At 36.1% G+C, this 72,089-nt stretch overlaps 1 long non-coding RNA gene across 1 annotated transcript; it reads right to left on the bottom strand.

Annotated features, from left to right (window-relative positions):
* Positions 1 to 5,117: 5,117 nt before the first annotated feature.
* On the bottom strand, positions 5,118 to 34,765 carry LOC149770849 (uncharacterized). Its single transcript, XR_016418456.1, has 3 exons — positions 32,882 to 34,765; positions 6,605 to 6,631; positions 5,118 to 6,137 (listed from the first exon to the last, which is right to left on the bottom strand). It is a non-coding gene; the product is annotated as an uncharacterized LOC149770849 (long non-coding RNA).
* Between the last annotated feature and the right edge of the window lie 37,324 nt (positions 34,766 to 72,089).

The raw sequence follows: 72,089 nt of genomic DNA on the forward strand, positions 1-72,089 counted from the left end.
GACAAATCTCCATGGGTGTTGGGATACGCCGTGACAATCCACTCGTCTCAGGGATTAACTATTTCTGATACACGAGTCTGGATTGTAGACGATCGCATCGAGTGGTCAAATTTAGTTTATTTGGCGGTATCGAGGGTCAGAAATATATCTCAATTACGTAGAATCATAATTCCTGAAATCGTTGATAAATTTAACATCATCGATGATGATATAATAAGAAAAAAATTAATCGGATACAAACAATCTGATAAAAAAAATAAACGTGACTTTGATCTTGATGTTGAATTTATTATTGAGTTAAAACAGCAGCAGAATAATCATTGCGCAAGTTGTAATTGTATAATGTTATGGCGATATTCGAGTAATGATTCAAGACAATTTACCGTAGATAGAAAAGATAATAGTCGCGGTCATACACGAGAAAATACCATGTTAACCTGTCTTGAGTGTAATCGACGTAGAGGCGCTGACACCCTTGGCGCTAGTGCTAGTTAAGTGATCGAAATCACCGGAGTGATTTTGGTGGTAGTTGTGTATCCGCGGGAATTATTTGTAGTTGTTCACGTGTAAATCCACGTTGAGGAGCGGCCGAATCTAATCTGTAGATTGCAGGTCTGGAAACGCCTACGTTTCTCCCAGTGGATCTTGTCACGGTAGATATTTTGTGTGTGGTAACACTCCAAATAGGATCAGTCGCTCTCGCTTTACCACCTTCAAGTTCACCAGGCTCATATAAATATCTGACTGTGACATCACCTAATATTTTTTGTTTTCCAACATCTTTTCTTTGTGTTGGTATATTTTTTTTTGTGACCGCGCTAATGGGTTTCATGTTGGTTGTTCGTGTGATCTCATTATTTAATGCAGCTATCACGCCTGGTAATCTTGCAACCCATTCGCGAGATCTTTTATCCTGAATAAATTCCCTCGCGTATTGATATCCAAATAACCGTTCAGCAAGTGTTCGATTAAATCGCTCAACAATTGCTTGATCACGGTGAATTGCAGTATGACCTCGTCGTATTTTGGTATTATGTTGTTTCATCAGCGATGATACTGGACCAAGAAATTCCTTACCAGGATCAACCTGTAGTAGCTGTGGCCATCGCAGACCACCTTGTGGTCCGAGTCCTCGTTGATAAATTCGTTCAAACGCATCGGCTACTTCAGATGATGTTTTCGCTGATAGCGGCTCTGCTTCTTTATATCTACTTGCAACATCAACTACGGTTAACGCGTATTTGTACGTTTTTCCACGCACAGTATCATGCGGTAAAAACAGAATATCAGCTTGATGAACTTCATTAGGAACACTGACATCGAAATACGCGTACTGAATTTGTTTAGGACGTGGTAGATAAATTTGCCATATTGCTTGTTTGGATAACCACGCTTTAGCAGTAGAATGTTTAACCGCTGCTGCATCAGCGAGTTTACCAATTGCTGCTTTGCCTCTCCAGTATCCAACTGGTGAATAATAAATTGATTCCATTATTAATTACCAGCCCCAATCGCTAATTTACCTTTCATCGAGGATCTTACTAACCAATTAGCTAATGATTCTCTAATATTTTTATTTTTTATAGAATTTAATGAATGAATTAATTTTACATCTGCAATATGCCTATCTTGTAGATTTTGACTTTTATAAGCTACATCATGAATATGACAAGCTCGATCAATAGCGTTTACTGGTTCCTCGCCTGGTTTTGGTTGATCTTGATTATCGAGCCTGATATCGAGTCGAGTACCAGGACCGCAATAATTATATCCTGGTAGATGTTTTTCTCCTGGATATTTAGCCCATGGAGTACCTGGAAACTTTGACATCAAATTGGCAATATCACCACCGCGCTTATTAGGTAAAAACGAAAATTTCTTTCTACCGCATATAGAACATTTTCCACCGTACGCTATTTTTTTATTTTTTGTTATACCCGTAGCTAAATCAGTAGTTGGAGTTTTAACTCTACAGCGTAAACAATATAAATTCATGTTATAATATATATGGATATAATTGATTTCTCAGCAACTCGGCAGCGAGAACCTGTTAAGCATCATCCTGCGCTACCGAATTCCATCAGAATGATTATCATAGGACCATCTGGATCGGGTAAGACGCAGTTATTACTTAATCTGATAATGAGATGGTTGAAATGGGATAAGTTGTATTTAGTAGCACCATCCGTTGATGATCAACGATGTTATGATGTACCTAAAGATTTCAATGAAAACGCGCGATTACTGGATGAAGATAATGATGTTATAGAGTTTATAACCGATATTGATGAAGCACCATCCGTAGATTCCATAGACGGATTTATTAATAATTTAGTTGTATACGACGATGTGATGCTAGATAAACAATCAAATCCAGCCAGAATATTTTCCCGAGGTAGACACAAAAATACAGACGTGATCTATGTTACTCAACGATATACACAAATTCCGAAGGTGATCAGAGACAACTGCAACATTTTAGTTGTGTTTAATGGCGTAGACACACACACGTTGCGAAATATTCATCAAACTTGGTGTGGTGGTGACATGGATATAATTAAATTCAAAAATTTCTTCTCACGAGCGCAAGCTACCCCACATGGATTTATAACAATAAATTTACATGATCCAAGAACAAGATATCGTGTGGGTCTTGATAAAATATCTGGGTAACAGGGGTGATGATAAAATTAAATTTAATTAAAAAAAATAATGAACAACTGTGCGTGGCTGCGTCAAGGAACAACAGATAAATGCAACAAAAGGTGCCGTGGAGAATATTGCAAGAAACATAATTATCTTATAAAGAAAAACCTTCATGCTGGTCCACGAAGTTGTGTTGGATGTAACAACGGCGTTAGAGGATTATATCAGATTTGTAAAAATTGCGGTGGAGATCGATATCGAAGTTTGATGAACTATTACAGAAAAAGAAAGAACATAAATCCAAAAATAGAAAAACCACCATCAGAACTTGAATATTACTTGAAACATAGAACAAATTCCGAAGATTCAGATGAAGATGAAACAGATGAGGAAAAACGACAGCGAGAACGCGTTGAAAAATATTCATCAAACTTGGTATGGTGGTAAATTAATAGCAGCAGAGAGGGTACCTACCAACGTTGGTCGTCAAAAAAATAAACAAGAAATAAATAAACACGTAGAGTACTTTATTTTTTCAGATACTATTTCGAACTGAGGTTTCATTAGTATAATCAGTCATTACAGAAATAAAACATCTCAAGGAAAAGTTCATTTGTAAAATCTTGACCTTTCTACGAGATGATTTTATTTGTTTGTTTTATTTGTTTTGTCGGAATTCTATGGTCTGTTCACCCTCTCTGCTGCTTGGGATAATCAGTGGTTGTTATACATTTGGCTTCTTCAGGTTCATGTATATATAGTTAGCTGATGGATTTACAAATATGTCCATGTACATTTTATCCCTCCATTTTCAAACAAATTTACCTTCGCCTAATCGACGTTATTACCTTACTTGCGAAAATAATTTAGCAAACTCATTTCATCCACGGACTAACTATCAGCTTGCTTGACAACTACTTCTAAAGTGATCATAACATCAATTTTCTTTTTTAAATACGAACTGAAACAGTTCATTAATTAGCGTAATTGTTTCGCTTCAAACACAATATCGCACGTGGAAGTTAATCATCTGTATAATCAATTATAAATTAAAGAATCATTACTGTCATTTAATCAGTTCATAAAGGAAACCAACACTGGTGTCGGTAAAGTACCTTTCATTAATTTAATGACACTGACTCGCTGGATTAAAATCATAGTGAGCCGCTCATTATGATATAGACTGAGTAAACTCATTGCAACAAAACCGCTTACAACACTGCTAATTGATCATACTGGCTTTCTTTTGTTTGACGTGTTTTGATTTGCCGATAATTTGGTCGCTTAGCCCAATATGCAGTCAATGGGTAACAGGATGTAAATGTATACCCTAAGAGGGAGGGGTAGAATCAAGTATTCAGTACGCCTGGAGGGCATGATTGGCCAAATAAAGGTAGGTATAGTGATTAAAGGACGAAAATAAGGACTAGCCTGACTTTTTTTAAAAAGCACTCGTCTTGGACTAGCGACTTGGAAAAATTTTCTTGCCTACTTCAAAAATGATTAGTCCAGGACGCCGGGCTATGGGATTTGCTGGCATATATTTTTTTTTTAAAACTGCCTTCCCTGGGTACCATGTATGTTTAAAAGGAGCAGCCCTAAATGTTTTGGTCAAAACATACGGGATGGAGTGTCTGCATAGTCATCAAGTCACTTTCATTCGGGGTAAAATTATGGATAAAACTGCTCTAAGTTATATACAACCTAAATGCTCACATCTATATATCAATGAGAGGCAGCAGGGCAGAATGACACTAAGCCCAGACCATTGTCTTTAAGATGAACTAATTACCACCACTTTATTCATTTTTCTTACCTGATGGTCAAGGTCACAACTTTTAATGCCATTATCCAGGTGACTACTCCTTCTGAAAGCATCAAGTTTGTGGCTATTCTGACTTATCAAGCAAATCATTCTGACTGGTATCATTATGGTAAACATCCTGCCTACTGCCATAAACCTGATCAACATCATAAAGCCGGTCACTGACAGGCATCATGATGGTCAACATTCCGATTGCTGTCCTTAAGCTGGCTATTCTGACTGGCATCACAAAGGTCAACGTTCTGAATGATGTCCTCAAGCTGGCCATTTTCATTGGCTCCATGAAGTTCAAAAATCCAAATCAATTTTACATTAATACAGCACCAACACGGGTGCAAATGAATCAGGGTTCTCAACAGATTTCAAAACTGAAGAGTCAGTTGACCCTTGACTCCAAAAACCTCAAAAAGTCAAATTAAAATCTCAAACAGTCAAAATGATATCTTAAGAGTCGATTCATTTTATGAGCCCATAACTGATTTCTCATTATTGGTGGAAAGAAATGTACAATATTTCTTGTCACATGCTGAATAATGAGAAATACTTGTACAATATTTCGTAAAAAACATACAATCTGAATTTTGTGAACATATTTCTCTTTCTAACTATGTGCTGATGTGTATATTTTGTATATGAAACAGAGAGGATTATTTTAGACTTTATTATATTTTGAACTCCTCAACATATTCAATTATGATCTGATCAAATCATTTTATATGCAAACATATATCCATACCACTATGAAGGTTATATATTATTCAGATATCAAGGATGTACATCACAGAATTGTCAGCTCACTTTTACACTCATTCTTGAATTTTGTAACAACCAGAGACTGACTATCCCTCCTTCTCAGAGCTGGCACTACCTCTCCGTTTCTTTGGAGTCTGATGGTCAGAAAATTCCTCACCAGCTGGTCATTTCCAAGACGAAGACAGAAAAGAAAATCTACTTCTTTACACCATTGTGATTTTAAAGTTCAAATGTATGCGCTGAGTGTTGTGTCCGTTCAGTTTTTTCTGAAAGAGCCATTATTTAAAATGCTCAAGGTCTAAACGTTTTGCTGACTAAAGCAAATTATTCACCAATATAACATAATCCCGCACTCAAAACTGGCTTCCTAAGAAGCCATATATTCATGTTTTGTCCTAATGATCATAATTTAAAGTACAATCAAAAAATGCCGATATTTTATCCAAAATAAATCAAATAAAGTCATAAATGATTGCGAAGTTTTAAACATTCTACCAAATGAAGCAAATTAATTGCCACTAAAGTTATTAAAGTTGGTCCACACCTTCTTGAGCTGCCATATGCTCCAGTTCCGGCCAGTTGATTATAATTTGATGTCCAGACATACCACTTCTGATATGTGATCAAAAGGCGGTCCACTTGTGTCGTAATTGTTTCTCTTCCTCCATAATAAACTTAAAACGTAATCTCAAAACGGTTCAATTGAATTCAGTCGCATCAAAGCGTTAACCCCGCCCAGTTCATATATATCTTCCATTGGTACAATATTATTGGTTGTCAAGGTGTAGACTGTTCTTGAGTAGATGTCAATGAGTGCCTCCTACAGCAGATTTATTATGGACAGCACATTCGTAGTAAGAAACTAAGCCAGAGGTGAACCAAGGATAATTAAGACTGATGCTCCAGTCCATATCTATGTGCATCAAAGAAAAAGCACAAGTCAGAATTTTGGGTAGCACACTAAAAATGGGTCATATTTAAATTCCACATGTCAAAACACATCTATTAAAATACCTGTAAATATTAAAACAAATTAGGAAAGAAAAAAATGTTGTTAAGTGTGAGTGAAGTATTTATAAATTCACACTTAAGCAATGACTAAATGAATAGGCACTGTATCATATAAGTCAGTGACAAGTTTTAAATTAATATAGTTTTGCTGATCTTTCATGCAGAAATGTCCTGGAATTCCAACTCAAATCCACTACCCATCTAAAGGTTCTGTAAGTCTGGATCATATTTTTTTCAAACTGATGGGCCAGTTAGCATGCTGGCACACATTGAATTAAAATAAGGACTGCATTAAGATCAGATCATGCTAAATTACCTATCCTAGATAGATGTATAAACAAAAAAAATTAGATCCTGTTGTATACATACCTTTTTGGGCAGAATACTAGATTTCAACTGAAAAAAAAAGAAACAGACATCAATTGAACGCTAGAAGAAGCCATTAAATTAATATACATTAATACACATACCATGTCAGCCAATTCTGCATGTCGAGTAATTCTGCACAATGATACAATATTCCTGTAAACATCGGATCACTTGTCGTTTATATATAGAAAATCCAATTTGTATCAAGAAACAATGATTGTCCTTTAATTAAGAAAAGTAATATTCATAAAGTGCACAAGATAATCCCACATTTCCACCCTAAATGCATATGAAGTGTGATTTCTAAATATCAACATGCAGGCCCACTCCATGACCTTTTTGTTGTTGTTGTTGTGGTTGTAGGGTTTAACGCCATTTTTCAGCACACGATAGGCTATACATGGCGGTCAGTATTAATGGTGGAGGAAGAACCCGTGAAAACCCTGGAAAGAACCACCGACCCACGAGAAGCTACTGGCAAGCTTTCTCACATACCCATATTGCCTGAATCAGAGACTCGAACCCACGCAGGCAGAGGTGAGATGGCAATGATCCGTAACGGAGAACGCTTTAGACCACTCGGCCACTCGGGGCCCCATGACCTTTTTGAACTTGTAATCCAGAAAATCCTATTTACTATGTATCTTTTAGAATCATGCAAACAAATACATCAAATGAAAGATGGAAATGTATACCTTAAAACGATACTGCATTTTAATCCAAGTTTCCAACTTTGCAAGAAGTTGTCACACACGTATAAAAACTTATCCTATCCAAAATATGCTGCAAGAACAGGATTCTAAAGAAATTCCCGGGCGCATAATCCGTTTTTAAATTATTGGCAAATTTTTTTCCATAAACGAGACCTTGTAAACACATTACATCCTATTCACTGTTGTTTCTCTGCAGCAAAATAGCTTATTTGTATTGTTACATTGAATTTTGTAAAACCAACTATAAACCTGACCTATTTGGCCGAAATGTTGACAGAAACAGTCCAAAGTAATGCATTTTATTTCCATAGCCCAATGGATAAACATTACATCTTTTCAAAGCTATGTGCAGAATAGGCCGACAACGGCAACATATATCGAGTCATGAAAACAAAGGGGTGGTATCGTGTGTGACCAAAATAAATATTATTTTGAACAGAATATTCTGGTCACAACTGACTCTTTTCAAATGGCAAGCATTGCAGTATTTTATTTTCATCAATCGGTCAAATTCAGTATCTGTTTTGCTTCAATATTGGTGACAGAAGCCTTACGTGCACAGAAATGCGAAACAGCAGTATATATGCAATTTGAACGAACTAATGTACTATGTCAGATTTCAGCCTATGAAGAATAGGAGACATGGAGAATGAATACTGTCTACATTCTGATTCTGTGATCAAAGGGTTACGATATTTGTTTTTTTTATAGTTTAAAGCCATTTTCAGCACAACTGCTATACATGACTGTTACGTGTTTAGGCTCGAATAAACAGTAAAACAGTGAAAACAACAAGCTTTTTAAAATTTAAGAAATAATTTATTTCCCTGGAAAAATTCTGTAAAAATGAAAAAATAAGATCTTGCGGTTTCAAGAATCAAGTCCAAAAATAATCCAAGAATAATCCACGAATTAAATTGCAGAAGTCCTAATAATAAAATGTTCAAATGAATTCAAGTTTGAGTCTCGACAAAGAATCTAAGATGGAAGACGATGACATAAGCCGTATCCTATACAATGTTGTCGTTTACAGTTCCTTGCAAATAACACTCCTGTTGGAAATCAGAATAAAATTTTGGAAGTAATGTCTTTCCAGAAATTCTAAATGAGCAGTCTTCAAATATTTCCAGAGAATAAAGAATTAATCCTTCAGAAATCCAAGTGATCTGAAGAAAATTATAACTTAAAAATCTGGCAACAACAAAGAAAACAAATAGATACCAAGTGTAAAAGCCCAAAAACTAGGATCTCTCTCTCTAAAACAAAGGTTATATTGTATTATAAGACGCAGTTTTGAAATTCACCCATATTGCATAATCAGAAGGTGGGGGTCACGTGATCGTGTTTATATCACGTACACAGAATATGACCTTGATTTAACCAATGATTTTTTCCCAGAATTAAAAAAAAGTGTTTACCTCTTAAGCCACGTAGTCCCATTACGACCTTGATAACAACCAATCATTTTAATACAAAAATAGAACTTTTTTAAGTAATTTTGAATCAAGGTCAGCATCCAGGCCAACACCTGGTGTTTATGAAAAGAATGATTCAGGTCAACCAATTTTCTGGAAAAATATCATCTCCAATGCATAAATGCACAATACGATAGCATGTAAAAAAAACATTTAAAAAAATTAAAACTGACAAACAAATTAAATTGAAATAAATATGAATTAAATCATATATATGTTAACACCTTCCCCCACAAAAAAAGAAAGATTTATATGATAAAGCTTTTTTTTTACCATAGCTTAATTAATACATGAGTTTTAAGAAAAACATTAAAAGCAATCCTATGAATTATAAATAGTGTACATGAAATAATACATTTCTATACACGGGAAATTCAGAGATAGCCTCGACCTTAGCATCTATAGGTTTAACTTGTCCATGTCCCACGATGTGAACCAGGAAAGTTACACTAACATGGAAGAACTCACTTTTAGACAAATTAATTGTCAAACATGCATCAGTGAGCCTGTCAGAGAATTTCCATATTGTTGCTAAATGTTCTTTCCAGGTGTCGTTGTAGACGATGACATCATCGATGTAAGCATCACAATCGTCTAGACCAGAGTTATTCATATTCATGAGACGCTGAAATGTACTTGGTGACCTTTTCATCACAAACAACATCACTTTATATTGGTAAAGTCCACCTGGAGTCACGAATGCCAAAATTTCCTTTACGCTTTCCGTTAAGGTCACCAGCCACCTATATTGTACAAACAAGTGATATTATAGTTATAAACAAAACGCATTGGTTATGTATGCACACCATAAAAATGTTTAATTAGACTTAAAACCCTGCTTTATAAAATGAAAAAATTATTCGGCAATCTCCGTAAACAATCGGTAGTTTCCGCGTGCCAAAACTGGATATGATGTACATTTATTCCTTCTATTCAACCTAGCCATATAAGTGCTTAATTTCCCCACATAAATGTCTATGTGATATAGCATACGATCGTGCTTTTGTGCAGCAAATATGATGCACTGTGTTGCATTCGGATGTAACCAAAAGAGTGATGATGGATTCTTTCTTTTTCCGAAAACTATGTTTACCAGAAAAAAGTATATTTAATCTGTGGGATCAAATAGGGGAGGGATGGGAAAGTTGTATCATTTTTGCCAGATTATAGTGAATTTGGCCCAAAGACAATTCGACCCAACTCGAAGTACAATTCGGCCAAACTTAACAATAGTTTGCACGTTCTTTTTCTTCAGCAAAAAAGTAGATGCTATGTAAGATAGGTTTTAGAGAGAAAAAAAAAACTAAATTTAAACGAACTACTTTGATATTCTTTGAAAGAAAATAATCATACTTCGTAACGTACATATTTATGAGAGAAAACACAAACTGACATATCTTTCTTGTTCTAATTAAAATATTTACATACATTTTTTATGCTAAAAAATATATGCATCTGCACAACGACATTCTCACTTTAAGTCTTCCGGTCAAATTATCAATAATCATTTATAAAACAAAAATACGTAACAGATAATATTCTAAATAATATGTATACATTTTGCTAAGGGTAGTGTACATGAGATATTATAACAAATATACTTAATTTTAGGCTTCACGTTGTAACACAGCTGCATATAATACATACTAGATTACACACGAGAGAGAGAATACCGTTGAGCATTTTTGCCAGTTTTTAGTTGCTGCAATATGAAGCTCTTACCAGTTAATTGTATTGTTTGTTTTTATTTTTTAAGTTGTCTTAGTGTTTGCGCATGTACATTGAAAGCTTGTCATTGCTGGTCAATAACATCAATCATATTTGCTCCATTATTCCATACAAATTAGAAAGGAAATCATTTTGTATTTAATTTGTGCCCCCCCCCCACTCATGGTATAAATTAAATTGATAAACATACACTTGTTTGAAAATAAAATGAAAGAAATTAACCTTGCACTGTTATCATATATTCCTTCTTTTTTCATCTAACGAAAATTATTTTTAAAAAATATATATCGAGGAACTTCTTATATGTAGCGGATGCCGGCTTGCGTATGCATGCTTAGTGTAGTGTGCATCGCTTATGTCAAATAACAAAATCGCAAATGAGATGAAAGTATCACCCGATTGCTTGAAGGCACCTGCCATTTACACATGATAAGTTACTTATTGCAAACTGACCCAGAGTGTATTGTATCCAGGTTAACTATAAATCGGTATCTCGCAAATAATAATAAAAAAAAAATCATTTTTTTAAAAATACATTCAATGTGAGTGCAAATGATAATGTTTTTGCTAGCATGGGTTACAAAAGTATTATTAAAGGAAGTTATTATTTTGTATACTATTTGCCCTGCAAACATCAACTATGATTACATATGGCAAACAAATAGAAGCCCGGGTGATAACCATAACTAGCAGGGAGCAACGAACTCATTGTTTAAACTAAGCGACAGGATATCAAATACAAAGGTTATTTTATTACAATGCAAACCAACCCAGGAATCTTGACTTTGGTATCTTTTTAGTGTGCCAATTTTTCTTCTGTTCTGTAGTCGGCAGACAAAAAGAAGTCAAGTTTGGTTCCTTTGGATTCTTCAAGTGTGCCGATTTCTTTCATCTTTTCTTAGAAATAAAGTCTGCCGACGCAGGGAAGCCAGCATTGATTCTTTTTACCTGTATTAACGGGAATTTTGAAAATAAACTGAAACAATGGAACAGATTTGAAAGTGACAAAATCTAGTACTTCCTGCACGCATACCGATATAAGGCTGAACAATAAATTAGTTTTCATTAGTTTCATCTAAATATTCCCTTTCCATAGTTTATAGTGTTTTATTTTTCGACAACAAGAAGCATGTACTTCGTCTTGTAGGGATAAATGTACGTAATTTCCTGTTGTATCCTCTATAGGTGGGAAATTGTAACTAAGGGGAAGTAACAGCGTTGTATACTTCTATTTTGAGTAATTAAATTATTATTTCTTCTTTACACCTGATAATTTATTTTGTTCTTTTTGTGCGAGTATAACTGTTTTTAATCATGTAACGCAAATCTGATATAAATAGGAAATGTTGGAGCATGGCGGGTGACCTTTAATGGAATCTGCCCAAATCCTTTCAGAAGGTCAATTTTGGTGATATACTTGGCATTCCCAATCTTATCAATACAGTCATCGATTCTTGGTAATGAGAATTAATCTGATTTTGTCACACTATTCACCTTCCTATATTCAGTACACATACGGAAAGTTTTATCTGATTTTGGAACAAGTATGCATGGTGAACTCCAGTCACTTTTACTGGGCTCTATAAAATTATTCTCCACCAAATATTGAATTTCCTTTTTCATGTATCCCTTTGAGAGGGTTCATTCTGTACGGGTGTTGTTTGACAGGTTTGGAATTTACAATTTCAACATCATGGAAAATTTTGTTTGTCCTTGTAGGCATATCGGGAAATAAGTGCTCATATTCAAATAATAACTGTTTAAGTTCATTTATTTCTTGCTCCTGCAAATGTAAAAGTTTCTGGTCCAGATCATTAATAATTTCGGAATTCTGAAGATTTGTCACTCCAATGTCAGTAGAATCTGATGATATTCCTTCACTTAAATCTTCATTGAGTGGGGCAGGTACAACTAAATTAATTGCATGTTTAACCTGGCTATCTCTTTCAATATACGCTTTTAGCATGTTAATGTGACAGTGTTGGTTTTGTTTACGCCTCCCTGGAGTATTTATGATGTAATTTAAATCATTTATTTTCCTGTCAACTGTGGAGGGACCATAATACTTGGCCTGAAGAGGATTTTGTTGTATTGGCAAGAGAGCCAGAACTCTATCACCAGGCTGAAATTTCCTTTTCTTCGAGTTTTTATCATACCTTGACTTCATTTTGGATTGAGTAGAGTGCAGATTTGCTCTTGCGACCTAACAAGCCTTTGACAACTTGTATTTAAAATTAGAAACATAATCAAGAAGATTAATTTCAGAATCTTCATTAGAAAGAAGTTTCTCTTTCAATAACTTCAATGGTCCACGCACAGCATGTCCAAAAACTAGTTCAAAGGGACTGCAACCTTATGATTCTTGAACTGATTCCCTAACAGAAAACAAAGGTAAATGAACACCTTTATCCGAATCTTTACCTGTATCAAATTAATATGATCGAATCATATTTTTCAAAGTCTGATGGATTCTTTCTAAAACCCCTTGGCTCTCAGGGTGATGGGCGCAAGATCTGAATTGTTGGATGCCTAATTCATACATAACTTGCTGGAAAATTCCAGACATGAAATTTGAGCCCTGATCAGACTGTACGGACTTAGGAAGGCCAAATTCAGTAAAAAACTTATCAAAGCTTATACTATTGTTTTAGATTTTATATTCCTCAAGGGAATGGCTTATGGAAACCTTGTTGACGCACACATAATGATCAACAGGCATTGGTTGCCTGACTTGGTTTTGGGTAAGGGACCAACACAATCTACCATAATTCTACTGAATGGTTTGTCAAAGGCAGGAATAGGTTGTAGATGAGCCTTGGGAATTTTCTGATTTGCTTTTCCTACCATTTGACAAGTATGACAAGATCTACAGTATCTGGCAACATCACTTTTGATTTTTGGCCAATAGAAGTGAGTTAAGATCTTGTGATAAGTTTTATTGATCCCTAAATGACCAGCCAATGGAGTTTATGGGCCAGACTAAGTATTTCCTGTCTGTATGGTTTTGGAACTACAATATGATAGTTCATTGACCATTTACCATCAGCAGGTACCTCAGGAGGTCTCCATTTTCTCATAAGATTTCCATTTTTAATGAAATAACAGACAGGAATATCAGTAGCTTCAGTTTCACTAATGGCCTTTTGAAACAAACAGGAGATCTCATGATCTTTTTCCTGTTCGACGACAAGTGATTGTCGTTTATCACCCTAATTAGAATAAAGAGAATGAGTCGTCGTTCAAAGATGATCACTGTGATCAATACCCTTTGATTGATCCAAACAAAGAGTGAAAGTGACCTCATCAAAAGCCTGACCAATACATGTGTCAGCTAAAGGAATACTGCCCTTATCAACATCATTCTCAAGAGCTTTCTTTACCATAACTCTGGTAACTGCACAAGCTGGAAATATATCAGTGAATTCTGTTTCAACTGGATCGACTTTCTGATCCAAGCAAGGCTTGTCAGTTACAAGTGGATTAACCACAACCTTGTCTTCAGCTAGGTCATTCATTGCCTAGTACTAAATGATTGCCCTCAATGGGTAAAACAGACTCTTCCGACTGTCATGGGTCCTGAGACTAAGTCTGATGACAAATTTATACAATGGAGAGCAGGGTTCCCATGCTACTGGGAAATTAGGAAAAAGTCGGAGAAATGATAATTTTTTATGCCAAGTTTTGTCTAGTCTGTCAGCGGATTAAAGACATAAGGATTAAAATACTTGCCATTTTGGAGAAAATAAATAATTTTCCTATTAATTTCAAGCAGCTATAAGTCAATATAACATAGTTTAAATTTGCTAGGCCCGCTGGTAAGCTATCTTACGGTAGTGAGAGATTCCAAATTTTGTATATGTAATTGCTCTGAACCCACACTCCATCCTAAATGTCCAAATGTGAAAAATGGGGTTGGAATATTCGGAGGAAATCCGAATTAGACAATTTTTAACCTCTGAGCTGAACTTTGGCGCGAAACTATTACACAGTGACATGAAGCTTCAAGCATTGGTTTCAGATCTTAAAAAGAAATGATAAGAGCCCATGTATCAATACTGGTTTTGGGACTGGTTTATTGAACTACAAGAAGACAATTTTATTTTACAGAAAATTCAGTCCCTTTATTTTTACAACAAAATATAATTTTGAAGGTCTTTTGTCAAATTTTAAATCATTCTTTTTGTAAATGTCTTTAAATTATAGATTTTTTAAAATCAAATCACGTTAAGGAGTTTACTTTGGTTGAAAAATACTGAGATTTTATTGGCACATAAATTCAGGGTTAAACTTTTTCGTTACAAGATACGATTCTAATACTTTGCATTTATTGTTGTTTTTTTTTCATACTGTGATAGGAAATGTTTACTTGTATAGCATGCACATATATTGCTCTAAAATTCTTTAGAATGAAAGTTTTGAAAGGAAACAAAATAATTTATGTTCGTTATGTTGTTTCCCAGTATGAACATAATGAAGGTCAGTAATGTAACGTTAAAATTAGTATAATGTACATCGAAGTGGCTTTAAATTTATAGCAATAGTCAGATTTGTTTCGTGTGACTCATTTTGTGGTTTTGAATATGATCATCTTTTCCGACATATTTTTTGGAGAGTCTTCAAAGAGAAACATCTTCAGATTTGGAGAAGGCATGTTTTATAATCCAAAAATGTTCTTTAATTCCATTCAGTAATGGTCATATGTTAACATTGAAAAATTTAATTTCATCCTGGAAAACACCTGGAAATTAGTATTTAGAAAAGCGTGGGAACCATGGGAGAGGAACATTAACAAAGCTGCACTCTACTCCCTGAATAAGAACACTCTCATTAGAAGAAGACGTCTCAGAAAAAGGCAAAGTACCTGATAATAAAAACTCCGAGAAGCTCCTGTGTCCCTTAAAATTTTAACAGGGATAGGATTGGCTGAATCACCAAAGAGTGACATATAACCCTTCGATATCAATGGTTCATAATTCTCCATATTCAAATCAGACACAGGTTTATTAGACCCAACAAATCTATTGCTTTCAATACATGACCATGACCTTGAACTCTTAGAAATAAGAGCATTTGGAAAAGGTCTTTCTTGATTCTGATGCCTATTTTTCAGTTTGTATCAATCAGAAATAATGTGTCCTTTTTACTTGCAATAGGTACACGTAGGAAGAGACAAGGATCAAGAATCAAGCTTCTCCAAAGTTTGATTTTCAGACGTTGTGCCAGTCTGAGTTTTAGAAGGGCATATATTAGGCTGAAATACTTTTATGCCAAAGTCTTATTTACAAAAGGAACTTTATGAGTTAAAGAATACTCATCAGCAGCACAAACAGCATTTTCCAAGGTTTCAATCTGATGCTCATCAAGATAAGACTTAATGGACACAGTTTTTGTTTGAAATCTTCAAGTAATATAAGTTGTTTGAGACTTTCATAATCGTGCTCAACTTTCTTGGCTAAGAACCATCTATCAAATAATTGTTCTTTTTCTCCACCAAATTCGACACGAGTTTATCCAGCTTCTTTTCTATAGTTTCTGAATTTTTGCCGATAAGCTTCAGGACTAACTCATAACCTCTTAGGATGCAATCTTTAACCACATCATAGTCACCACTTTGGTGAACTGACAGTTAATTATAAATATCACTAGCCTTACCAGTGAGTACACATTGTAATAACTGAGTCCAGTGCTTCCTTGGCCATTTCAATGTTTCAACAACTTTTTCAAAACGAATAAAATATTCGTCTACTTCTCTTTCTCTGAAAGGGGGCACTAACCTAATGTTCTTTGCAAGATCAAAACTTACATCTGAATTTGAAGTACGAATGTGTTTTTCACTTGCCAGTTCCATTTCTTTCATTTTACATTAATATTCCCTCTCTTCCTTCTCTCTCTCCTTATCTATTTATTTTTCTTGTAACTGAATTTGCATCTGGTCTTTATGTGATTCCATTTGACTTTCTTTCTCTCTTTCCTGTCTCTCTCTCCTCTTTTTGATATTGTTACTGCAAATGTTTTTCTTGCTTTCCTTTTCTTCTGCTTGTAACTTCATTATTTTCTTTCTCTAATTTCATGTTCTTTTTATTTTACCAATTGCAACTGCATTTGCATTTGTTTTTCTCTTTCTTTTTTCTGAAGGTCCAGCTTCCTCAACTCCTATTCCATCTTGTATTTTAATTCTAATTCCTTCATTTCTGTGTCAGAGTCTGATACAGACGTACTGACTGAAACCAAAGCACTTTTATCCAAACCATTCTCTTTTACCGAATACTGAACCAAAATATTTATTTCCTGTTTCGTTAAGAAAGCCTTTATTTCAGAAAGATCGTATTTTCTGGCAAGTTGAATCAAATCGTCTTTTTTGAACAGATCGAATTGTTCCTGGGTAGGATTTGGAAGAAAGATTTCCACTTTTGATGCCATTTTAAAAAAAGCTTGTCGATCTCATTAAAGATTTCAAAAACTAGGGGAATCCAAATTTCAAAAAAGTTTTCTGAAATGTTTTAGCAAAAATTCAAATATCCACAAGGACGAGCACCCAATTTCTATGTTATGTGTTTAGGCTCAAATAAAGAGCAACACAGATAGAGTGAAAACAATAAGCTTTTTAAAATTTAACAATTCATTTTCCTGGAAAGTTCTGTAAAAATGAAAATAGGAGAAGAACTTACGGTTTCAAGAATCAAATCCAAAAATAATCTAAGAATAATCCACAAATTAATAACAAAAGTCCAAGTAATAAAAGTTCTAATAATTTCAAATTCGAATCCTGATGTAAACTCCAAGATGGATGATCATATGACGTATGCTGTAGTCAGTACTGTACTTATTTATAGTTCCTTGTAGAAATACAAATACATGTAATGGCACTCCGACGTTGGAAATCCAAATTAAATTTGTACGCAATGTCTTTCCAAAATTTAGGTGAGCACTCCTCAAAATATTTCCAGAGAATAAAGAATTAATCCTTTTGAAATCCAATTGATCTGAAGAATTATTATAGCTCAAATCTGGCTACAACAAATTGACTTGACACCAGTATGAAAAGCACAAAAGTGAGAAATCTCTCTCAAAACAAAGAATATATTGTATTATAAGATGCAGTTTCGAAATTCCCCCAAGTTGTGAAATCAGAGGGGGGTCACATGATCATGTCTATATCACATACACAGAATATGGCCTTGATTAGACCAATGATTGTATTCCCAGAATACAAATTTTACAAAAAGTCTTTACTTCTTAACCCACGTAGTCCCATCATGACCATGACCATAACCAATCATTTTAAAATAAAAAAGAACTTTGTTTACTAATTCTGAATCTAGGTCAGAATTTAGATCAACACCTGTTGTTTATAAACTAACAGTCAAGGTCAAACAATTTTCTGAAAAAGCATCATCTCTAGTGAATAAATTTACATTACAATAGCATGTAAGAAAATAAAAATTTAAAACTAAACACAATTAAAATAAAATATATACATATTAAATCAGATATACGTAACAATATTTATTGTGAAAACAACCGAAAATCTGTAAATGTTGCAGCAATTTGAAGAAAATCAGATTCACTACACAGAGAGCAAGTCAATGTGATAGTCACGTGACACCAACAAAAACAACGCTGGTACGTGCTCAGTACGTCTTGAAAATGCCCCCCACCCCCCACTGCGATACCTACAGGTTTCTGGTTATTGTTCTCAAAATAAATATGTTGAGAATTAAGCGAACATTATATTTATTTAATTACAAACATTAAGTGACTTCTTTATAATATGTCCAACTTCTATGTACAACAACTTTGGAAATTTGTTTATTGTCAATATCATGTGACTATATGACCTCTGATGTCATTGACATGTTGGTTGCAAGATTTGTACAGTCATGTGACTCGGGATGCAAATAACAAGATCCAGGTCAAATTTCAGCAACAATGTACTTTCGTGTCGTCTGTCAGCAGATTAAAGACATAACAACTATTGTTTGAGAAAAATCTTATTCTTATCGATTTCATGCAGGTTTATGTTAATGAAAGGTTGCTAAAGTTTGCTGGGATGGCTAGTAAGCAGCTACCCCATGCTAACACCAGATGGTGTCGGTGAATTCCAACTTTTCAATAGGGAATGGACTCTACACCCCATAATTATCATAATATCAAAAATGGGGTGACAAGGGTCATAGGAAATTGCGACTACGTTTACAAGAACAAAATTTAGTAAAATATATCCATATTAGAAATTTGAGAAGCATTCAATTTGTTTTCTGAGGAATCAGTAGTTGTAAATAATATTTCTGGCAATGAAATCATGTCTTTGGTTATCTTGGTTAAAAGCTGAATTTGTAGCTGTCAATTTGTGGTTATAGTATTGTAAATGCATATTCAGGCTTATTTTTAGTAATTTTGCTTTTATTAAATTGTGTGGAAAGTTGTTTCATTTGTTTTCGATCTTTGTGGAAAATATTACTTTATTATCCAGTCTAAGTTTTGTTTAAAATTGTTTCCAAAACAACTTCATCAATATTGAGGTCATTATGTACTGGGCTATAATTTCTAGCTTTTGGATTCTTCTCAACTCATCTTTTTATAAACAAGGAACAGTGGTCCCAAGCCATAAGCATAGACTGCTGTTTAAGTGTCTCGCACACCCTATTCCCACCAGAAAGGCTGTCATACACAAACACTGTACCGTAAATAAACAATTCCTCCAGGAACCAAAACTATAAAGACTGAAGAAATTACTTCCACTACCATTATCACACTCATTAGCAATATAATATTATTTATTTACTTGCTGAATTAATAAATAAAAATAAGAATAATCGCTCAATGAATCATTAATAATGCTATTCACAGCTAATATCATTTTAGCAAAGTACATATACAACTACAGGGCTGAGTAAATCCCATAGCCTGACGTCCAAACTAGTCACTTTTGAAGTCGGGCAAGTAAAATTTTCCAAGTCGCTAGTCCAAGACAAGTGTTGTTTTTTTAAAAGTCGGGCTAGTCCTTATTTTCATGCTTTAATCACTATACCTGCCTTTATTTGGCCAATCATGCCCTCCAGGCGTACTGAATACTTGATTCTAACCCTCTTCGGGTATACATTTACATCCTTTTACCGCTTGACTGCATATTGGGCTAAGCGATCAAATTATCGGCAAATCAAAACACGTCAAACAAAAGAAAGCCAGTATGATCAATTAGCAGTGTTGTAAGCGGTTTTGTTTCAATGAGTTTACTCAATCTATATCATAATGAGCGGCTCACTATGATTTTAATCCAGCGAGTCAGTGCAATTAAATTAATGAAAGGTACTTTACCGACACCAGTGTTGATTTCCTTTATGAACTGATTAAATGACAGTAATGAATATTTAATTTATAATTGATTATACAGATGATTAACTTCCACGTGCGATATTGTGTTTGAAGCGAAACAATTACGCTAATTAATGAACTGTTTCAGTTCGTATTTAAAAAAGAAAATTGATGTTATGATCACTTTAGAAGTAGTTGTCAAGCAAGCTGATAGTTAGTCCGTGGATGAAATGAGTTTGCTAAATTATTTTCGCAAGTAAGGTAATAACGTCGATTAGGCGAAGGTAAATTTGTTTGAAAATGGAGGGATAAAACGTAAGACGAATACTGAGTGTGCGGTAGTTATTTCTGAGTGTGAACGAGGATTTAGTTCAATGAACTTAATCAAGACTTCTTTAAGAAATTTCTTAAACCAAAAAATTTACAAATGCTAATGAACATTTCTGCAAATGGACCAAAGCTTGAGGACTTTAACTCAGACACAACTATCAACTGCTGGCTTAGTGCTGGTGCAGGTGGCAGACATATACATGGATATATTTTCAAATCCATCAGCTAAAACAGATATACATGAACCTGAAGAAGCCAAATGTATAGCAACAAATGTTTTTCAAAAATTAAATTCTTTTAAGAAATAATTATCTTGTATATTGTTTTGTTTGTTTTTTCTATGGATTAAGCACATACGTCTCATCAAATCTCGGCAAGTGATTACCATTTTGGGACCAGTGAAAAATAAGGTGAGAATAGTGACGAGTAGGGTGGGACTAGTGAAGAGAAAGGTGGGACTAGTGAATTTTCTGAAACCACTTGTCCTGGACTAGTGGTTTAAAAACAAATTCGCTCAGCCCTGAACTAGTTAAAATGTTGAACTGTGCCAGAGCCATTATGAACAACAAAGAAATTACTAGACACAATTTTCTTGCAGTATGTCCTCTTTTATCTGCAATATCATGTTTCACAGTCCATATAATTTTGGCTTTCCTAACATCACTTTTACATATGTACTTCGATGTTAGCTGACAGTTCTTGACTGTCTTTTTGACATTATCGCAACAGATGAATGATATTTATCCATAAAATATGATGAAATTGGCAACAATACAAACTTCCCTTATCTGCCCTATAAACATATTAGTACATTTAAGCTGACTTTGTGTTGTCACAGATTTTGTCGCATTTTATTGATAAAATGTCAGGCTCATGTGATTACTATTCTCAGAGTCTGAATAGCATAGTTTTACTTGAAATTGGTACTGCTGGCTGTGACTGTTCAGCCCCAATCTTGCCTTTACTCATTTTTTGTTTTCAGCACCCAATGGCCAATACCAACTATACTCATAGTCAACAGGTGTTAGTAAAATTGTCTTCGTTTCTATTAAAAGGGCCTTCGGATCTTATATTCAGTGATATAATATAGTTATTGGTGAGAGAGAAAGTAAGACAGAAAGTTCTAAACGTAGAACGACAGATAAGAAAAAAAGATAGCTCATTTAATTGAAGTGAAATTATTACTTACTGAAATCACGAAGCAAACATAAAATTCAAATGAAAATAATAAGGTTTATTTATAGCAAACAATTAGTTAAATAAGCAGTTTACAAATGAATGATAATGTATTATGTGGATGGAGACTATAATTAGGAAAGTATAAAATAATCTGATAAATGATATAATTAATGGGGCCAAGATGAATTTCTTGCCATCTTTGCACCAAAACAAACCATATGATTATATCGTCTCGATAGAGAAACTCTTCTGCTCTAGTACCAAACAATGGTGACTGTACTACTACTAAGCTTCAACAACCACAAACAGCAATTCCACCTGACCCCACGCTGGACCGGTCAAAACACACATATAAAATTAAATGTATACACACGCTGCAAATGGATTATCTGACATGTGCAGAGAGCTGACATGTGTGCTGACCAGTAAAAATGGTCCGACATAAACAGAGCTTAAATAAACACTTCAGGTAGAAAAGAAGGGGGGGGGGGGTTAATCTTTGAATTTCAGTGTAAATAAGTCCTAGATTAGCTACATCGTATATTAAAGAATTACTTCAAGTAAATTGCACATTCAATTTCTATCCACCATCACACTTGTTTACTTAAGACTAACATTAGGTCGTGTGCAGTTTGGTCACAGCTGCCAGAGTATGAAAAGAGAGTATGTTATGGGGGAAAATAAGGCATATCACAGGGAGAATGGCCACATTTTTGAGAATTTCAAGCACATTATTCCCGGACGATCTGTCAATATTGAGTGAAAACGAGGCTTTAAAAATGACGCAAAAAACCTGATTTTAAGTCCCAATCCTCCGATATTTTTTATTTAGTCTCCTTCCTGGCTTTTGAAAAGTTAACAGATACTGTCATGTCGGCCTATTCTGCGCAAAGATACGTCATTTCTGTAAACATTTGATAATGTGCTATTTTGAGGCAAAAATCCAGTTTGTATCCAGAAAGAAACATTATACATTAATTAAGAAAAGTGATATTCATAAAGTGTACAAAAATATCCATCATTTATACTTGAAATGCGCGTAAAAATGAAGACCCACTCTGTGACCTTCTTGAACCTGTAACCCAGAAAATTTGATTTACTATGCATCTTTTAGAATCATACAAATTAATACATTATATAAAAGATGGAAATGTGTACCTTAAAACAAAACTGTATTTTAATCCAAGTTTCCATTTTTGCAATAAGTTGTCCCACACGTACAAAATCGTCTCATACCCAACGTGTCTACTTGCTGCTAGAACATAAATTCTCAACAAATTCCCCTGCATGTAGTCTGTTTCTAAATTCTGTAGTAATTTTTCCCCATCAACAAGACATTGCAAACACATTACATCCTATTCATTATTGTTTCTCTTCCACATAATAGCTTATTTTTCATAAACTGTTCAACTTTGCTAACTTTTCTGCAAGATTGGTTTAGTTCCCTTAATATCTCTTGCCATTTATTGGCATTTTTACGTTGAATTCTGTGGGGCCCCGAGTGGCAGAGTGGTCTAAAGTGCTCACCGTTACGGATCACTGCCATCTCAGCTCTGCGTGAGTTCGAGTCTCAGGCTCATCTAACGTTGGTATGTGAGAAAGCCTGCCTGTAGATTCTCGTGGGTCAGTGGTTCTTCCCTGGGTTCTTAATCCACCAACTATACTGGCCGCCATGTACAGCCTATCTTGTGCTGAAAAATGGTGTTAAAACCCTACAACAACAACAACGTTGAATTTTGTAAAACTAGCTATAAACCTGGCCTAATTACTCGACTGAACTGCTGACAGAAACAGTCCAGAGTAATGTATTTCATTTCTATAGCAAGATGGATAAACATTACATCATTTCAAAGTTACGCGCAGAATAGGCCGACATATCGCGAGTCAGGAAAACAGGGTAGTGGTATCCCCTGTGTCCAAAATTAATATTATTTTTAACAGAATATTCTGGTGACAACTGCATCTTTTCAAATAGTAAGCATTGCTGTATTTTATTTTTGTCAATCGCTCAAATTCGGTATGCATTTTGCTTCAATATTGGAAACGAAAACCTTAGGTGTGCAGAAATGCCCCACAGCAGTGTACGCCAATATATAATTTTTAAATTATTGGAGACTGGAGTATACAGTAGTGTACTGGAGTGAAAAGACGCATCCTATTTTCGTTGTCATTAATGGCTTTGCTGCTTACTGAAGAAGAAAAGAAACTGCCGCAAATGCAGTCACTCGTAACATTAAATTTTGGGTATGCAATTCATCCCGCAGTCTAACCCTGGATATTTGCTGATTATTAAGTTCTGCCATTATTTTGAGCACCTACTTAAACAATCACATCCAGTAGAGTTTCGGTTAAATCACGGAACTAGTGATCGTGGTCTACCCACAGGGGTTCGTATCGTTGCTTTCAATTGACCTGTCATACATGCACTGTGTAGTTATTATATAGTAAATATATGACAGGTCAAATTGTAAGCAACGATACGAGCTCCTGTAGGTCTACTACTGAGCACCTTTCAGCCATTTTGTTTTTACCGACTATGTTTATGCCATAGATAGACAGCCATATTGAGTAACAAATATCGATAAATACGACTTTACAAAAGTACGATAATTCATTGCAACATTTAATCCGCTTACCATATCCGATAGGCCCAATGCATCTTCATGTCACTGCAACGCCATAACGTTCTTCTAGCCGCCATAACTTTTAGCGTATCTGCGCATGCACGATGGGGACCACCCACGAAGGTAGATTGTACTAAACACGGCGGCTGATGTTCAATTTAGGATGTTTGTGGCATGCAAACTTTTAAATTTTTTAATACACCAGCTGTCATTGTTTGCTTTTCATATTTTATTAAGAAATTACAAATAATAAGTATTTCCAAATTTGTTTTGCAGTTATATAGCGAAGTTTTGCTCTAAAAAGTGTTTTTCTCGAGGGCTCGAAAGGCTGCTTTATCGGCACTCTCTGATATATATTGCCAAACTTTTGCTCGAATAAAAGATAGGTAAACTTTGAATAACAAGTAGACAAGCACTTTAATATTAAAAATACATCACTATAGACGAAGTAAAAGCATAACAGAATGAAATGAATCCATACCTGTTTGCATAAGAACATTTCAAAACTTAAGGAGACCAGGTTTTGGTCGCCCTAAAACCATGGTCTACTTAAGGATGAAATTTATTTTCTGCTGGTCTCCCTTAGTTGCATTTCCGGGTTTTATATATATATATATATATATATATATATATATATATATATATATATATATATATATACTTTTATAGGACACGTCTTTCTTTCCAAATTGCGAAGGAATAGTCTGTTCTATACATAAGAATAATAAAAAAATCCCTTTCAACAGATCACATAACTATTCACATATCCACCTGTAGCCACCAGAAATGTTCTTGTTACACGCACACGGGTATTTACTTGACCGAGCGGTTGTCAAACCCTGGCGCGATTCTCGCTAGAAGTTGTAAGTTTACCCCAAAGACTTCCACACCACTTCAGTTGTAAATCTGAAAGCCCGATGTGCCCATTCTATACCTAAGTTTTTCTCTAATTAATGCAAGACCACAGATAAGCCAAACTGCCAACTATTTATCAATCGCACCTATGCTTTTTATTTAGTCCCTTGTATAATTTACCAGTTTAATACCGTATGTACTATCCTTGCAGTCACGCTACCAATGTATACCACTAGATTTTAATATGGACTATGTTATTCAGGGACATTAATTCGGTTTTGGTCGGAATTCACTACTAGGGAACCATGACATCATGGAAACACACTAACACTTCACTCCGTCACGTTTGCTCCTAATAATTAGCACATTATTTCGGCTAGGGATATTTCCATGGCGCCGAGTTCCAATAATCACACAAGTAATCACACAAATCTAAGAATTCCTTAAAACAGGGCGCAATAACCAAATTCGCATACTCTAAATTGATTACATTACCCCCGCCTTTAAAAAGATCACTCAACTACGAGTGACACAAACGTCATACTTCTGTGGTCAAATCACAATTTATTATTTTCCCTAAACAAGACAACCCAGCCGATTAATGATTCCCAAAGATGATTAAAACAAAACTCTGAATCAATGGACTTGTTCCTAATAGCCTCCCACTCAACATCCATAAGTAAACGTTTTTTCCTTCTATTTTTTTTTTTTTTTGAATCACTCCTTGCTTATAAGTAACCTAAATGTCAACAATAAACACAATTTAACCAAACTAAATCCAACATGAAAATGTTCCAACAAGTTGTTCGGGTTCAAACTCTCTCAAAAAATCTTCGCAATTCGCTGCAGGAAAGACGTTTCTATACATAGGTCTCTATCAACAAGACAGTAAATGTAACACAGGACCATTTCTGTTAACCCAAAAATAACTCAGGTCTGTAGTCGCTACAAAAACTGTTAAAGTTAGATAAACATTTTACGAAATGATTTTCCGCCAACTTTTACGAGAAGATTTTCCGCCTCTCCACCAGTTTTTATGAAAAGATTTCTTCACCAGCTTTTACGAAGAGATTTGCTTCGTAAAGTCTAAGTCACTCTGTTTCCAAAATCAGAGAGAGAGAGAGAGAGAGAGAGAGAAGAAAGAAGAAAGGAAGTTCATTCCTCTTGAAAGCGGAGTCACTTGATGATGTTGTAAATACAGCTACATGTTGGGGCATGCGAGAGTACTCGGGATCGAGCGGCAAAGATAAAGCCTGTTTGAGCTTCTGGCCAGCAAAACTGGTGTCAGCCCGTGGCTGGGGCTTTATATACCAGTTTCTTAAGGCAAGGCCAAATATGGCGCGCGCCTAGCTCTTTGCGAAGGCCAGAATCTCAAGTGAGGCTTCGTAGTGTCTTACAGATTATCGTATAGGTCTATGTACGTCATTAGACAGACAATTCTACAACGTCAGCGCGATTAGAAATAGCTTATGATTTTTTTAGGTTTCCGCAATGCGGTACTTTACATGTAGTTTTTTTGTGTGCCGACTTGAGGATACAAGGGAAATGTATGTATAGACGGTTCGTACTTGATCGTAAGGGCGCAATTTGTATTAAGTAGTATATAATTGTAGCATCGAAATAAATGGATTCAATCTCAATACATTTTAATAGAAATTTACTTTCAATATAATTTATCAACTTACTTTTAATACCATTTAGAGAAAATTTCAATCTTGTTACTTGTGCTAAAAAAATTCTGTCCTAATAATACCCTCCGGTTCATTTGAGCCGAGTCCTCGGGGCTCGAGAGACAAAAAAATTACATTCATGAATAGAATGTAAAAGTTGACAGATCAAAACATACAATAATAAACAATAACAAAACAATGTGAGAAATACTGTAAGTTCAAAAATACATAAGAAAAATACTGCAAATACCGAGTAACATACAAAATATACAATGAGGAAAACAATGCAAGCATTCAGTAAAGTATCAAAGGTACAATGAGAGGAAACACTGCAAAATGCTAATTAAAATACAAAAAATACAACGACGAGTATTTTTGCAAAATATTTAATAAGATTCCAAATGCAATGAGTAGAACATTTAACAATATCGGATAATATTAAAAAACAAATACAATAAAAGTTCATGGTACGACATTAAATAAAAAATCTGAAGGAAAAGATGTCCAATAGGGTTTTAAAATATTTCAATAAAATTCTACGAAATCTACTTCTACAACTGGGCTTATGAAATAATTACAAACACTAATATCAGCACACATTGATTGTTCACTTTATTTTACTTTATGTATGTTTATATTTCTATTTATTTCACTAATTTGCTGAGACTCAACAATTTGAGCAGCAATCATTTCTTCCATTCTATAATACTTTTCACGCATGTTTTCGACAGTGACGAGCATCGCTTGCTCTAAAATTAGTAACGTTTTCGACTTTCGACCATTAGCCGTCACACGTTGTGTTTTTTTTTTTTAATTTTAAAAATCGATTATTGACCTGTTGGGTATAGGAGGAGACATCACCTCCATATCGAACAATAGCACCGATAATTTACTATTATTCTATTGCGTCAGCATATTTATGTGACTTGCTAATGTTGCAACGTTTCTCATTGTTAACATTCCAAATAGGTGTTTACCTATTTTATCAATGAAGGGCAAAACTTCTCTCTATGACACATTTTAATGTAGAAAAGCACCTTTCTGAATTAATTCTTTCAATAATAAGATTGTTGTATTAAACTGTACATTCATTGTAAGACGTATTGCATTTAACTGTGAAAGACAATATTCGATAAATTCAACTGAACAATTCCGTGAGAGTCTGATGTAAAAGTATGAATCCACTTATAGACTGAACCAAACAGTAGTGAGAGAGGCTAAAGATAACTCATAGTTCAAATTGTTTTTGTTCTGATATTCCGGACCCTGAATTCAGAGTTCAAAAGAAACACAATCCTACGAACCGAATCAATATTCCATCCATACCTTAAAGAGAAAGAAAGAGGTTTAAGAGATTTGGAGCCAGAAAAAAGAAATAGAAGTTATGAGGAAAGAATGGAATGGAGGAGGATGTGACTATGATTATCTCTCCCATATACGAAGGAATTCCCTTCAGAATTTCGTCCTGAATTCAATGACGAAATTTTCGACCTAGTCGTTTGCGGCGTGTATTCGATGGTGTGCGTGTTCTGTGAAATGCTTTTTTTAATGCCTGCGAAACATTCTCCGATGATTACCATGATGGCGTGGATCCATCGGTCCACTTAACCAGATAATGTTTATTTCCAGAAATCAATTTAGATTTCAAAAGTTTATCAACTGAGTACCATCCCGTACTGTTGTCAGTTGGTGCGTGACCATTGCTCGTTTCATCATGTCGTGGCTGAGTTGACTGAGGGACTGTGTTAGCTGCATGCGGGGTTGGCGGTCGATAATCCCTAGGGTCTTTATAATACTTAAGCCTGTTGGCGTGTACAAGTGATTTAATTTCTTTATTGTCGGAAGAACGGCGTAATCTGTAGGTGTTATTCGGACCTAATTGAGTGATGTAATACGGACCCTCCCATCGTGGATAAAGCTTTATTGATAATCCTACCGGTATGTGTGCGATTTGTAGGTGTACATAATCTCCAACGCGAAAGGACGGTTCCTTCGCTTTCTGGTCAAACCTCTGTTTCGTTGTGTCTTGCGTTTCGCGGTTGTTTGCTTTAGCTAATTCTTGAACTATTTTTAATCTTTGAATCAACTGATCTATGTATTGTTGTGTTTGTTTCTGGACAGTATCTCGAGGTGTGAGAGACACATCTAAAGGTAAAGTCATTTCCTTACCAAAGACTATGTAACAGGGCGATTAGCCAGTTGAGTTGACAGCTGGACTCATTCAGAATGCCATCATTATGCTAGGCAACAGCGACGGCCAATCATCTTGTTGTTTACTACAGTACCCACGGAGCGATTGACTAATGGTGCTGTTCGTTCGTTCGCACGCGGCATTGGTTTGAGGGTGATATGAACTGGTATGGTGACGTGTTACTTGAAATAGTTCACAGAGTGCTAATACAATCTGGTACATAAAGTTTCGTCCACGATCACTGACAAGTGTTCGCGGTGCGCCCTAACGTGTGAATATTTCATTATACCAAACACTGGCGATGTCCGTTGCTGTCTGAGTACGTAAGGGAAAGGCTTCACACCAATGTGACAAACTATCTGTCACCAATAAGATATACTGGTAGCCTTCCTTACTTTTTGGCATGCACAAAATATCCATGTGCCACCGAGAAAATACTTCTTCTGGAGGCAAAGGGTGCAATGGGGCCTTTCGCGTATTTGTGTCCCGTTTAATGAGCTGACATTGAGAGCATGATGTAATATAGTCATAAACATTTTGATACATTTTAGGCCAATAGTATTTTTGTTTGATAGCTTGATATGTTCTTTGGACACCTAAATGACAACCTCCTGCTTTTGAATCGTGATAAGACAGAAGAACATCTTGTCTCAAATTTGTTGGTAAGGCAACTTGTTTTATGAGTTGATCTGATGAAGTTTTGTGTTTCGCTCGAAGCTGGAAAAAATGATATAAGACACCACTGACAAGTTCATACTGACTTGCTTCATACGGAATAGCTTTTGCGCGACGAGTGTTTTCTGGTATTATTCATTGTTCTAAGTAAATATACATGTCCTTGAAATCAGGGCACTCGCGCTGAAATTGGGCAATATCCGGTAGTTCTGAAGGAGAATCACTGAGTGTGGTGTCATTTGTGTGTACTGCGGATAGAGTTGCAATATCTTCGTTAGTGTAGTAAAATGTAATTTCTGTTAATTCTTTTTGAATACTGTGAACAGCTGGCTCTGATTGAGTAGTCTGTGTGTCTATGTTATCTGGAGATTTCTCCGCTTCCCTGCGAGTGTTATCAATTTGTTCGTAGTGTCCACGTGAGAGTGCGCCAGCATTTGTGTTTTTATGTCCTGGAGTATATACGATGTCAAAGTCGTATTCTTGCAAGCGAAGTGACCAACGAATTAATCTACCTGAAGTGTGTTTAACTGTCTTAAGCCACACTAATGCTTTGTGACCTGTAATGACAGTGAATTTCTGATGTGATAGGTAAACATGATATGTTCTGATACCTTCCAAGACAGCTAAGCATTCTTGTTCTGTAACTGACCATCGTTTTTCAACGTCTGAGAAAGCTCTACCACCGTAAGCTATAACATGTTCTTTGTCGTCTGTCCCTATTTGAGACAAAATATACCCTAGAGCGGTGCCGCTAGCGTCACATATGAGCCTAAATGGTCTGTTAAAGTCAGGATAAGCCAAGATAGGACCTGAAGTCAAAGCTGTCTTAAGAGTTTCAAATGTCTTTTGACACGTATCTGTCCAATTGAATGAACTGTCTTTTGTCAACAATTTATTTAATGGTGTTGCTATGGCAGAATAACCGTGAACAAATTTTCTGTAGTAGTTGCACAAACCTAGAAAACTCTTAACATCTTTCTGCGTTTTAGGAAGAGGAAATTGTGTAATTGTATTTATTTTAGATTCATCTACCTTGATACCTTTTGTTGAGAATGTATGACCAAGATAAACCACTTCAGATGCTGCAAATACACATTTTGACGGTTAAGTGTCAAGTTTGATTGCCGCAAACGTCCAAATATAAGGTCTAGATGTTTGAGGTGTTCTTCAAATGAATTGGGAGAAATAATAATGTAATCTATGTATGCAAGGCATGTTGACCACGGTATCCCTCGATGAATATGACTTAAAAGAACACAATAGGTGGCGGGGGCATTTCTTAGTCCATACGGCATTACATTCCGTTCGTAAAGACCACGTGATGTTATAAAAGCACTCTTATGTTTTGATAATGGGTCCATAGAAATTTGCCAAATTGCTGAATTTAAATCTGAAGTACTGAAAAGGCATGGCTGAGTTTGTCCAACTGCATCGATGACATCTTCTAATCGAGGAAGAGGGAAGGTCATCGTTTGTGTCACCTGATTAAGTTTCCTATAATCAATAGCAAAACGATAGTCACCATTTTTCTTTTTGGCCAATACAACTAGGAATGCATAACTAGATGAACTGGGTTCAATTAATTGATGTTATAATAATTCCTCAACCTATCAGTTTCCTTATTGATGTGTGGTGCCGCACGATAAGGTTGACAACGAACCGGCATAGAGTCACATGTTTCTATTCGGTGCGTGAATAAATTAGTATTGCCTAACTCATATAAACTTACTGCGAAAACATCCCTATGTTGATTCAAAAATGAGTAAAGTTCCTGTTTTTGATTTTCTGTCAAATCTGAAGAGTGTAAATCAAAATTAATTGGTTCTTGTGATTTGCTAGGCTGTGTATTCATGATATTAGGTGTGTCATTCTTATCAAGAGTGTCCTCATTAATGGTAAATATTGTTTGTGGATGTAGTATATCGACGCATGCTAATACTGTATTGGCACGTACATGCATAGCCATTGGAGTGGGGTTAATTATTTGTATAATGTTCTTCTTAGAAACTATCAAAATTGTTCTAGCTGGAAGAATTGAAGAATTTGGCATGCTATGAGTCTGTTCTAGTAAAACAGATGATCCCTTGGGAATTCTACTGATACTTATTGCAATTGTACTAAATGAGTTAGATTGGATCATTGTGTGTTTCGTGACGCGTGCTAAAAATGCCTGGTTATGAATCAAATGTATGGTTACCGTATCGTCTAACAAGGAGAGCGTTTGTGTATCTAGATTCACGACAGCTTTGTGTTTAGTCAAAAAATCAATACATAGAATAATCGAATGATTTAAATTAGGTACTACATAGAATGAGTGAGAGAAGCGTATGCCTCCTATTTTTAAATTGAGTTGAACCAGACCTGAAACACTATGACGTTCACCACCGGCTCCTACAATTTTGGAAATATTTGATGGTTTGTAGTGACTTGAATTCAAACCTACGCGGTAAAGAAATTTTTCATTAATTGCTGAGCTATTTGCGCCTGAATCAACAAGTGCATTAGTTATCTTGTCTCTGACGTAGGTAGGAATGAGATTTTTATGAATTGGCAATACCAAACTGAATTGGAGCTGTCGAGTTCACTTGTAGCACGACTGTGTCCCTTTATTTGGCTCGAATTCATATTGCTGTTGTGATCAGAAGCATACTCGTGAAAAATGACCTGTTTTATGACAAGAGTAACACTGTTTATTTCGTGCACGACATACGCGACGTGATGTACAGAGTCTACCACGTCCAAGACAGTATTTTTGGGTACGACTATGTGGTTGTGACTGGTAGTGCGCACCATGAGGTAATTGATATGTGTAGTTATAGCGAGAATAGTGTACTGAGCTGCAGGAAAATATTGGAATTTTGGCTGGCTGGCAAGACAAGTTATGATGCTGAGACCGAAATGGTTCCTTATTGACATGTACAAAAGATTGAGAGAATAAATTGTTTTCTATGTTCTGTTCTGAGTTGACTGCTTTAATTTCATCTTTAAGTTGTTTAAGTTCCTCTAAAATTCCGTTAAGTGTAAGCCAATCATAGTTATCAGTGGTGGCAATAGATTTCTCTGCTAAATTTGCGGCTTGACGTAAATCATCCATATTTTGGGGGTTTTTATTCAGTACAATTTCTCGAATGGCTGGTTTTAAACCTTGCACTGCGACTGCTACCAATATTTGATCATGGATAGTGTGGTTATTTACAATTTGTAAAAGACGACTTAGATAGTCCATAACTGTTTCAGGAGACTTTTGGCGAGTTTGTAAAATTGATCAATCTAAAATGATATCGTCAATGTGAAACCTGGATGTAAATGCAGCTACTAGATTAGACCAGTTATTTATAACGGTATCAATTAGTTATTCATACCATATTTTAACATGCTGTTGAAGACGAAAGGGAAAAGCATTTAGAACTTTATCTTCTGATAGTTCATAAAACTTAGCCCATCGTATAAAATGATCTAACCATTTAACAGGATTCTGAGATTGGTCACCTTTAAAAATATCTAATGTGATAACAGACATACCTGTATGTGAGAATCTAATGTTTCCAAAGACAAATTGCACTCCAAGAAAAACTGTCTATTGTATTATGAGTCACTTTAACTGAATTAAACGGCTAAAGTAAATGTTCTAGGCACTGACAGTATATGTTATGTCCAATTAGTTTTCCAAGTAAGATTTCTGTTAGGATTCTTTAGAACTGGCGGAGGTCACTGAGGGCTGCTACTGCTGAACTTGTGTTATGTGGGGCTTTATTCGGTAGTCGTCTGCTTAATGTACTGGCTAGAGTCACTGGAACTAACAGGGTGTTGGTAATGGCGTACACCTGTTACTGTGAGTTGGGGTTAGTTGCTGGACATTCAAGCAGGAGCGAAGTAGAATGAACCCAGGATCGGCCATGTGCATAGATTAGTGCTGTAGCTGTTCTAGGCGAGGCGGCTGCATACATAGGCGACATGAAGTCTGCTAGTCGTAAAGGTTTTGGTGCGAGTTTCTCACGTGAATCATCATTATGCGGAGTGACACTTTATCCATGTTTTCCACTTCATTTTGTTCTCCACCAACTTTTATGAAAATAGATTTTTGCCAACTTTTACGAGAAGATTTTCCGCCTCACCACCAGCTTTTACGAAACGATTTCTTCACCAGCTTTTCCGCCAGCATTTACGAAGAGATTTGCTTCGTAAAGTCTAAGTCACTCTGTTTCCAAATCCGACAGAGAGAGAGAGAGAAGAAAGAAGAAAGGAAGTTCATTTCTCTTGAAAGAGGTATCACTTGATGATGTTGTAAATACAGCTACATGCTGGGGCATGCGAGAGTACTCGGGATCGAGCTGCAAATACAAAGCCTGTTTGAGCTTCTGGCCAGCAGAACTGGTGTAAGTCCGTGGCTGGGGCTTTATATACCAGTTTCTTAAGACAAGGACAAATATGGCGCGCGCCTAGCTCTTTGCGAAGGCCAGAATCTCAATATGTCAAGTGAGGCTTCGTAGTCTCTTACAGATTATCGTCTAGAGCTATGTACGTCATTAGACAGACACTTCTACAACGTCAGCGCGATTAGTAATAGCTTATGATTTTTTTAGGTTTCCGCAATGCGGTACTTTACATGTAGTTTTTTTTGTGTGCCGACTTTAGGATACAAGGGAAATGTATGTATAGACGGTTCGTACTTGATCATAAGGGCGCAACCTGTATTAAGTAGTATATAATTGTAGTACCGAAATAAATGGATTGAATCTCGATGTATTTTAATAGAAATTTACTTTCAATATAATTTATCAACTTACTTTTAATACCATTTAGAGAAAATTTCAATTTTGTTACTTGTACTAAAAAATTCTGTCCTAATAAACACATCAAGCTCTTTTGAGACTTGAGGCATGGGAAAGGGTTGTGATTGTCGGGACTTGTATTCTCGTCTTAATTGTGATTATCAAAGTTTCCCTAACATATTAAATAATTCTGAGATAGATAACAAGTAAAGGAAGTGTGAAAAGTACAATGCTATCGCGATTATTTCCTGATATCGTTACTACAATTTGTGTAATCTGTAAATGTCTGCTGTTTGCTATCAATGCTTTATTTTAGTCTCGATGTTCACTGACCAGTGCTTCAATTTTTGCAGCGCAGTTGTTTAGCAATATATGTAATAATGTAGTTGACAGCAAATATATATGTGTATTGTAGAAAAGCTGTCTTCTTTATATTATTATTATTATTATTATCATTATTATTATTCAATCTTTTAAATGGTCCTTTTTAACCCGGGTCTTTTACGTACAGCTCCTTTCTGACCCGCTAGTGGCCTTTCTGGACCAGGCCTTTTTAACCCGGGCCTTTTCCGTACCGGGCCTTTCAGACCAGTTATCAGTATAACATGTGACCAGTCTGAGGCTTGCTATATCATATCTGGATGTTTTAGGACTCGCGGTACTATTTTAACTCCAATAGTAAACATATGGAATCACTATCATATTCAAAAATTCAATCAATTAAAATTTTCTGGATGCTGATGATGAGATCAATAATTCTACATGCTCAACTAACCTTGGTGCAAGCTAATGTGTGGAGAACACCATATGAGCTGCGGCATTTTGTTTATCTACATGTGCATGAAACACATGTTATTGATTCTGTACCAAACATGAATCAGGTGCTACTTTCATTTTTGAGTACTCCTATGTCAAGTATGTAAAAATGCTTAAATTACAGATAGGATAAGCTCTCAAAAGATATTTTAACTAAAATTTTACTTTTCATTATTAACCAATTATGGACCACCAAACCTATATATACTCTATTATTTGTTCACCCATTTCTAGACTGGTTCACAGTTCTTCCGTATAATTAGTACCGTGTGCCCTATAACCAGATTTAATTTTCTAGAAAGTCATGTATTTTACTCATTGATATAGGAGCATTATTTCAAGAAAGAACTGACCATGCTTGTGCAAAGATAATAGTGTAATGGCAGTTTACGTGATACCACTGTTTATAGCTAAATTGCATCCGCATTACATGTTGCTGTGTTGTATTGTACTTATTTGTGGTTTATTCTTGTCATTAAAATAACCGCCTTTGTATCTTCATGTTATCTTTCTATTGCATGCATGATACACAAAAGAAACATAAATAAGCTGACTCCTCTGGTGGCTTAAGTGGTTACAGTTTCCACCTCAGATGTGGAAGATCATGGGTTCGAACTCTGGCCAAGTCACACCAAAGACATAAAAATGGTACAACTAGCTGCCTCGCTTTTCGGCCTGGTGTCAGGATAATGTGACTGGATGTGTCATGAAGTTACATGTCTGCTACATAATGCTCCAGTGCTAGACATAACTACAAACTCCCATACTGCATATATCGTAGTTATTTGACTAAAATTGTTAATGCTAAGATAAAAATCTAATCACACACACACACACACACACACACAGAGAAGCTAAGGCTGAGGACACCCACATAAACTTTTTGTGAGGGGCAAACACGTAGTCTTCAGGAACTGAGTTTTACGCATGCAGGCTAAAACACATTTAAACGTGAAAGGCGGGGTTGTTCAAATTCCCCATCCCCTGCCCCTATGTGTGGGCGCATTTGCCGAGATTTAATCAATAAATATCAAACATTAGAAGAGGCTGTCATTTTACTGACACACATAAATCCATATGGTGTCAAGACACAACTTGTTACACTGGAAATATAATCATCACCAAAGTGTAAATGACGAGTATGTTCCGATTTATCAGACTAGTTATAATTGTTTGAGGGAAAGATTTGAGACAAAACTATCGGGTGTTCCATCTATTGACCCCTCCTCCTGTCAAAATTGTTTTTTAAAAAGAATGGAAGTTTGTATTATAGATATTGAGAATTGGGTATGAATGAGATAAATATGCATAGCCTTTTGAATTTCGCTTAAAAGCAGATCAGGTGTTCCTCTTGGATTCAATACAGGCCCTATGATTGTAATATGCAGTACAATTAGTGACATTGAGTTTGAAGTTAAAATAACAATATAATTTTGAAAATCAAATGTAACCAGAATACATTTAATTTAGTTTCACTAGCAATGCAGTGCCTCTGCTAGATATATGCTGACCATAAAATATTGCTCTAATATGCTAATTAAATGCTTATCATCCTTTCGTACCAACCAGTATGCGTGTGCACACTGGAAAGTCATGTTCTCAACATAAACGACAAAATCTGCATATAAATTCGGATGTTGATTTTGATTAAATATTTGATGATGTTTATGCTTTAGACAGACGAAGATAATATCACATTATCAGTATCAGAAATCTGTATAATATAATCAGTCTGTACAGAATGCTTATATATTTGTTCTATGATAACGTATTTGTGGGCAGAAGGCTATATAGTTGTGGGCAGAACTCTATATTTTTGTGGGCAGAATTTAAAATTATCGTAGGCAGGTATGACCTTAGTGACCTTTAGAATAAGGTCAAAACGGCCGTAATATTTATATAACTGCTAACTAATCAAATGAATATGACTATAAAATAAGTATACTTATATATATATATATATATATATATATATATATATATATATAATGACTATAGGAGAAATAATACCTCTGTATATATATTTTAATTTGAAATTTAAATTATATTATGTCATTCCCATAAACCTACATTGAGGATGACCGCTGGTTGCTCACACTGCACATAAAACTGGTATGTGTGTGTGTGTGTGTGTGTGTGTGTGTGTGTGTGTATCTATCGATCTATCTATCTATCTATCTATATATATATATATATATATATATATATATATATATATATATACAATTCTGCCTACTATTATCAATCTTTCACGTATAAATCCAGAGGTATCATTTTCCATTCTGTCTGGAGTATATTAAAAATTCTTTCTCTATCTCTCTTTATCTCAGTCAAAACATATTCTGGGTTCGCCTGGTACTGGCTTGAGCTGAAATGAATGTAAAAATTTGACTGTGGTGTTGGTATTGATATTTTTATACACGAAAAGGCTCTAACTACAGAGGAGATTATAGAAAGAACTATGAAATATGTCAGACTCTGGATATTAAGAAAACCTGAACAACTACTGCAAGACCCCAATCAGATGGCATAGTTGAAAGAGTAAATCGTACAATACTGATTATGCTTTCAGCTTTTGTCTCATATCATCAAAGAGATTGGGATGAATACATACCTTTGGTAATATTGGCCTACAGATCTTCGGTTCAGGAAAGTACTGGAACAAGCCCTGCTTTAATGGCACTTGGAAGGGAGAGAACTCTACACATAAACCTCATATTTGATGACCCTGAGAAACAGCCATCTGGAAGTCAGAAATATAAACCTGATGATGAAAATCAACTAAAAGAGAGACTGAATGAAATACATGAACTTTCCAGAATAAACATGCAACTTTCTGGTGAAAATTTGACAAAGAGTTATGATAAGAGAGTCATAGTCGTAACTACACTGTAGGTTATACAGTATGGTATTTGGACCCCAAAAGAGTAAGAGGCTTGAATTCAAAATTACAAAGATCCTGGAAAGGTCCATTTGAACTTATTTCCAATCTTAATGACGTGCTATACAAATAGTCCAAGACATAAGCCAAAAATTATTACACACATTGTTAATTCTGCTTTTCTTAATATAGAAAAATTATTGATGTGGTTCCTGAGTGCAATTTACTGAACAAGAATTGTTTTGGAATCGAATGAATGTAACTTTAATAGTTGTGAAATTGGGTCAATATAAATGATTTTAAAACAAATGTGTATATAAGCCTTGTAAAATTACATCATTTTTTTTAAAGTATATATATATATATTCAAGTTTATCTCACTTTAACCAAGTTGGTCTCACTTTTATAAATTGCAGAGTCTTGACTGGACTTGTGAGATTTGTGAGGATATCAGATTTTTTTACAAGAGTCAAGTGTGCCAATCACTTGAATGAGCAGCATTCAGGAATTAGTTTCAAGTGTAAACTCTGCAGAAAGTTATTCATTGGAAAATATAAACTTCACACATGTAAAGCGAAGAAAGAAGAGTTTGAGAGATTACCCAACTATCTTGAAAACGAGGCCAAGATGCATAGAAATAGTTACGTGCTTTTATTAGTGGTTAATACAAAGTGGTTAATAAAAATGTGAAAAATGAGAATGACATGCATAAGGTGATTCCCAGTTCTTCAAAAAGAAAACGAAAACTCCTCCTCAACTCCCTGCATCACCATCAAGACACAATCTTCTATGCCATCCAACCTAGACAAATCAAGAAGTGGAACGAAATCACCTTCTTTATCAACGCCTATCAGTTCCAGGTCCAACTCCACAAGAAGCTCCAGTACATCTGGAAGTTCTTCACTCCATTGTCACTCCATTTTATCGTCAAAAACACCTGAAGGGAGAGTACCTGAAAGAGTTATGACTCCACCAACTGCACAAATACTAAAATAACTCCTTAGAGTTGATAAAGAGCATTTATTGGGAATGGAGGATGATTACTAGAGGAAGAGAGTACAAGTGTGGAGAAAGAAAATAAAAGAAAGAATGAAACGTCTGATATTAATGAGGATAAAAGTAACGAAAAAAAAAGAAAATGGAAGCAGAAAGGAAAGAAACCATGAAATAATTAATGAGAAAGGTGAAAATGGCACGAGTGGTTTGAAAGATCAGACTGTGAATGAGGTTGAAAAGAGGAGAGTTAGAGACAAGGAAGTGGAAGTACAGATGAATTTCAACAAGAAGACAGATAGTACAGCATTTAAATAGTGAATAAAATGAAAGCAAGTAATAATGATGGAAGAAGTGTAGGTATGGACATGCAAAGTAGATCAAAGGAACTACAACAAATGCAAAATAGTAAGATTATGTTAAGTGTTGGGGACGGGGGAATAAATGGAAACCACTTGAATTACGTTGTGTAAAGACCCTGAATCACTCTTTGCAAGACAAATATAATATAATGGACACTGTTGTTCGAATAATAATGTTATTTTCTTTGACAGAGACCCAACTCATATGAGATTTATTTTAAATTACCTCCGGTAAAATGGCTCTATGCCAGAGACCTTAATACCTAGAGATAGGCGAAACGTAACTGAAATTTTACATGAGTCCGTCTATTATAATCTGAAAGGCCTATCCTCACTTCTCTGTGAAAGGCTAAGTTTATTATTTGAGCTGGGAGAAGTTTAAAAACAATTGTTGTGGAACATGTATATAACAGAAATTTGACTGCAATAAATATAATGTAAACTGAGATTTGTCAAGACTATCGAATTAAAATATTGTTTGAAACTTGTGAATGATTGGATTTGTTTTGAGAAACTAAATCCATTATGCAGACCACTGGACCCAAACAAAGATCAGCGGACCATTGGATCTGGATAATGTCTACTGACTATCATACATATATAAAAGGAAATCATCAGAAAATGTAGAACACTAAATATACAATCTAGATGTACATGCGATAATTTATAAATGAATTTTACTGTGAATTATATTAAGAATACTTACCTATTTAATGTACAAGGATATTACACCTAGCAGCAGGGAGGGCGAATCCTACAACTTTTATAGATTTCCAAATGCCGAAATAATCCCTTTAAAAAACCGCGAAGACGCTTCGTTGTAAACACAATTGTCGCCGTCGTGTTGTCGGCGCCCTCCCTGCTGCTTGCTGTGTCCCTTTTCGAAAACCAATTTATCCAAAAATCGTATCTAACCCGACTCGATACCGTGTTCGTGGATCATGTAAATTTATCGTGATAAATCCGTGCGGGGTTGACTGAGCCTGACTAAATAAATTTCTAAACTTATTTATATCCATATCACCACTGCACCAAGTCTGATGTATATTTCGTAACGTGTGTGTATCAACTCCGTTAAAAACAGCAAGAATATTACAGTTATCCCTGATCACTTTAGGAATTTGGGTGTATCGCTGAGTTACATAAATCACATCTGTGTTTTTGTGCCTGCCTCTGGAAAATATCCTGGCAGGATTTATCCAACATCACATCATCATACACGACTAAATTATTAATAAATCCATCAATATCAACAATACTTGGCGCTTCATTAATGTCAGTTATAAATTCAACAACATCATCGCCGTTTTCATTTAATGATTTTGCGCTTTCATTAAAATCTTTTAACACTTCTTAACATCGTTGATCGTCCACAAATGGAGCTACCAAAATACAACTTGTCCCACTTCATCCACTTCATTATTAAATTCAGTAACAACTGTGTCTTACCACTCCCAGATGGTCCAATTATAATCATACGAACAGAGTTTGGTAGTGCTGCGTGATGCTTAACCGGTTCTCGTTTTCTTGAAGCAGAAAAGTCAGTGATCTCCATTAGAATAATATAATATAAATATTATGGATTTATATTGCGTGAAATGTAGAGTACGTACCCCAACAAGTGATTTAACAACCATTACAACAAAAAATAACAGATCTGCGGTTTCGGGCAAGTGTGAGCGATGCTGTACAAAAAAGTTTAAATTTGTTCCTGGACCGCCAAAACCAAAATCACGGCCAAAACCAAAGTCAAAGCCAGCATCAAGCAAAAAAAAGGAGGTGATATTGCCGCCAAGTTAGCAAAATTACCAGGAGCTTTGTGGGCTAAATACCCAGGAGAAAAACATCTACCGGGATATAATTATTGTGGTCCTGGAACCCGACTTGATATCAGACTTGATGACCAGGATCAACCAAACCCAGGTGAGTATCCGATAAATGCTATTGATAAAGCATGTCACATTCACGACGTAGCTTACCGAAGTAAGGATCTACAGCAGCGACATCTCGAGGATGTGAAATTTATTCACTCGTTGAATTCCATCACTGATAAATCTTTCAAAGAAAAGTTAGCTAGTTGGCTAATAAAATCTGCGATGAAATCTAAGCTTGTATTAGGCGCTGGCAATTGATTATAATGGAGTCGATTTATTATTCCCCAAGAGGATACTGGAGAGGTAGCGCAGCAATTAGTAAACTTGCCAGTGCAGCAAAAGTCACACGTGATACTGCAGCAGATTGGTTATCCAAACAAGCAATATGGCAAATTTATCTACCGCGTCCTAGAAAAATTAATTTTGCACATTTTAATGTTAGTGTGCCAAATGAAGTTCATCAGGCTGTTATATTATTTCTGCCACATGATACCGTTCGTATTCGAACATACAAGTACGCGTTAACTGTAGTTGATGTTGCAAGTACATACAAATATGCGGAACCGTTAGCGACTAAAACAGCATATGAGGTTGCTTCTGCGTTTGAACGAATTTATCAACGAGGTGGTCTACGATGGCCAGATCTATTTCAAGTTGATCCTGGCAAAGAATTTCAGGGTGCAGTATCATCGCTGATGAAAGAACATAATGTCACCATCAGACGAGGACATATTGAAATTCACCGTGATCAGGCAATTGATGAGCGATTTAATCGAACACTTGCTGAGCGGTTATTTGGATATCAGTACGCGAAGGAATTCATTCAAGACAAGAGATCGCGCGAATGGGTTGCAAGATTACCAGGTGTGATAACTGCATTAAATAATGAAATTACTCGAACAATCAATATGAAACCTATTAACGCAATTACCAAACAAAATATACTCGTACGACGTGATTTTTCAACACAACCAATACTGGGTGATGTCACTGTGAGATATTTATATGAACCAGGTGAACTTGAATGTGGTAAAAAACGAGCGACTGATCCTATCTGGAGTATTACCACACACAAGATATCTAACATAACTAGATCCACTGGTAGACCAGCAATCTGCAGGCTGGATTCAACTGCTCCTCAACGTGGATTCACACGTGAACCAATTCCCGAAGACACACAATTACCGCCCAAATCACTTAACTAGCACCCCTACTTCGATTACACTCAAGACAGGTCAGCATCACATTTTGTCGTGTATGACCGCGACTGTTATCTTTTCTGTCTACGGTAAATTGTATTGGATTTGTATTAGTGTAAACCCACAACATTATACAATTACAACTCGCACAGTGATTATTCTGCTGTTGTTTCAGTGTCATGATAAATTCAACATCGAGGTCGAAATCGCGATTATTTTTTTTTTTTGTCACTCTGTTTGTAACCGGCTAATTTTTTTCTTATTATATCACTGTTGTTTTCATTACCATCAGCCATTGACTCTTCCAAAACAATTCATCGCAATTGAGATAATCTTCTGACTCGGGACACTGACAAGTAAACTAAGTTTCACCACTCGATTCGATCATCAACGATCCAAACAACTGTATCAGAAATAGTTAGTCCTTGAGATGAATGTATCGTCATTGCGTATCCTAGCGTCCACGGGGTTTTGTTCATGTTGAGTGCATCTTCAACAACATTGACATCAACTGTGACAATATCATTTAATACTAAATTCTGTTTCTCTGTTTTCCCAGGAATATCAACGTCGATATTCTCTAACCGCGTATCAACTGGTCTATAACACAATGGCACTGGCAACATTGGAAATTTTTCTCGTTGCAGTGAAATTACTGTTATTGAAGAAGTCTTCATCGGATTTGTATTTGCGACTATATCAAGCAGAGCTTGATGAAGTAATTCCGACATTGTTATTTATCTTTTGTTGCTTCAAATGACCGGTGTAGTCTTCGTATATCTTTGCCATTAGCGTAAATTCGGAATCTGATATTGTTGTATCGTCGAGACTTGATGATATCAGCGACGACAATTTCGAGTAGGCGCTCGTGGCAGTATTGTTTAACTTTTCATATTCGTGCAATTTTGTTAGCGCGCACGAGGATATTTTTTTCGCGATAATATTAGCAACTCCTGCAATTGTCGTTGATGTTGAAACTGTAATTGTGACCGCGATTGCAGTTGTCACTGGCGTTAGCTCTGATAATAATACTCCCGTAGATGCAACTATCGCGGATACTGAATACACTATTGTGTCTAGGATGATTACACGCCGCTTGTATTTTTTTTACTTTTATTGTGTATTCGGTAATAGTATTTTTTAACTTTGACTGCCATTCGCGTACTTGATCATATCTATATTGCTGAGCATCCAGTGTTGTCGTTGATGCTGCCTTATTTTTTAACGCCATTTTATTATTTTACGCAGTAAACAATTGAGGTGTTTCAGCTACAAATTCCAAACACCACCAGTAAGATGTTGCGGTTAATTTCTTGTCGGCTGCTTCCATTATAAATGTTTCTTCGGTTCCGCAATTTAATATGATATTCCCAATCCCGGAAAACTTGTCAGTGGAATGTCGCCAGGGATATGTTGTAAAAATTTCAAATTTAGCGGCACTTAACACAGAAAACCTGTACACTCCAGTGACTGTTGCTGTATATTTGATAGTATTATTTTGTTTAGACCATGTTGCAAATCCAGATGATACTGTATATACTATGTTGACAATATGCCCGGGAGTAACTCCAGATGGGATTTTAATCAAACTGGTTTTGTTAAAGATATCAGGAATCCCCGCTACGATATCCTGTTGTGTTTGTTTGATCGTGACAGTGTTGGTCTTGACATCAGAAAGATTCAAGTCAACGGCGTGCGGAGTGCCACAAAATTCCTCTGCGGTTTCATTAGTTTTTTGAAAGTTTCTTCGAAGTCTTGTGAACGCGTTTATGTGAACATCATACTCGGTCCGCAACGTGGTTAGTTTATCATCAATGGCGTCAACATAACTTTTTGTCGCGGCATCTTTCGGGGACGTTGGATCCGCTAACACGGTTATTTTATTTCCCTTGAGATTGAGTTCACCTGTCATTGTGTCGCCGATATTTCTTAAACGAGTATTGAGTATGTCTCCGACGGTTGTAAATAGCGCGTCAACATATTGTTTGTTTGCGGCATCTTCCGGGGACGTTGGATCTCTTAAAACCACTATTTTGTTACCGTTCATGCTGAGTTCACCTGTCATTGTATCACCGGTCTTTTCTACACGTTCCCCTGCAGCATTTTGCGTATCATCTCTCAGCGCCGCGATTCATATCAGCGAATCTCTGATTTTTCCGCTATCAGTGAACACAGGGATGTTACCCGAAGTGGCTCCAATAACCCTACGAATTATTTCATGCCATTTGATATCGCTGGTTTCTAGTTTTCTGGATATATTACGGTCAGACTTAAAAGATTATCGATTTCATCTTTGGTCGCATATTTTGATAAATCTATGTCGGCGCGCTTCACTATATTACGGTCAGACTTAAAAGATTATCGATTTCATCTTTGGTCGCATATTTTGATAAATCTATGTCGGCGCGCTTCACTTTTCTGTTGAGAACAGATCTTCCGTAAATATCAACCATTATTTGATAGGAAACTGTTTAAATCGACCCGTGGTATGCTCGTGCACAACTTTGTGAGGTGGTTTGGTTGACACATATATCGCATCTAGGACATTTAATACTTCACGACCACATATCGGAGGATCGGTCAGTGTTTGTGTTGACAGCGTTGAGTACCAAACTTTTGTCTTTGACAGGGGGATGTCTTTTGTATATTTTAGAAATTCAACTGGCGGTGCTAACCCATACGAATCAAAATAGATAATTCCACGTGGATGTATCGAGTAAGCAACACAATGAGTTCCTGGACCATCGCTGTTATCAAGATTAATAATTCGGGTTTCTGGATTATTCGGTTGTTGTGGTAATTGATCTCGCATAAAGACGCCTCTGAAATTTTTTATATTTAATTGTTTAACAGCATCGAGTAAATCAAAATTTGACGTTGGAGTGATGTCTAAAGCCGTGTTGGGTACCATGAGGGCGGAGTTCCTGGAAGTATTAACCCGCGTCCTTTTTTGTATACTTTTTCGGTTCCTTTCTTCAGTGCCATTCCAGCAGCGGTTCCAACAGCTCCTAACGCGGCGGCCTTAGCGACAGCTGAGGCAGCAGCAGCTATCAGAATAACACCAACTCCTGCTTGCTTTGCTTTATTAAAATGTTTTAGTTGTGTTTTAGTCAGCGATAACTTGTTTGGACCGCCAGTAATCTGATCATTTTTTAGTGTTATTATCCCACCACATATGTTTGCGTTTTTCGATTGTAATTTTTTCGCCTGACCAGAAGTCAGAGTGACATTAACATAATTGTATGACATTTTATTTAATACGAGATGGAACTAATTGTCTACATGTTTTCCACTGGTGCATCAACGAATCTCATTCGGCCGCCAGCACCTTCAAGTAACATTGTTCTATCAGAAAGTATGACTGCGATTGCTCTGAACTCGGCTATAGCTCCTTTATTCACATTAGCCCGAAAGTGCACATCAACGACAGACTGTCTAGTTAAATCAAGATGCTCTAGTGAGAAGCAATAGACTGGATAATAATTATAAAATCCAATTGTGATATTTGCAAACCAGTATCAATATTTAAATCAGGTGCTAGATATTTCGCAAACGTTGATATGCACGTGCAACATGATTATTATCAAAATTTAACAGTACGTTTTCAGATGGTTCTTGATGCCCGTTTATTCTTAAGGAAATTTCTGAGACACCGAGTTTGTCAAATATCATGTGACTCCGTGTTTGTGTTCTTCGTGTAACATCTTGAAGAGCAATATAAATATGTCGCGGCGCGGAAACCCCCTGCTGTGATGCTATACGCCATGTGAAAAAACCATTATTATTGCTCTGAATACTATCTGTGGTTGTTGTAAGCCACGATAACAACAATTTACCACCTTGATCCATAAAAGAAAGTAATCGATGTTTTTCAGGAATTGCCGGGGTCATTAGAGGCATCCACAGTGATAGTTTTTTTTTTATTTCTACCTTGCCATCATCACCTCCAAGTCGCCATAAAGCATCATTGTCATCATTTTTTCTAACAAGTACAACCGTATGTTTTGCTCCAAAAATTACCTTTCTGATATCTCTGCAAAATCCAGAGATATGAGATAATGGAATCGCACAAGAAAAATTTATACGATCACCTTTCAACATTAGATTCGTGTAGCGAAACCTAAATTAAATTCTGTATTAGCACCATGAACCACCGGCGCCACATCAGCGTCATCGGCAGAGGCAGTGTTTTTTCGGTCGTCTAATATTGTACTGATCACTGTTAGGAAAATAATCAGAAGTGTCCTTGGCAAACATCATTGAAGGACCAGCTGATCTTGTATAATCATCAGAATATCTCGCTAGACCAATTATTGTTGTAGCAACATCGACATCATTTTCAATTGACTCAGTTGTTTTCCATCAATCATATATGTGGCGCTACTAAACAAGGCCATAATTCCGTTATTGACAAAACCGATTGCATCCCCCGCGCCATATACTGTATCATCTGTTTTTATAATTTCACCTTCTACTTCAATGAAAGCCTCAGCGGGCAAGAAATATCTACTTGTATCTTGAATCTGTAATTCAATTCGTCCTCGATGATTTGGGTTTCGTGCGTCATAAGAATAATACTGAAAGTCGCGCACTGATTCATTTTGAAGAACCGGTTCGTCTATGTGGAATGCTGGGTCGGATTCCCGTTTAACCATTTTATTATAAATGCTATGATCTAAATCATAATCGTCTAAAACGAAGACCACTTCCCGCCACCAAACTTGTGTTTATTTGTTCAGCCCCTTGATTTATCAGCGCTGCTAGTTTTTTATTTGCGGCTTCATTTATTACTTTAACATTTGCAGGCATGTCTGCGGTGGCTGGTAATCTTACCGGTGAACCCCTTTGAGGTTTGTGTATTAATCGTGCTAGTCCATCCTTAATTGCCAAGAATGCTTTCCCGGCAGCGCTACCAACAGCGCCAGTAGCTTTATCTTTAATAAAGTCAATAGCTTTCATCGATAATTGTTTGCGATCGGTATTGCTTTAGGTGCCATCCTCGCGAACAAACCCCGAACAACATCACCAAGTCCATTTCCGTAAGTCATCATATATACGGGTACTCGTGAGTTTACAACTATGACAATGACTGGTCTACGATGAGAATTGTGTACGATCATTTTATTTAATTAGTTATTTATTTAACTAGTAGCTGTCCGTGAGTTCATCAATAAGTTCTCGGTATGTACTAGCATCCATGATACCACCTTGAAATAATCGCTGACAGATATCAGCTGCTTCATTAATGATTTCCGGACAGTTATTTCCAGCACGTCTTCCTCCGATAAGAACTTCTAACCGCTGCACATCTTGTACTATGTTTTCAGGGCAGGGAATAAAATCACCCCACCCCCCACCCCACCCCCCAAACCCTTGCCAGTCGCACCGGTGTCGGATGCATCGTAAAATTTATTCTGGAGATTGTGGTCGTTTCTTGGTTTCTACATCTTCTATAAATTTTTATACCCGGGATCTTCTGCATTAATAGGCAATTTTTTAGAAGCAAAATATAATAAAGGAGTCCAATGTTCGGGTTTTATTCCTTTAACGTATTGAGGTTTTAGATATTTTTTCTAGAATCATAACCATATGCAGCAGTATTGAGTAATTTATCCCGGTTAGTAAAAGTACTAAGAGCTTTATCGGTAAACAATTTTACAGGTGTGGGTTGAGATTCCTTTTGTTCTATTTGCTGCATCGACGAAGTTTGCTCAGGCGGTGAATAGGGAGGTGGAGGCTCCTGTAGTTGTTTACCTCTGTCAAGCGCCTGTATGTCCTTTACAAACCTTGAATATTTTACATCGTTAGATTTGACCGTTTTTTTTTGTCGTAGTATACACGATACGTCCATTTAACAAAATTGTCATCAGTCGCGGAAATATGTTTTGAGTCTAAAACTTTATATTTGCTATATAAACCTGCTAATATCAATTTAGGTAATTTTGCTTCTGGTGTTTGCTTAAGGACTTTAATAAAAGCCGGATTAAATTTTGCAGTCAGTTCAACACTTTGTTTTGCTGCTTTGGGTGCAGCAGCTTCGGCGACTTCAGTGCATTCTTCGGCGGTGGGTGGAAGTTGAGCTGCTGCGATATCAGTTGGAAGATCTTGTAAAAGTTTCTTTTGGGTTTTTTTTTTTTTAGTTCTTCTAGCAATTTTTTCATTCTGCTCGGCGGTTTGTTTTAACACTGGAAGAATACATATTTAATCTCCCATTAAAGCTCTTTCTGTGATCGCCGCAGCTTTCTCGGTAGCTGTTGTGAAGGGTTTAAATAATTGTTCTGCACCTGTTGCAAATTCAACTTGTGCTTGCTGTCGTTCTAGTAATTTTTGTCTTACAGAATCTCTCACGGGAAGAAATTTTTCAATTGCGGCTAGTCGCTATCGAGCTAATTTAGCGGAATGTGCTTCTCCAATGTTGGCCATTATTGTTAACTTAAATTTTTAATTCACAGCGGTGTCGGGTTAGATAAAATTTTTGGATAATTTTTTACACGCAAGCAGCAGGGAGGGCGCTGACAACAAACGCAGCAACAACGGCGACTAACGCGAAGGCTTTATTTCACCTTTTGAGGTCTCCCAAAATTTGTCTGCAGATTTTTTTAAGGCTTTATTTCGGCATTTGGGCGCTTCCTAAAAGTTGTAGGATTCGCCCTCCCTGCTGCTCACCTTGTCGATTTCCAGTGGAAACTAAGTTATTTTTTTTTTCTTCATATAATCTTAATGGTTATATACATTTCATCTGAACTAAGATATAGGCATGATATATATTATATTCAACTCACACACACACACACACACACACACACACACACATCTATATATTGTAATATGATGTGCATCATTAAGTATTTAAAGCATATAACTATTATTGCTTCTATGTATGGACAATTTTCAAAATTATTTTTTGCTTTAAAAATAAGATGAATTCAACAATATGAATTAATTTTATGCTGGGTTGTAATGTCAATATATGTTTGTGCTAAGAGTTTTCATGTTAATAATACCAATGCAATTCTAAATTCACTTGCTAGCTGTCGTTCTCGCAATGAATTATTAATATTATAGAATGGTGAATAAATGTGATTGTAGTGCTCTTCCAGGGAGAATCAGGTGGGTTCGAATCCCACTGGAGCTGACTTTGGTCAGTCACGGTAGAACCATTACAGTAGATAGGAAAATTATATATTAATAGAAAGTGCTCTGTATAATTTTCTTATTTGTAAAAGGGTGAATTTTCAAATGAAATACACCAGGTATATATAGGGTTAGGTTTTTTCCACTGAAATATTATCAATAGAAATTTTCAATCTGTATGTTATTTGTAAACACATGTAAGGTGGTCTTAATGTAAACAAAGTTTCGAGACTGCAGCTGCACTGGAAAATTAAAGTAAGTTTCTTTGTTTACATATAGTTTACTATCCATTTCTCTCCAACTGGGGACCAAATCCTAATGGTTGAGGGTAACGCATTGCCAGTCACACAATTTGTTTTCTATATGTTTAGTATAATTATTTAAAATGTTGAGAACATATACCTTGTTTCCATTGATTACATTGCCTTGAGACGATCCCTCGAGTCGTTAAAAGTACATGTCGGCTGTGAACGAGATCGACCGACTCATTTCATCCATTGTAATGATTATTTCAACTCGTCACTATGTTTTGAGTAACTATTAGCTACTTATATATTACTAGATGACGATATTTTATGTTGTTTTATTTGTTTATGGTGTATTTTAATCGAATATTACCTCCCGGAACGTGCTCCGCTAGGTTTGTAATGGCGCCATCGTTCCCAGTATTATATGTTCCTGAGCGCGAGGTGGTAGCGTTCCCGTTTCTAACCCGAATCGGATAACCTCAAGTGTCCCCGTTGTTTATCTTTGTGTGAACATAAATGGTTCTCCAAGGGTACAGAGAGTATAAATATGGCCCTGTCGTTGCAGATGTGAGACTGGCACCATTGAAGTCAGAACCATATGTCTCCTTTCAGACCAGATTTTCATTTGAAGGTTTTATTTTAAACTGAGTTTCTATAAATAGGATTAGTACGAGTCTCCACCAATAAGATTATCCTTTGATGTTATAAAAACATAATCTTCATTTTATCAAAATTATTTTATAAAACGTTTATGCTAAAATTGTTGTTTCTTAAAGAATACATAAAAAATGAATCTAAAACACAATCTTGTTTGCTTATATTCTATAGTAAATGTATAGTCGTGAAGTAAATTTTTGATTGTGTTTCTCAATGTAATTGTGATCTTGTTAGTATATAAAAAAGACAATAAGAAAACACAGTAAAAGTAAAACATAATTAATTATGTATTCATTTACATCATAAATAGCACACATTGTTTCGTTCTTCTCTAAAATCTCCTCTGTCGTTCTAGCTTTATCTTGTACAGAAATATCAATACCAACAACACAATGAAAATACTACATTCATTTCACCTCAAGCCAGTACCAGGCTAACCCAAAATAAGTTATGACTGAAAGAACCGTAGCAAATTATCCTTATATATATATATATATATATATATATATATATATATATATATATATATGCTGATGGTTGTGAGTGCCATAACTAATCCACATACTCCCCCAACCGCTCCGGTAGTCTAGTGGTCATAGCGTCCGCCTCGGATGCTGGAAGTCACGAGTTTGATCCCCGGTCCTGTCAAACCAAAGGCTTAAAAAAATGATACTAACATCTGCCTTGCTAGGCGCTCGGCCTTAAGAGGTTAGTTTTAGCAATGGTCCGCCTGGTATCAGAATAATGTGACTGGGTGGGGCATCATGCTACATGTATGCGGCATGATGCCTCAGTGCTAGACATCACTATAAACTGCCACACTGAAGACATCGTATCGATATGACTAAAAAATTGTTAAAGCTACGTTAAATATCTATATCACACACACACACACACACACACACACACACACACTTATACTCCCCCACCAAATAAACAGCCTAATAGACAAGTTGTCCAAGAGGAAACCTGAGGTATATAAATCAAGCCAACTCTCTCTCTCTCTCTCATATCATCGTGCTATGTAATATCGATAACGCCGTTACAGAGAAATATTAAACAGATCGAACTCACTATGTCCATCTAAGGGTGTCCAGTTAAGAAAAGACAATCGAAAGCTATTACCTGGAATTTTTTGCTTCTAACAAGTCATCCGGAAAGCAACAGATGCGATCTTTCAAATGAAATTTGACCTTGTTTTATAACTCATCCTTGAAAATTAAAGTGTCATTTTGTCACTAATATTAATTTACTACTAAACATAAACAACACCTGAAGCGCGGAGCAAGTTCTATAAGGACAAAAGAACGTGTGAGGCATTATTTCCACGATGACAAAAGAATGTGTGAGGACAAAGGAACGTGGACGCCATTTTTTTAAAAAGTACATTGAGGCATAATGAGGGACGGTCTTGTGGACAGTTGTGGTGTTTATACAATATTTGAACAACATTACAAACCCAATTCAAATATACTTCGTTATAACGGCTATTGGCAGGGTCGTAGAGAGGGATCATGGTCCCTGGGGTAATAAACACCCGGGCCTCTCCTAGTTCTTGTTCATACAAAAAGTTTCTTTTCTAAAAGTAAAAAGTGTTGTTCGTGTCGGCCCCCTTACGGGCCCGGGGATATATACTCTGTCCCTCCCCCCCCCCCTTGTCGGCCCTATGTATTGATAATGCAAATAGACTTAGGGAGAATCAGGTGGGTTCGAATCCCACTGGGGCTGACTTTGGTCAGTCACGGTAGAACCACTACAGTAGATAGGAAAAGTATATATTAATAGAAAGTGCTCTGTATAATTTTCTATTTTTGTAAAAGGATGAATTTTCAGATGAAGTACATGTTATATATAGGGTTAGGTTTTTTTTCCACTGAAACATTTGCAGTACAAATTTTCAGTATGTATGTTATTTGTAAACATATGTATGGTGGTCTTTATGTAAACAAAATTGCGAGACCGCATCTGCACTGGAAAATTAATGTATTTTATTTAATTTACATACAGCATACTATCCATTTCTCTCCAATTGTGGACCAGTTCTTAATGGTTGGGGGGTAATGCTATGCCAGTCTCACAATTTTTTTTCAATCTATAGGTTTAGTATAATTATTTAAAATGTTGAGTATATACCTTGTTTCCATTGATTATGTTCCTTTGAGACGGTCCCTCGAGTCGTTGAAACTACATGTCGGCTTTGAAAGAGATTGATCGACTCATCTCATCCATTGTGATGATTATCTCACTCGTCACTGTGTTTCGAGTCACTGTTAGCTACTCATGTCTTACTAGATGACGATATTTTATGTTGTCTTATTTGTTTACGGTGTATTGTAATAAAATATTGCCTCCCGGAACGTGCTCCACTAGGCGCCATCGTTCCCAGCATTCTATGTTGACGAGGTCTCACTGGACAGTTTATATGGTGAATTTTCATCCGACAGCGACCTATGGCAGAAAAATGAGAATAATTTTACACTGAAGGTACAAATAAAAACAAACTAATGATTTTTGTAGAAAGTATACATGTGAAATTTTGACTGCTGCAATCAGGATAATTCCTGTTGCAACTTGTGGATTTTATATGAACCAACCCTTAAATTTTACATTCCTTTTTGACAGCAAAGAGCTATTTTGAATATTTTCGTGTGACAAGGCAGCTAAAAGAATCAGTATGTGCCTTATGCATGAAAAAAGTTGACTAGTACTATAACAAATTAGCATACTTTTCATCATCCCTTTAGCATCTAGATTTTTAGATATTTACCTCTGTAGCAGGTATCACGGTACCAATTGTTTTTCCATATACCTCAATGCTAATGTTTTGTGAAATAAATATACTTTCTGTCCTACTTGGGCATGCATGTCACACACTGTCATATAGAACAATGCTAGATTGTCAATTTGACAATGACATAACCAGGTACTCCATTGCATTTAAGAGAGATAACTCTACTGGAACTAGACAGGGGTAAGAGTTATCTAGTCACAACAAGCACATTTTCAGCCATGTGTACCATATTTTAAAAAAATCATAAAAAATACAAAATATGATCTAGATAGAAATTAACGCAAACTCACATGTTGCCAAGAGGCTCAACATTTTTTTAAGCCAAACAGAAAGTACAACTCTTACATAATGCACCAATCACAGCTAGTGTTGTTCTTTAATTCTGAATACAATGTTCCATACACCTTAAGCTCCGCCCACCTGGACTTGCGCAATTGGTACCGTTATACCTATAGCAAACCTTAATTTTTCCAATAATCTGTGAAATAGTTCGGGACTGTATAAGTAACAAATATACTTAGTCTCACTTGTGAAAAACAATTTGATGAGGTACTAACCTATGTCTTATATGAATGTGTATAGAAATGTCATTGAGCTGTTTGAACTATTGTTTTCATACTTTTGCTTCACCATCAAAATCATCTTTTGAAATAAAATGAATTCTTTCAACTATGACTTGTATCTTATTCCTATCAGCACTTATTGAACTTCACACAGGTGATATGGGATAAATCACATTATGTCATATTATGCAATAACTAGGTCAAAGGTCAATGTACCAAATAGTATGTACCTGTCCTATTTCAAAATGTACAATTCACCTAAAAGAAAAGAATTTATATTTGTTTGGTAGATGCAGAACTTAACATCAGAGACAGGTGGACATGACCCAATCTTATTATAAAGTATAAGCTTTGACCACATTACACTATCTGCAGATACAAGAAGTCACTAACCACCAGTCCTCACACAAAGGTCCACCTACCCATCCTCTTTGTAACACAAATAGTAAGCTTTCCTCCTTTGTAATGTGAATAAAATTGTTTCAATAAGCCAATCAGTCACCAAATATAGTAAATCACAGCTTCTAAGTGGTTATGTTGGATTGGGGGGTGAACTTAGGGGAATAAAATACAGAAAAATGCCAAATATAAACACTAAGTATAGCACATCAAATGGAGTTAAAAACAGGAGGAAAGTGTTTATCTAAAAGGGAGAGGTAGCTTATGATAAAGGAATTAAAGGAGGCAAAATCAGCAATGCTGAAAATGAGAAGTGAAAGTTTGATGACCTTACCTTGGACAAATATATGGGGCAGGGCCCAACAGGTCCAAGGACAGCCCAATGGCAACTGTGCTATAACATCCCTTACAGGTACCCAAATTTCAAGTGAAGTTGTGTTCATTTCCATCTAATATGAAAGGGTGAATAATTTAGATAATATAGATACATATAAAGTATATTTCTTCTACATAAGAATTTAATAATAATTGGCATAAGATAGAGAGAAACTTATCTCAGATCCAAACAGAACATACCTTATTAGTTTTCAAACTTGTAAACTTTACTGTGAGAAATTATTAAATTGCTTCTACTTACATTTGCATCAAGATAGAGGGCTAATATAATACTTCACAAATCTTCTCTTTATTTTCATAACCAGTTACTGAAAATGTGAGATTTTATTTCCTTGAAATGTTATGACTAGTGTAAGGGAGATAACTGAATGATATACATAAGGTGTGGTAACCTCTAATACAGTATCCATGTAATATAGATGAGTTCATCAACAACCTGTATTAACTTCATTGCAATTAAATTATCTCAAAATACATTACTGATAAAGTGAGAACCTAACATTTAGACTCCTATATTTAGTGGAGACCTCAAGAGTCATGTAATTTTAATTTCTAAGATGACGCAGCTCTTTCATATCACATAGTTCATATTTTCTACAATGCCAGCATGTAGAGTGCAGCCTTCCATAACCATGCAGATATCATCTCATGCCAATTTGGATTCTTGCGATGAGATGCAAAGTTTCAAGAACAGTGCGGATTTGAATGGAATGAATACGCACTGTGTGACTAAAATGGTTATCATTCTGTAATGTTGGACCAAACATGGAAATTCCACAAGAGCAGCTTGACACAAAGAAATAGGATTAGTTGAAAGTCAATAGTAGATTATAACTGGGCTTATACAAGTGCCAATGGGAAATGCTGACTTAAGGAAACTGTTCTTGTTTGTTGGTATTCACTGCTACTTCAACAAAAGGGAATGCAAGAGAACTGAACTAACTACATGAACAATTTCAAAGCAGGAAAGTGTAAAAAAAAAAAGGACAATTAGAGCAGGACAATTCAAATCAAAGTGGGAAGAAATACCATATCCTTAATAAATTACCTAAAAATTACTCATGCCAGAACATCCCACATGATACAAGTGATCTATGTACAAGTGTACTTAGAGTGTTCTCTATCCTGGTTTATGGCATGCCTTACAAGAACAAGATAGCTGTTTTTGTACACATGATTTTTCATCTTTTGCAGGTAAAATAGCCAATATTTGGCCAAAATCAATTATATTATGTTTACATAACTTATTTTGTTGCATGCATTCCAGTCTAGGAGGTAACAGCACATACATAAAGGCATCAGGTAACACAAGTCTATATCTATCATAGCTATAGTTATCAAAAGTCCCCATCCAAAGCCAACTTGTGCTATTTTCTGAAGATTTCATACATTTTATTCTTAAAGAACTTTCAATATTTGACCAAAACTGTTCAGTACACATTTGTTTTCCTACATCAAACTAGTATAGTTCATAAATGCCGCCCACATGTATGCGTTTCTATGGATACACTGTGAGGCTATTCTTTCCTTTAGGTATCACGGTACCAATTGTTTTTCCATATACCTCAATGCTAATGTTTTGTGAAATAAATATACTTTCTGTCCTACTTGGGCATGCATGTCACACACTGTCATATAGAACAATGCTAGATTGTCAATTTGACAATGACATAACCAGGTACTCCATTGCATTTAAGAGAGATAACTCTACTGGAACTAGACAGGGGTAAGAGTTATCTAGTCACAACAAGCACATTTTCAGCCATGTGTACCATATTTTAAAAAAATCATAAAAAATACAAAATATGATCTAGATAGAAATTAACGCAAACTCACATGTTGCCAAGAGGCTCAACATTTTTTTAAGCCAAACAGAAAGTACAACTCTTACATAATGCACCAATCACAGCTAGTGTTGTTCTTTAATTCTGAATACAATGTTCCATACACCTTAAGCTCCGCCCACCTGGACTTGCGCAATTGGTACCGTTATACCAGCAGACACAATTCGGCTGCTCATTTGCAGCCAAAGTTACACATTTGATCTCCCATGCTCATCTGTGACGGATAGTCAGCAACAAGCCAACCCATTTCCGAGTCTAACTCAAAGTAAGTCTAAACCACATTACAGATTTAGCTTCTGTGTGAATTTATAAATGCTAGGCTTGTGATAATTAGGTCTATTTCTTCTACCTTAAAAATTAGAGGTGTGTGTCAAAATACGAAACAATCCAGTGAGACCTGAGCGCGAGGTGGTAGCGTTCCCGTTTCTAACCTGAATCGGATAATCTCGAGTGTCCCCGTCTCCTTTCAGACCAAAATGTCGAAATTCTAAATCCAAATTTGTATCAGTCATGACTAATTTTATTCAGGTAAAAACCATGTCTGATATTGTTATGTTATTGCAAGCAAAACTTTGGATTTGCCCAGATTTTAGTTTATACAAATTTTGGGTTTGTCTAAATTTCGGAACTGCCCAGATTTTCATTTGAAGGTTTCATTTTATATGGAGTTTCTATAAATAGGATTAGTACAAGTCTCCACCAATAGGATTATCCTTTGATGTTATGAAAACATAATCTTCATTTTATCAAAATTAGTTTATAAAACATTTATGTTAAAATTGTTGTTTCTTAAAGTATACAAAACAATTGTGTCTAGAAAAACATTTTTGTTTGCTTTTGTTGTATAGTGTGTGTATGGTCATGAAGTGAAATTATTATTGCATATGTCAGTGTAATTGTGATCTAGTGAGTATTAGAAAAAGGAAAGAAGAGAACACAATAAAAAAAGTAAGACCTAATTTATTCTGCATTTATTTACATCATAAATAGCAAACATTTCTTCGTTCTTTAAAATCTCCTCTGTCGTTCTAGCGTTTGATTGGACGGAAATGTAAATACCAACACCACAATCAAAATTCAACATATATTTCACCTCAAGCCAGTACCGGAATATGTTATGACTGAATAAAAACCGTAGCAAATAGTCATATATATATATATATATATATATATATATATATATATATATATATATATATATATATATATATATATATATATAGATAGATAGATATAAGAAATTCACCGGCGTATAGTCTCTTTCTAAATTGTTTAGTGATTTTTCCCCATCAACAAGACTTTATAAACACATTTCATCCTATTCATTATTGTTTCTCTTCCACATAATAGCTTATTTTATTTATAAAATGTTGAACTATACTAAATATTTTACATGATCGGTTTTGTTTGCTTCATATATCATGCCATTTATTTGAATTATTACGTTGAATTTTGTAAAAATAGCTATAAATCTGACTGATCACTCGACTGAAATATTTACAGAAACAGTCCAAAGTAATGCATTTAATTTATATTGCCCAATTGATAAATGTTACATCTTTTCAACGCTGTGTGTAGAATAGGTACACAAATCGCGAGTCAGGAAAACACGGGGACTGTATCCCTTGCGTCCAAAATTAATAATTTTTTGAATAGAATATTCTGGTAACAGTTGCCTCTGGAAAGCATTGCTGTATTTTATTTTCGTGAATCTGTCGAATTCGGTATGCGTTTCGCTTCAATATTGGAGAATAGAAATGCCGGACAGCATTGTGTAGATGTATTTATGTATTCACAAGGTTGTGGCTACAATAACTAATCCACATACCAAAATCGTTCCGGTGGCCCAGTTGTCGGATAGTACGTCATGGATTCTGGAGGCCCCGGCTTCTAACCCCGGTCGAGGCATAGTAAAGACTTTTAAAAACAGTACTAACAGCTGCCTCTCGCTAGGCGTTCAGCATTAAGAGGTTAGTGCTAGGGGTGATTGGCCTGGTGTCAGGACAATGTCACTGGGTGGGACATCATGCTACATGTCTGCGGCATGATGCCTCAGTGCTAGATATCACTATAAACTGCCACACTGCCGACATGGTAGCGATATCACTGACTTTTTTAAAGCTATGTTAAAAATCCATATCACACACACACAAACACACACACACATACTCACACACACACACAATCCCTCACCAGATGAACAGCCAGATAGACAAGTTGTTCAAGAGGAAACTTGAGGTATATAAGTCAAGCCGACTCTCTCTCTCTCTCTCTCTCTCTCTCTCTCTCTCATATCCTCGTGCTATGTAATACCGATACAAAGAAGTATTATACAGGTCGAACTCACTATATCCATCAAAGGGTGTTCAGTTATGAACAGACAATGAAAAGCTATTACCTGGAATCTTTGCTCCTAACAAGTCAACAGGAAAGCAACAGATGCGATCTTTCAAATGAAATTTGACCTTGATTAATAACTCATCCTTGAAAATTTAAGTGACATTTTGTCAGTAAAATTAGTTTACTACTAAACAAAAACACCACCTAAAGCGCGGGGTAAGCAGGTTACATGAGGACAAAAGAACGTCTGAGGCACTATTTCCACGAAGACAAAAGAATGTGAGGACAAAGGAAGGTGGGCGGAATGTATTCCTTTAAATGTATTGAGGCCAATTCAAATATACTTCGCAATAAGGGCTATGGGCAGGGCCGTATAGAGGTATCACGGGCCCTTGGGTAAGAAACACCCGGGCCTCTCCTAGTTCTTGTTCATACATTTTTTTTTATTTATAAAATTGCAAAGTGTTGTTCGGCCCGGCCTCCTTACGGGTTGTATATTATGAACACAAAAGTCTGTCATTTAAATGTTCATGGATATTATGTTTTATGGAACATATATTTTCATGAGCTAAAATAGGCAATTTGATATTGTAATGTACGCGCAATAGATAACGGCATTGTTATCGTATTGGATTGTAATTATAATTTTGCTTGAAGACTAATCAATATGCAACAAGTGCCTAAATATCAGACGAGATCAGATATATTGTACTAAATAGGTACACAAATGTAGAAATAGTGGAGTTGGAATAACAATATTAATATAATAGCTCTCATTACATCACCATTTCAATCATCGTCACCAAGATCGACGCCGTCACTACCATCGCCAAGTGAACGTCTAAATTATCAAAGTTGTAATAGTCCTTGTTAGAAAACACAACGGGGTCAATGTCTACAACGCTGGTCATTTTAGCGGACACAATGGGTAAATCTCACCAACGCTATAATGGCCCACGTTAGCAAACATATTGACATAATGTCTGCAACGCTGTAATGGCCACACCAGCAAACAAATCGGGGTCATTCTCGACAATGCTGTTATGGCCCTCGTTAACAAACACAACGGGATCAATGTCGCTAACGCTGTAATGACTCACGTTAGCAAAGGTAACAAGGTTAATGTCGCGAACGCTGTAATAGACCACGTTAGTAAGCACATCTGGGTGAATGTCACCAACGCTGTAATGGCGCACATTAATAAGTACAGAGGACTCAATGTCGACAACGCTGTAATGGCCCACGTTAGTAAGCATAGCGGGGTCAATGTCGCCAGTGCTGTAACGTACCACGTTTGTAAGTACAGCGGGGTGAATGTTGTCAACGCTGTAATGGCCCATGTTAGTAAGCACAGTGGGGTCAATATCGCCAGTTATGTAATGGCCCACGTTATTAAGCACAGCAGTCTGAATGTCGCCAACGCTGTAATGGCGCACTTTTGAAAGCGCAGCGGGGTGAATGTCGCCATTGCTGTAAGGTCTCAGTGGATAGTTTCGTATTTTGACACACACCTCTAATTTTTAAGGTAGAAGACATGAGCCTAATTATCACAAGCCTAGCATTTATAAATTCACACAGAAGCTAAAGCTGTGATGTGGTTGAGATTTACTTTGAGTTAGGCTTGGAAATGGGTTGGCTTGTTGGTGACTGCCTGTCACAGTTAGACGAGCGCTGGAGATCAAATTTGTAATTTGGGCTGCAAATGATCAGCCAACTCGGCTTAACGTATTTACATGTGTCTGCTACAGAGGTAAATATCTAAAAATATAGATGGATGAAGGGTGATGAAAAGTATGTTTATGTGTTATTATAGTACTAGTGAACTTTATTCATGCATAAGGCACATACTGATTCTTTTAGATGCCTTGTCACAGGAAAATATTCAAAATATCTCTTTCCTGTCAAAAATGAATGTAAAAATGCGGGGTTGGTGGCAGTGTTGGTTCAGTATAAAAGCCACCAGTTGCATTGGGAATTAACCTGATTGCCGCAGTCAAAATCTCACATGTATGCTTTCTACAAAAATCATTAGTTTGATTTTATTTGTATCTTCAGTGTAAAATTATTCTCATTTTTCTGCAGTAGGTCATTGTCGGATGAAAATTCACCAGATAAACTGTCCACTGGGACCTAATGGCCCAGGTTAGTAAGCACAGAGGGGTGAATGTCGACAATGTTGTGATGTCCCACGTTAGTAAGCACAGCGGGGTGAATGTCGCCATTGGTGTAGTGGCGCACGTTTGTAATCACAGAGGGGTCAATGTCGATAACGCTGTAATGGCTCGGGTTAGCAAGTACAGTTGGACTTGAGGCTTATAAACTAGGCCTAGTGGCTAGAGCGTCCGCCTTGGATGCGGGATATCGTGGGTTCGATCTCCGGTTTTGTCATACCAAAGGCTTAAAAATGATACTAACAGTTGCCTCGCTAGGCGATCAGCTTTAATAGGTTAGTGCTAGGAGTGGTCGGCCTGATGTCAGGCTCATGTGACTGGGTGGGACAGCATGCTACATGTCTGCGGCATGATGCCTCGGTGCTAGACATCACCATAAAATGCCACACTGCCAACATCGTAGCGATATGACTGAAATGTTTTGAAAGCTACGTTAAAAATCAATATCACGCTCACAGATAATCCCCCACCAAATAAACAACCTAATAGAGAAGTTGTCCAAGAGGAAATTTGATGTATATAAGTCAAGCCGACTCTCTCTCTCCCTCTCTCTCTCATATAATATCATTGTTTCTTTTATAAAATTAAAAAGTGTTGTTTGGTCCGGCCCCCTTACGGGCCCGGGGATATATTCCCGGTTGCCCCGCCTCTTGCTGGGTTTGGCTATTGATAATGCGAGTACACTTAATGGGTAGGTGGGTGTGGTATAGTCAAATATCACGTATAGAACGTAATGAGAGTAAAGTTATATATTATGAACCCAAAAATCAGTCATTTAAATGTTCATGGACAATTTGTTTTATGGAACATATATTTCCATGAGCTAAAATAAGCAATTTCATATTGTAATTTTCGCGCAATAGATAACGGCATTGTTACCGTATTGAAATATTGCAATGTAATTATAAGACTAATCAATATGCAAGAAGTGACTAAAAATCAGACGAGATCAGATATATTGTGCTAAATAGGTACACAAATGTAGATATAGTGGAGCTGGAATAACAATTTTAAAACAATCTCTCTTATTACATTGCCACCACAATCATCGTCACCAAGATCGCCGCCGTCACTACCAACGTCAGTGAACGTCTAAATTGGCAAAGTTGTAATAATCCTCGTTACACAACGGGGTCAATGTCTACAACGCTGGCCCACTTTAGCGGATACATTGGGTCAAGCTCTACAACTCTGTAATGGCCCACGTTAGCAAACATATTAGCGTAATGTCTGCAACGCTGTAATGGCCACACCAGTAAACCAATCGGGGTCATTGTCGACAATGCTGTAATGACCCTCGTTAAGAAACACAACGGGGTCAATGTCGCTAACGCTGTAATGACTCACGTTAGCAATGATATCAAGGTAAATGTCGCGAACATAATGATCCACGTTAGTAAGCACAGCGGGGTGAATATCACCAATGCTGTAATGGCCCTCGTTAAGAAACACAAGAGGGTCAATGTCGCTAACGCTGTAATGACTCACGTTAGCAAAGGTAACAAGGTTAATATCGAGAACGCTGTAATGGCCCACGTTTGTAAGCACAGAGGGGTCAGTGTCGATAAAGATGTGATGGTTCGTGTTAGCAAGCACAGCGGGACTTAAGGCTTATGCATATGGCAGGTGGGTATATCGTATGATTTTGTTTCATACTACTTTGCTGTAAGACCGTCCTGAACGCCGTTATTTCAAGTGTACTAAGTAATATCTTCGAACGAATGTGTCATATGAGCAATATCTATTTACTGTATATATGATGCTGGTGGTATTTTCAAAGATGATGAAATAAATAAAGCAGATGAAGCAACTGGTGATTTTATTAGTGGATTTTATTTTATCAATCAGTAAGAATCTGCAGCAGCTTTGCTGGTGTCAACAACACAAAAGAAGAGCAAAAACGTAAGAGAAAAAAATTGAAACGGTGGCGTTTGTATGAATGTCAACGAGGTGTTAATAGCGACATCAGGCAGTGATTGTATACAGTTAACTTAGGAGTAAAACCAATAAATACATCATTAACAGTAGCAGTGTTTCCAATAATATCATTTGATGAGATGACAAGTGCTGATTTCATTGTAGTAGGAGAGTCAAGCTATAATCGCTGGATTGGCAGTGTTAGTGGTTCGACCAGATTGGGTGTCGTGACAGTAGTTCTGATAATATTTGGTGAGATTCTGAGTGCCGATTGTTGTGGTAGCAACAGCGGCACTAGTAGTAGTGGTAGCTGCAGTAGTATTTGTTATTGTTGTAGTCATGGTCGTGGTGGTGGTGGTGGTGTTAACATTAATAGAAAATGAAAAGGATGAGGATGATTTCATTTTACAGTCGCAGTATCTGGCGAACTGACAGATAGATAGATAGATAGATAGATAGATAGATAGATGCAAATGTTCGAGTTAGTAAATTCGAATAATCAGAAACACTTGTATGCAAAGGTTTAAGTTTTCTTATCATAATTTGAACCTTACTCATTATCTCATGCTGTCTTATTTTAACTGCTTTTCTTAGTTTGAACAAAGCACGTGACAGAGCGATACAATTTATTTTTATCCTTCAAATGTCCTTGAACTAATAATTCCCAACAGCTTATCTTAGCCAGGTACGTAGTTACATGTTCAGTACCTAGCCAGCTTGTTGGTGCATGCTTTAGAAATTATATGCATTGACTGGCGGGTTTGTTTATAGCGTCACAACTTTGCATGGGAAGGTAACAAAAATACACGTCGAAATGTCAACTTCCAGATAATTCAGGAAGCTTACAGTTTGACGGATTTATACAAATTTTGTAAGTATCATTTTGTATATGATTGTTATACTACACAAATGCGCATTCATATTATACGTGTTGATTATGGGTGTTGGCCAGTTATCAGCCAGGGTAAGTCTAACTACGTACGTCCTAATATCCGTGTTCACAATTATAGAATCTCATATCCAGTCGGTGTATAAAATGATATTGGAATGACATTACTTTCGAGGGTATTAATTATCCACTATTTACATATATACATATCATGGCTGAGTTCAGACTTTAAACAGATCTATCAACTTATGTTCATTTTGGTAGAGATTTTAGTGGAGGACGGTGGGGATTCTAAGAAGCTATCTGGTATATACATATTTTTAAATGACATATTTTATATTCTGGAGACAAATATTTTGGAGACTGAAACATCTTTGAAATAGAAGTTTGCAACACAATCAGCCAGGTATGGTGCAATCTGTACGCTACCTAGCTTGTTCATACATGCTTCAAAAGTTCACTGCAGTGATTGGCGTGTTCGTTTTAAACGTCACAGCTTTGCCTGGGAAGGTAGGAAAAGACATGTTGCCGAATGTGACATGTCAGCTATTTCAGGAACCTTACGTTTTAAGGGGTTTTTATAAATTTTGTAAGTATCATTCTTCTTTGTCTGATTACTAAACTAAACAAATGCACATTCATCTTACCTATGTTCACAATGGGTGTCTTGTTGTTGTTGTTGTTGTAGGGTTTAACGCCATTTTTCAGCACACGATAGGTTTTACATGGCGGCCAGTATTAATGGTGGAGGAAGAACCGGAGAAAATCCCGGGAAGAACCACCGACCCACGAGAAGCTACTGGCGAGCTTTCTCACATACCTACATTGGCTGAATCCGAGACTCGAGCCCACGCAGACAGAGGTGAGATGGCAGTGATCCGTAACGGAGAGCGCTTTAGACCACTCGGCTACTCGGGGCCCCCACAATGGGTGTGGGGCCGTTACCTGCCAGTATCAGTATACAAACTCATATTACCCATATTCATATTTACGGTAACTTCTGTCTAGTCAATGTTATTTTGCAAATATCAATCGGGGGCCCCGAGTGGACTAGTGGTCTCAAGGGCTTACTGTTCCAGATCACTGCCATCTCAACTCTGCGTGTTTTCTAGTGGGTACGTGTTAAGTTTGCCAGTGGATTCTCGTGGGGTCGATAGTTCTTCCCGGACTTTTCCTGGTTTCTTTGTCCACCAGTAATAGTTGCTGTCATGTATGGCCAATCTGGTACTGAAAATTTGCGTTAAACCCCATAACAACAGCAACAACAACAATAATAACAACAACAAATATCAGTCTGACTATACAGATACGCATTCATATAGCCCGTGTTTACAAGTAAAGAAATATATCAACTGTTATCCAGTATTGACATAAATATCATGGCTCAGTTCAGACAACGATGAATGAATAGACTTCCAATCGATTTGACAAAGACTTGAGTGTAGGACGGTAGTGATCCTAATAAGTACTCTGGTTTATGCAATTTTGAAATGCCATTTATTTTGAAAGATTTGATATTGTGGAAATGAAAAGGGGTAACATGGTATGGATAGGTAGTTTTGTACGTTTCTTCTAGTTTGAAATTGCTAGATACTATTAATTGGTATTATAATAGATACAAGAAATACATAAATAAATAAGCAATAAATTATACGATCCATCACATGTATTATGCGTGTGTTTAACTAGAAGTTTTTCTTAAATTATAATGGTTATTGTTTTCAAATATGCGAACTGAATTGAAATTGTGACGTACAACACGTTTCATTCTCAGCAGTGTGGTAGAGTTTCTAGTGACTATCGTATACGACACATTTCATTGATAGCAATGAGTACAGTTTCTAGTGACTATCGTGTACGACACGTTTCCTCGGCAGTAATACGGTACAGTTTCGAGTGACTATCATGTACGACTACTGGTGACTAGAAGCAGCTGAAGATATACGACGGCTTGCTGTAATTATTCATAAAAATGCTCCTGGAATGAGAGAAGATTGTGTATGAAAATGTACGTACATTGTTATCTCTTGGTATGTTTGTCGTTTGTATATAAATTTAGTTTCCTTTGACCGCTCTCACTCCCATCTTCGGAAACCAAATGTCCGATATTTTAGCCGATCTACATCTTGGAGGATAGATCAAATATTCGAATCCATTGCAATAGACATGATAGAGACATAGTATGCAATGCCAACTAACCAATAGCGTGTAAAAGCGGCGGCAGTAGATGGTGTAGGCAACTGACTTCAAATTTGTGGGTTTTAATATCGAACGTCTGACTAAATACCAAAAAGAAGCCATTGCTGGTTTATTTGTGGAGCAGGATGTATTTGTGCAAACATGGACCAGCAGTGGAAAATCGTTAATTTATGAATCCATTCCAGTTGTGTACACAGCTTGTCTTGATAAAGGAGGAACATTATTCAGATATGAACAACTTTATTTTAACTGGATGCGGTGGCTTGTTATCGCATCCACTGAAATTCACAGACTCGAAGCAATGAAATATCTGATTGATCCGCCAAGGTGCAGATAGGCTAACATATATGAACCTTGACTTACGAAGTAGATCTCATTCCATGTTGATCTAAAAGTTATCAAATTACTATGGTTGACTCACCACATAATAGCAGTAAAAACTAATATTATCAAACACGGGATAGTAGATAAGTGATGTCAGAAGAACTCGTGCACCCGATAGGAAATGTCAAAGGAACTCCAACAACGGAAGGAGATGTCAGAGGAACTCAACCTATGATAAATTGAACTCGACTGCTGTTAATCTGCTCAAAATGTCCAAGATGGTATCGGATGCTGTATCATAATTCATCGCTTTCACATCAAAATGATTCTGTCTTATAGGGTGGAAGTGTACAGACTCGAAAGTCGAAAATAACGTGTTCACTTGCCAGTGTCCACCAGCAGGACACCCAGTCTGGTCGCGTTCCGCTGTTCGTGTGGTACGCATGAGTCCTTTATACGTGTGGTCAGAACCGCGATCGCACAATTAAATCGCAGTGATTAGTTCTATTGGCACTATCCAATGGTGGCTTATATGTTCTAAAGTTTTCCAATGGCGTTTGCCAAAGACAAAGAACGTGATTATATATATATATATATATATATATATATATATATATATATATATATATATATATATATATATATATATAATGTTTTTAAAATATTCGAGTAGAAATCGATTGCATAATGTCTGCGTGAGCATATTTAAAGCTGAACTATAATAACTGAAGCGTAAGTGGACGAACGTCTTTGTAGTCGTCTTAAGGTCGGATGTATAGATGAGTCCTGGTTGCACTATGGGTATAGGACTAAACACCATTTACAACGGACTGCAGTATATTTCTATAAAGTGACTAATTATGAAAATTGATTGGCCGGTAGAGGTGTATATATATTTCTAAATACTTATCACCAAATCTATATATTTCATTATAAACCATTCCTTGATGAAACCTTCTGTGCAGAGAGATTAATATGAGCAGTAAATTTTTGTTTATCTGCATCGGCATGATACATTGAGGATTCATCAATCCCGGAAGTAAAACCCGTTCCGACAGGATTTGACATATATCTTCAAAGTGTTAAAATCAAACTCCAACGCCTATGAAATATATTTAATCGCGTTAAAAGTATATTCAAACTTTTTAGGCGCATGTTTTAAGGAGGTATATGCAAATTATAAAAAAATGATTGCAACTCTTTTTTACATTACTGGCCTTTGATTGGTATGACTTCACATGTATGTTTACATGACTGGCTTTTGAAAGACGTGTGTGACTGCAGCAGTATGTATTTGTGTGACCGGCTTTTAATATACAAGTGTGACTTAAAAGGCATGTGGTTACATGATCGGCCTTTGATGAACAGGTGTAACTTCAAACGTATATGTCCACATGACCGGCCCTTTTTTAGATATAGGTGTGACTTTAAACAAGTAAACGATTTTGAACTGAAAGAGATTATTTTAAACTCTTTGGCTACCCAGTTCATTGTCATTAAAATTTTCTAGAGTTACAAATATAAATGAAACCAAATGGAAAGTGTTTTAAGTGGATTCTCAAGTGAATGCTTAATATATCTCTAATTCTTTATACCTTGATTTCAGTTCGAAATGACTCTGTAGTTAGATTAGAATTAATTACAAGGTAGACATGCGAGTGTGTCTCCTACGCACTAGTGAATATACCACAGACTTTGTATCATTCTTTTTATTCATGTTTAGTTGTGATAGCGTATGAAATGGTGCGTGCGTTTACCCGTGGACCTGGGTTCGAATCTCTGAAGAGTTAAAGAGATAATATTCTTGCAAAAGTTCAAATCTGTTGAAGTGGGTATTCATATCTTACATCTACATAACGATTTATGCTGGAGATTATTAATTCAGTGGCCTGTATGTAGAATCACCTTACAGTTATATAGTGATTCATGCTGGAGATTGACCGCTCCGGTAGCCTAGTGGTTTGAGCGTCCACCTCGGAAGCGGGAGGTCGTGGGTTCGAACATCGGCCGAATCATACTAAAAAGTTACAAATAAGATACTAACGGCTACCTCACTTGGTGCTTAGCATTAAGAGGTTCGTGTTAGGACTGGTCGGCCCGGTGTCAGGATAATGTGACTGGGTGGGACATCATACTACATGTCTGCGGCATGATGCCCTAGTGCTAGACATCACTATAAACTGCCACACTGCATACATCGTAGCGATATGACTGAAGTATTGTTAAAAGCGAAGTTAAAACTCATAATCACACACACACACACACACACACACACACATGCTGGAGATTATTAATATAATTCGTTCCCTTTCTTTTGTAGCCGGGTCCTAACATTGGCAGTGTGTTAGGTTGACAATTCATTTCACCTAGATTCACAGTAAATTAAAACGTCACGATGGCCACATCAAGATCACAATATGCTGCTTGCAGGTTGGTCGAAGACAGGACTATGGAACTAGAAACGAAAGGTATGTGATAGATAAACTGAATATAACAACTTGGACACAGATAACATGATCCACCCTAATCGTTAATCACAGAAAAGTAGAATATAGAAGTATCCTTTTAAATTCACCAGTATAATGTAAATTATATATATTAACCAGCACCTGAACGTAATTTATTCCTTTTCATACGGAACAATTGTGTCAATCTTATTATCAGGTTTGACGCAGCTTATTTCAATGTTATAATCACTTAATTTACTATATAAATGTTCACGTTTTCTAGAATATTGTTTGATATATTTTTGGTTTAAAATTGATAAATGAACATTTTGTTCTCCTGAATGTTATATTGTAGCACATTTATCTTTGACCATACGCTTATCCCATCGAAACTTGTAAACAAATACACATTATCACTTAAAACTCACATTGTTGTTTTTATGTTAAACTCGTAACATATTTTCATCAGCTCCCCAAACATATTTGAATTTTGTAATGAGTCATTATTATAATATGTATATTTTTTTCATTTTTTTTTTTTTTTTGATCTTCTAAATGCAAAATGAAGATTATTATTTAGGTCCAGTAACTGCACTGCAACATTAATATATTTCGGGAACTGCAATCTCCACGGATCTTCAATGGACAATCCGTTAATTATCAAACTGTAACTGATTGTGCTTGGCACCTTTAAATGAAGTAAAACGTGACAGTGCTCTTGATATATGAATACAGCCATGGTTAAATATGTTAGAAAATAAGTCAGTGTACCTATCAGGTTAAGCATAGTTACGAAAGTTCACCTATCAATATTAGCGAAAATATTTGATAAACAAAAAATGTTGATGAATTTAAAATGCCATATGTCCAAGATATGGTTTATATACAATTTATGATATCATAAATCAGGTAACGAGAACACATCTCCACGTTTGGATTATCCGACATATTTTCAATGTGTGATATTATACATTTAACTATTATGTCATACAATCATTTTTTTCATATCTTAAAATAATATATCATGACTTCGATTAATTGATATAATAAAATAATCAACTGCATTTAAACGAATAAATCTAGATTATAAATAGATTTTACCAGCATGATATTCTTTAAAGTCTCAAACTCGGAATTAAAAACAAGAAAATCTTTATTTATTTTTTTTTATTTATTTATTTATTATTGAGACTTTACCTATATCAAAGTTGTTGTTGTTTTTTTTTTTTTTTGTGGCCTCAAGTGTTGTCTTGGAAAGTGAAAGTAACTAAATGACAAGTTCAAGTATACGAGATTAATGGTAAACTAAAAGAAAAGGTAGATAAACTGCAACTAGCAAAAGTAAATTACTAGATCAATATTCAACGAAATTTTTAATATATATATATATATATGAGTAGCTTTGAGTAGAGGTAAAAATCACGCTCCCTTCGGCAAAAATAAGAAATACTGATACATGTAAAATAGGACACACTACAAAACCCAAATCAATTTTTCACACAGTTCTAATATTAAAAAGGTATATTGCATACAACTTTAAAACTTCTCCAGTTATTAGCAAAGTCGTGTATACCACAAATCTTGATAATTATGCGGAAAATTTGAGTATTTTATTTCTGAAATAAAAATAAGGAAAAACTACATTCACATGAAGCAGCAGGGAAGTTCTACAGACCAGGTGGCACAGACGAAATTAACCCTTCTAGACAAATAATTTCCGTAGAAGCCTCAGAATTCAAAAATAAAGCCTCCTACGCGAAATAATCCGAAAAATTCCCCCCAAATTTGCATTTTTGGACACAAAAAAAATGGCAGCTTTTTTGGGGGGGGGGATATTGTAAAATTTATTTGCCGTAATTGACCATAATTTCATTATGGGGGTTGCAGATGCTAATTTTATTTCACATTAAAACAATATCATTGAAAATAAGATGAGTAAAAAAACTAGCACAGTTGGAGAGCCTCATTCGGCTAGATTAGTGCGAGAAGAATTAGCGGCAGTAAGGAAACTTATTCCGACAAAACGATTATTTAAGAAAAAAGTTCGTGAGTACGATGATGAGCAACATCATATTGGTGAAGTATCGTCAAAGTGGTTGAGTCCAGTCACCGGAGTTATCGAACAAGTAGCATACGGCAAACAAAAGAAAGATAAGGAACTTAGAGATCTTGGGCTTATTCCTATGACAAGAGATATCGAGCAACACACTCGAGTTGTTCCTGGTCAACTTGATCAAATTCATCAAGAACAAACTCAAGTACGTCAAGCACAAGCACAAGCACAAGTGCGAGCACAAACACAAAAGTTACAAGGACAATTGCAGCAAGCACGAACAAAAGCACAGGTGAGAGCGCAAACACAAGCGTTGCAAGATCAGTTACAGCAAGCACAAGCACAAGCACAGAAACAAGAAGAAGAACAAGAAGAAAGATTAAGGATTCCAGGCTCCAGTAAATTTACCGATGATACTATCGCAGAAATAAAATCAATGAAACCGAATGAGGTTGTGAAATTTACTGCAGAAAATTATATGAAAGATAAACGAAAAAAATTTATGAAACCTAATACCGCCGAAAATGTATCATTTGCGCAATGGACCAAGTGGATATACTATATCTACAATGATGTCACAACGGTTAAAAACGATCTAGAATATCCTAATTTTTTATCTGCTGTGAACAATTATGGAATATTGCATCAACCTGAATCATTATCGCTACCTTCATCTAGCAAAATTGAAACTAAACCAAAGAAATTTGAACCAGAGGATTTTCCAAAAATCGGACAAAAATTATCAATGCCATTACAAGTCTTTACCGACGATGCTCTTGAACAATTTAGGGACGAAGATAAATTAATTCAAATAGCTAGATTCGGTTTTATGGAACCAGAAAAATATTTGAATCCACAACATCAGCTTTCAAGACCGACAAGAAGCCAGTGGATTCCTACTGTGTATTTTGCTTCTGTGGGTAAACCTACAAACACAAAAGATCCTGGGTATGTAAATTTTTTAGCAAAAATAAATCTATTAGATTTAGAAGAAAAAATATTATCTGAGAAACCAATAACAGGAAAAGGATATTCAGTTTGCCCCGACAGTGTTGTTAACGACGTATCTCGCCTCGAAGTATTAATCGGAGGAAAGCGAGCCGGAAATAACTCTCACGAAATAATCAACGAAGCATCAGATATTTGTCAGCGATTATTCCGTGGTGGCGTGATTGATTCTCATGTTTATAAAGAACTTGTTGATGAGCTTATCGATTAAAACAACATAATTGAAATAATATGATTATTCACAAACATCAACGCAGACCCAATCAGGTCCGCGTAGTTAATTCTCGATTACCAGTATATAAATACGTTCACGGCAATGGACTCGGTGATATCATTGGAAGTCTTGTCACGCGAGTAGCACCTAAAATTGGTCCAGTGATCAAACAACTAGGATTAAAAGCAATAGGAAAGATTGGTGAGACTGCTGTTTCTGGTATTGGCAATTTAGCTAGT

The sequence above is a fragment of the Sinohyriopsis cumingii genome, unplaced genomic scaffold, assembly GCF_028554795.1.
Source record: "Sinohyriopsis cumingii isolate HCF-2022 unplaced genomic scaffold, ASM2855479v2 utg002256l, whole genome shotgun sequence".
NCBI lineage: Eukaryota > Metazoa > Mollusca > Bivalvia > Unionida > Unionidae > Sinohyriopsis > Sinohyriopsis cumingii.